Raw genomic sequence first — 72089 nt, forward strand, 5'->3', positions numbered from 1 at the left:
GCCAAACTCCCTGAAGCGCTGAACTCCAGCACTCTATTGTAAGTCACACTCAAGTTAACTCTGTTTCTCTCTCCACAGATACTGCTAAACCTACTGAGCATTTCCAGAATATTCTGGGATTTTTTTTCAGATTTCCAAGATTCACAGTTATTTTGCTTTTGATTCAAGTTGGCCTTGAGCAGCTGCGTGGCACATGGAATAGCTCCCTGCTGCAGTCATCAGTGTAATGATCTAGGAATTGGATAAAATCTGGACCTCATTGTGTCCATTTGGGTGTAACAAGGCCTAATTTCAGGGACCACTGTCCTGCATCCCATGGGCATCAGGAGAACAACCAACCAGAGATTAAGTCAGGCCATTTTTCAGATGCCCAGAGTGGCTGCCTAAGATGGGCATTTGGCCCCTTGTATGGACCAACGAGAGGCCTAATACCCAATTAGGTCCTCTCAGGGATGCCCAGACATCAGGCCTACTCTGCTCACCTTTTCCAGACATGAATGCAGCCTACCCAGTTGCTGCCATTGAAAAGTTAAGTATCTTTATTTATTTATAAAATTTAATTGGGGCAATGGGAGCTCCATTTGGCTACATGGCACTCCTACTGGCTTTGATTGTCCTTTCCCCTTTCTCCACACTACCTTTCCTCCTCTCCTTCCTCATGCTTACTTGAGAACCTCTACCAGCAAGGCAAGAAGCCTGAATCTAGTGGTCAACATTTTCTGCTGGATCTTCTTCCAGGGCATGTCCTCCATCAGTTCCTTCTTAGTAGCTGGCATCTTAGCCTTCCCCTGGCTAATAACAGCAGGCCCTTGCTATTTCATAGAAGATGGGCAAGCCATGTTGGGAGAAGCTTTCCTAGGAATTATGGCCCAGGTTCAGCTGCTGGTTTTGGGGAGAGAGGTGGCTTAGTGAGAGTTCTGGTTATTGAGAGTGAGGGCCAGTTAAATTGTGAAGATGTGCTTATTTTAAAGAGCGGAGTTTATCAACAGAGGAATGAGTGAGGATTGAATTCCACCTATTTTTTAAAATGCAATTTTGGGGATTTAAATCTGCTCTCACAGCAGAGTTTTTGAAGTGCAGGAGGTGGAGAGCTGGATTGTGCAATGGGTTAGGTGTTGCCTAACCTAAAATTTTGCCTAAACATTGCTGAGACTATCAGGCTTGGCGCCATGAGTTGAAACTTTGGGTTCAGGGCTGCCCAATACCGTGTGCCAGGCCTGCCCACAATGAGCTTGGGGTAAAGCTGCTCTCCTTCTGTTCCCACTTTGTTGCAGGTTTGCGTTGGTTTGTCAGTTAACATACTTGGGTGATATTTTCCATGTCTCACACTAACCAAAAGAGTTACACTGCTAATTAATCCCAGTCTTGCAATGCAATTCCAGCCCAACTAGGAACTGAGGGCCCAGGAGCCCAAGGCCACTGCATCTAGGTTGGATTACAGCCCAGGTTCCAAAGGTCAACAGCCAACACCTAACCCATTGCACAAACCAGATCTCCACCTCCTGTGTGAGCAGATTTAAGTCCCCAAAATTGCGTTTTAAAAATAGGTGAAATTCAATCCTCACTCATTCCCGTGTTGATAAACTCTGCTCTTTAAAATAAGCACATCTTCACAATTTAACTGGCCCTCACTCTCAATAACCAGAACTCTCACTAAGCCATCTCTCTCCCCAAAACCAGCAGCTGAACCTGGGCCATAATTCCCGGGACAAGTCACTATTTCAGACCAAGACATGGACACTGGCCTGCAGCCCTCCCCACTGACTTCAAGAGCCACCCACCACTGATGGGGCCTCTCACACCATTGGTAGCAGTCAGCAGCCCACCCTCTCGGATTCTCAATTCTCCGGCTCTCGTATGTGGCCAACGCCGTCTTCCTGTCTCTGCTGCCAGTCGCACTCCTGGCCTTTCAGCACTATGCCGTGGTGGCTGCCGTGTGGGCAATGATGGCAGCAGAGGACAAATCACACTGAGATTTGGCAAAGCGATCAAGAGGTCATGTTCACTTGTCTTATACCCCAAGAGAAAATGTGTTTTTGAATGCCTATGAAAAATCCTGAGATTTCAAAGCTCTATCTCGAGTGAGGCTTCATTTTACTTAGAAGTCATGTCTCTCAAGATAAATTCACAAGACTGGGCACGTCTGGTAAATGGCTCATCTCCTCAGGTGCTGTGCTCCTCATTTTTAAAACAGTTGTTATCCTCCACCCCCGCCACAACTCTGACCTCCTTAAAAAGCCCACCCTCATCCCATCCATCCTTATTACCACCCCATTTCAACCTCGCCTCCCTTTCTCCAGTCTTTGAAAGTGTTATTGCCTTCCAAATCTATGCCTAATTTCGCACAGTCCACGTTTGCATCTCTTCAATCAGGTTTCCGTTACTGCCACAACAAAAAAAGAGCTTGAACAAAATTCACAAGTGACGTTGTGACACAAATGGTGGTGCATTGCCCCACCTGGATGCATTTCCAGTCATTGGCAATGGTTGGCCAGACTCTTCTCTTTCAACTTTTGTCCTCTGATGTTCAGCTCAGAGGGATAGCCCCTGCTTGATTCCATTCTTGCCAAGGCAATCCAAAGCATCTCCAGCAAAACTTCTCCTCCCATCTCACAGTGTGACCTATGGGGTTCCCTAAGGATCGATTGTTCACCTTCCTTCTCTTCCTCACCTGCTTTCTTCCCTTTGACAGTATCATTAGCACACACAGTTCAGATCCACATGTGCACTTACAATACCCAGCTCTACCTTCCCATCAGTTCTAAGGACAGCTCAACCAATTTTGGGTTGTTAGACTGGTTGTGAGATATCCAGGGGGTAGGCAGTTAAAATCCCCTATTGGGATAACTAACCAGGTGCCACTGAGAGCTAACCTGCTGGGATATTTATGACAGGCAACCAGAGCAGCCACCCAAAGCCAGCAGGGGTCCTTTTGACTTATTTATGTCAGTTTCTGATGACATCATCAGGATCTAGTTGTAATTTTTACGAAAGGCTTGAGCAGGAAATGATATTAAGTTCCTGCCAGGCCTATACAACAAGGAACTGGATTGAGACTAGGAGGCCTCCAAGAGGTAAGTTTAATTTTTTTAAATTTTCTTTTTCGTAGGCTGATCATATGTCCCCGTTTTCCCGGAATAGTCCCTGGATATGGTACTGTGTCCCTGGGCAAACAACGTCCTTGGCAGACTCCTGCTTCAGGACACTCACCCTGAATACAGCCATATTCATTAGTTGGCTGAAACATCAAACTTGACCACATCTCCAAACCTCTTGACCAATCAGTGTGTGGCACTCGTTTGTCAGGGCGATGCCCTTCCTGGGATTGGCTGCTGCTGGTGCAGTGGGTGAGATATGTAGATTCATCATCATCATCAAAGGTTTACTTATTTTAAAATCAACTTTTGTCACAGGCAGGGCCAAAGTGTTGTAAGTTTTACAATCATTACAAGTAAAATATAAATTACAAAAAAATGGTAGAACAGAGTAGACTAGCAAACTGATCATCAGGTTCGACTCTTTGCATTATTAGGCCTCAAAGTTTAACAGTCATGTAGAGTTTGTTCAATGTGCTTATGAGATAAGGCATTGGACTTTTCTTAAATTTTGTTGTTTTAAATCTTATTTCAGTTAACTGTTTCGAATTCTGTAGCTGGTAGCCACTGAGAGATTTGCCGGCAGGTAACAAGTAGTGGAAGTTTTGAGTTCAGCAGCAATCTCACAAAAGAGCAGCAGAGTTGATCCCTGCTATTAACATATTCTGCCATCCTAGCCTTATGCCACTAGTAACATCTTCTTTAGTCTTCAACACTGCCATTAACACTCCCTTTGTCTTGTGACAATGACATCTTTATCAGATCTCTCCTATCCTTGACTTTCTATTTTTCTCCACCTGCTCCACACACACCCTCCCTTCAACAGTATAAAATCCATCACATTTCTAACTCTCTTCAGTTCTTCAGTCATTAACTCTGTTTCTCTCTCCACAGATGCTGCCAGACCTACTGAGTTTCTCCAGAATGTCCTGTTTTCATTTCAGATTTCCAGCATCTGCAGTATTTTGCTTTTATTATAGCAGAGTTGATCACATCTGTTCTCGAGCGTCTCCAGACCGCAATTGTGTAAGACATCTGAGTAACTTTGGTAATTAGGGACAAGAATGACTTTTCAAGCCTTTTTTTGAATACTTTCAATGGGCTTTACATAGCTGCTTTGTAATTCTGCTTGACCACACAGGTTGGGTTTCATCCCATAAGGAGGTAACGGTTTCAGCCACGAGTCACTGGCGGTACAGTGGATCCTTTAATATGAGTGGGACAAAAAAATCAGAGGAGAAGCCAAGGGTGTGGTGAAAGCTTGTGGGTGAGTTGAGTTACTTTACTTCAGAGATCAACACGGTGCAAAGATTGGATCAAATTGTATTTTTCTTAATGAATAAGCTCTGAAGTCTCTCATTGGGAAGACATTTCTGAAATCATCCAAGACAGAGAGCGTTTCACACCTCAGGTGGAAAATATCAGTCCAGTTGAAACGGATTTAAAATTATATTCGGGGACAAATATGAATGGTCCAGCACTATAGCAGTTGCTATAGCTATGATATTAATGAGAAGAAAGATTTTCTGAATAGACAGTGGATATGAAAAACTGATGTTCCTGAACAGTGTTATTTATAAACATTATCGGAATAGGCTTCAATAGTGTGATTTCACATCCACAGTAATTATATGAACATTCATTTTGCATTTGTATGCCACATATGTGTGCAATTGTTCAAATATATATTGCTAAAAATTCTCCTCACTACACTGTGCAACCTACATTTTCCATCCTGGCTTCTCTGCTCTGCTCCCACCCCTTGTGTCCCTGAGTTCAGTTTAGAAAATATGGTCACTTCACTTATGAAGCCAGGAAGAGTGGGAGAGTTTAAATATCCTGATACTTAATTTCCTGCAGTGGGTGAATTTTGAACTGATATCAAAAGCACACCAGTCTAAAACTGGCTGCCAGTTAAAGTCAGAGGAAAGCCACAATTTCCTCCACTTAAAACATTGGGAAATAAAGCCATCGTCTTTGGCCCTCACTTAAAATTCCATTGCCAGAATTTTACAGCACCATCGTGGCGGGGACAGGGCCCTAAAGTGTGGCAGGCCATTCTAAATTGCATCAACTTTGGCAGGACCATAAAATCCCACTGGCGTAAAAGTCTGCCCCATATTTGGCCCACCAATTCCTTTCAACTTCCCTGGCAGCCGGCTCAGGCAGAAAAAGATTGTTCATAACCATGCTGTCCAATCCCCAATTCGGTCCCTCAAAAACCTTACCTCCACCTCTCTGGTTTCAGCCCCTACTTCAGCCAATATATGGTTGAAATCTTCATTCATGGCTCTGTCATCTTAGTCCCGACTACTCCAACGCTTTGCTGAATGGTATCCCATCCTCCAACCTTCACAGACATCAGCTCATCCGAAACTCTGCCACCCATATCTCATTCTACACCAAGCTCTGCTGACTTATAACCTCTTTGCCTGCTGACCTAAATTGCCTTCCAGTCCTCCAGTGCCACAAATTTAAAATTCTCCTTGTTGTGTTTAAATCTTTTTATGCCTTTCCCTCCCCCTTGCTGTATCCTCCTCAAGCACAACCCTCCTGAAACTTCAGAGTTTGTAACCTTCTGTGCCCCATGCTTTGGAACTTCAACAAGAAATTGCATTTATTTGTGTATTTAACGTAATTAAACATCCCAAGGGTCTTTGCTGGAGCATTACGGGACAAATTTGACACTAAGCTACATAAGGAGACATAAGACCACACGATCAAAGGCTTGGTCAAAGAGATAAGTTTTAAGGAGCAACCTTAAAGAGGAAACACATGGACACAATGGACAAATGGCCTCCTTGTTTGCCGTAAATGTTTCTATTTTCTTTTATGAAAGAGAGGCAGAGAAATATAGGGAGGGAATCCCATAACCTTGGGTCCAAGCAGCCAAAAAACTGTCAATGGTGGAGTGGTTAAAATTGGGAATGCTCAATAGACCAAAATTAATAGAGTAGAGAGATCTAGTGGGGCAGGAAGATGGTTAAGGGCTGAAGGCGATTACATAAATAGAGAGGCCATGAACCGTTTTGAAAACATGAATGAAAATTTTAAAATTGACCCATCGCTTGACTGAGAGCTGATGTAGATCACCGAGCACAGGAGAGAAGGTTAATTGTGACCTGATGCGCATTACGGCATGGGCATCAGATTTTTGAATTACCTCAAGTTTGACAGAAGTGTATTCAAATAATCATGTTCAGAAGTAACAAGTAGATAAGCTGAGTGAGGCAAGGTCAAAATCGGGCAACGTTTTACAGAGGTTGAAAAAGCTAGACTTAATGATGGATGATGCAGATGTGCGATAGGGAGCTCACCTTGGGGTCAAATATAGCACCAAGCTTGTGAACAGTCTAGTTCCGCATCAGAACATTTCCAGGGAATGGGATGGAATCAGTAGCAAGGAAACAGAGTTTGTGACAGTGCACTGAACACAATGGTTTAATTCATAATTAATTTAATAAGTTAGTCCCTTCTTAAACCCTTTCCCTCTTCTATTTCAAAACCCTCCTTAAAACCTACCTCTTTGACCAAGCTTTTGGTCACCCTTCCTAATATCTCCTTATTTGGATCAGTGCTAAATTTTCCGATGCTCCGTGAAGTGCCCTGGGGCATATTTCCCTATTAAAGCTGTTGCATATTGTGGTATATATATATATTAAGTTTACATTGCTGTAGTAGCAACGTTTTGGACCCTGTGGCTATTTCCTCCGTCCTTTCGTGCAGGTTTTGTTCTACACCTGTGAGGCGGCCACGTAAAAACATGTGTTGAAGATAGTGGGCGGGGGGGGGGGGGGAAGAAAAAATGTGCACGCGAGTAAAAGTGATTGATAGCTGAATCTGGCCTACCTAAGTAAACAGATCCTGGGGCAAGCCATCAAGGTGACCACTTCAGGCTATATTACCTGTCCCTAGGTAACTCCCTCCTCACCTGTGGTGGGCGGGGGGTGGGGCGGAACGGCGTAAGAGGAAATCTCGCGAGCATTTCAAAGTATGGGATTACTTTTCGGGAAGGAGACGGTGGTGGGGGGGGGGGGGGGGGGGGGGGGGGGGGGGGGGGGGGGGGGACTATTTTTTCCTGAGCGCGGAGGAGGTGCGATTGTGACGTCCGCCGGCCGCGCAGGCGCGATGCGCCGTGTAGGGTCGAGGTCGAGGTAGAGGGAGGAGAGGGGGCGGGGCCAAGAGGGGGTGCGAGGGAGGAAATGGCGGGGAGGAGGCGTGCGCTGCCGGAAGTGACGCGGCGGCGAGGCTATAAATAACGGCGAGTTGATCGGTTTGACCCTCCGATCCCCGGCTGTGTGTGTGTGTGTGTGTCCGTGTGCACCAGGCTCCATCCGAGCTCTCCCGTCAGCACACTTTTCTGTTCTATCTCTATACATAAATGATTTAAAAAAAAGAAAAAAAAAATTTAAAAAAGCGGAAAAAAAACTCTTACCCCCCCAAAAAAAAAATTTAAAAAAAAATCCCCCCTCTCCAGAAGAAGAAGAAAAAAAAGAAGCCGGGTGGCCAGGGGTGGGGGGGTCAAAAAGAGAAAAAAAAAATTAAAGGAAAAGAAAACACCCGAAATCATCCAAGTCTCAACGTCTCAAGAGAAAAGGGGAAAAGAGGAAAAAAAAATCACCGAGAAGATTTCTCAACGTCTGGGAACCAAGAGAAGAAAACAAAATACAAATTAAAAATAAACCGACGTCGCCGACCAGGAGGAAAGAGAGAGAGAGAGAGAGACAGAACCCGCGAGGAAGCCGCTCCGAATCGTCACAGAGAGAGAGAGAGAGAGAAACCTGCCTTCCATCCGGATCCAACCCCTCTCCCCCCCGTCCTCCTCCTCCCGGCTCGGCCGCAGGCGCCATCTCCCCTCCTCACCCCCCCCCCCCCCTCCCTTCTCTCTCCGCCACTCCACCTCCGGCCTCCCCTCTCTCTCCCTCTTCCCTCGACGCTTGATCCGTTTGAATCCCTCCCTCCCAAACAGCTGATTTTCTCCCCGGGATTCCCCCTCCTCCCGGGCTCTGGAGTTTTTTTTTGTTTTGAGTGAGTGAAGTTTTTTTTTCCCTTTCCCTCCTCCTCCCAAAAGGTGACCATTCCCCCTCTCTCCACCACCACCTCCTCCTCCTCCTCTCTCTCCCTCCTCTTCCCCCCCTCCTCCCTCTCTGCTGCCGCCGCCGCCATGAACCCCAGCGCCCCCAGCTACCCCATGGCCTCGCTCTACGTGGGCGACCTGCACCCCGACGTGACCGAGGCGATGCTGTACGAGAAGTTCTCGCCGGCCGGGCCCATCCTCTCCATCCGCGTGTGCCGGGACATGATCACCCGCCGCTCGCTGGGCTACGCCTATGTCAACTTTCAGCAGCCGGCCGACGGTGAGTATGTGTGTGTGGGTGGCGGGGGGTGACTGGGGAGAGGGCGGAGGGTCTCCCACGCGGCGGTGGGTGGGGGTCTGGGTGACTTGACACTGGGGAAGGGAGAAATGTCGGCACCACGTGAAACGGCCGCAGGCCCCACTCTCTCTCTCTCTCTATCTCTGCTTGAGTTCGGTTTAAATCATCCCCAGAATCCGGAGCTTTTTTTTTCCTAAGTCCCAGACTCCGGCTGATATAGAAGCCCCCCCCATATATATATATATATATATATATATGTGTGTGTGTGTATTAAATGCCCCGAGGCCCGAGCACACATTCAGGCCCCGAGTTGCCGACTTTTGCAGCCACCATGTGGTGTGTCTCATAAAGCGCGGCTTCCAGAAACGAGTTTATATTCTGACTCCCCAGCAGTTGTGTGCGTTTGGCATGGGCGTGGAAGGAGGGCCCCGTGCGTATTTCCCCCCCCCCCCCCTTTAATTAATGGGCTCATTGAATCGCATTTCAGCGCAACCTTTTGATACTTCGCTCCCGAGTGCCCATGTGAGTTGACTCGTTTGTTCCATGCACAAACTTCTCAGTATGGTTCGGTGCAATTTGTGAAGAAGTGGAACCTAGACTCCTCCTCCCTCTCTCCCCCCCCCCCCCCCCCCCCCCCCCCCCCCGGGTCCTGGTTGAGGTCAGCTGAGCTTGCATACCATGCCCCTGATTTGATAGTCAACTAGTAAATCAGATCAGGAATCAAAATGATTCAGCTGTCGGCTGAATAAACCTGCTGAGCCATCAGCAGAATTCCATGTCATAGGATTATTCATGGAATATATAGTGCTGCATCACGTCAGTTTTGGCTTAGTGGTCACAATTGTACCTCTTGTCTGAAGGCTCTTGGTTCACACTCTGCTTCAGCAATGTGTGCAGATAATCTCCACTGATATTTCAGCACAATACTTGTCGAGGGAGGGCTTCACTGCGGGTGCCATCTTTTGAAGGAGCTGTTAAACAGACCCCATCAGTCCCCTCAAGGAAATGAGACCCTGTGGTTCTGTATGAAGCAGTGTTACCAACTCAAATTATCTGGCCGTTTAACTCCATACTATTTGGGGGAACTTTCTGTGTGCAATTATTTCCATGATTTCCTACATTACAACTGCAGCTACACATCAAAAGTCACATTATGTATTGGGATATTCTGAGGTCATGTAAGCTGCTATGTAAATGGCAAGTTCATTGCATGCACTTAGCCCCTTGAGTGGTATGCAGCAACTGAATCTATTTTGGCATTGATTTACATTTCTGCAGTAGCCTAGGTAAACCAGAGCAGTATACGTAAACCAGCAGGATGGCAATTGAGAGAATTAACCCTCTGACCTGTTGCTCTAGTGTTTTGAGTTGCTGACTGGGCATGCTGTAAGCAAACACTGTTGGGTTGAAGTTAATTGTCACATCAGGTGAGTTGTACACCAGCTACCTCTGTGACTAAGTTGAACAGTTGAGTGACTCTTGTCCAACTCATCCCTGGTCAGGTCTCTGCTCCATTAGGTGATCTGATGGGTGAACCATGAGGTACCATTATCTCATAGTAGGGGAATGGGATAAAACACATGGCAATCATGTATGTTTATTGGATTGAGCTTTATAGTGGTTCCCACAGTTAACATGCTGACATTAGCTTAGTCATGAAGAATGAGTGAAGAGGCTGAAGCTGCTGGTGCTACAACCAGCGTGGGTCACAGCCTTCAAAGAAGGAAACCAAAGGGTGAAAATAGAGCCTGTTGAAAAATCTGTGCTTTTCTGAATAAAAAAATCTGAACTAGGAATGTATCAGCTGATTTCAAATCCAATCTGTTGTCCTGTGTCTTGGATAGAGATCATAGTGATGTATTGAAAATGTCTCTTATCAGCTGTAAGTGCTTTCTGAAGTTAGCTTTGACAGTGTAGAAGGTAGATCTTTTAGGTATGAGTTCATAGTTCAAAATGATTTGAATGTGGGCTAAATTCGTAATAATGCAGAGTAAGTCATGACATTCAAGATGCTAACAAGTGCAGAAACACCTCACTATGCTGAAGACCACCAGGACCCAGCAGCTGCATCTCTTCACACAAGCTGTCTTTGCCTGACATTGAGTACCCTACTTGGGCTTGAGGCATGTTTTCATAACCTTGGGCTTGAGGGACAATGAAGCAACACTGTTAAAAGAACAGTACTTTTCAATTCTGCAGGTGTAGAAAATTATAAAAAGATAAACCAGATAAGAATGGAGAAGGAAAAGATGAATGCATGCAAAACAGTTTAAAACCAGTATTTAGTATAGTGTGATAAAACTTAGTCCTGTCATCTAAATTGCATTGTTCTGATATTGCCTTCCCTTTCCCTCAATTGAGGATTCCCCTCATCTGTGATTGATGGGACTCTCAACTGTGTCCATTGCATTTCCTGTACACTCACCCAATTAGGGTTCCCATTGTCCTGATCTTGCACCCATCACCCTTCACATCATGGATCATCCGCCACCATTTCTGCTGCCTCCGACATGATGTCACCACTAAACAAGTTTACCTTCTCACCCTTTCTACCCCTTTCAGTCTTCTGAAGGAACTGTTACTTACCAAACTTTGGTGTCCTCGATCGCCATCATTGATCCCTCCTTTTATGCAAGCAGAGGAGAAACAACATCTGCCCTTTTACCTCCTTCCTTGCCACCATCCACGGCATCAAACACTGCTTTCTGGTTAGTAGACTATTCGCAGCTCACAATGCGAACTCCTCTACATTTCTCCTCCTCCTCCTCAGATATTAAACCCTAAGCCATGGACTTCCATTGGATTGGTCCATGATTATGCTTTGCAAAGTACTGCAGTGTTTGCCTTCTGCAGTATGGCTAACCAGGAAACACTCGTTCTTACCACCTGCCATCAGGTGTATTGGAAGGATTTACAGGCTGGTAATCAACCTGCTTGGCCACATTATAAGCATAATTTCAGCGGCCATCAAGTTCTGAAGTGGGACTTGAACCCAGAGCTTCTGGCCTAGAGATGGGGACCACTGCACCACAAGATCTCTACATTAGGAACACAAAGTGCAGACTGGGTGGCCATTTTGTGCAACATGTCAGTTAAGCTTGCCGACGAGTTCCTGAACTTCCAGTCACTTGTCATTTCAATTCTCTGCTGCGTTTCCGTTCTGGCATCTATATCCTCAGCCTCTTACACGGTTCCAGTGAAACTCAGCACAAGCTTGAGGTACAGTACCTCATCTTTTGAGTTAATCTTCTGGACTCTACATTGAATTGAACAATGTCAGATCCTAATCATTGCTCCCATTTTTTTGGACAGTAGTTAATTATTCTGCTGTTGCTATGTACACCGTCTCTAGATCCATTTTTTTGCATCTTCACAAGTCCATTTTGCCATTTAATCACTCATGGCTTCCACCCTATCATAGGCCTTCACTTGTTCTTTCCTACCCTCCATGCCCCCAGCCTTCCCTGCCTATGTACTTGCTTAACACCTACCGTACTTGGCTAACTTTTTCCAATTCTGATGAAAGATCAGTGGCCTGAAGTGTTAACTTCCCTCTCCACAGATGCTGCCTGAACTGTTGAATACTTCAGCATCTCCGATTTTATTATTTTAGGGTTGCTTTCAGCATTGTGACACAAGCTTGTTTGTTTAAGCAATAGGATGCTTACATCATAGAATTTCCAACCTTCTGAATGATAACAGTGGATTCCTGTACTTAAAATTGCTCAGCCTTTTAAGTCTGAAGGTGGTAAATCGAAATCACTTTAAATAACATTGTAATTAAAAGCTGAATGTTTAACTTCAATAAAAGAACATGTTACAGGATTGGATCTAAAGAGGAATAAAATCACAATCTCTGTGCAGAAGAGGCCCTTCAGCCCATTGAGTCTGCACCAATACATGAGAAACACCTGACCTACCTAACTAACCCCATTTACCAGCACTTGGTCCATAGCCTTGATGTGCCAAGTGCTCATCCAGGTACATTTTAAAGGATGTGAGGCAACCCACCTCCACCACCCTCCCAGGCAGCGCATTCCAGACCATCGCCACCATCTGGGTAAAAAAGTTTTTCCTCACAACCCCGGTAAACCTCCTACCCCTCACCTTGAATTTGTATCCCCTTGTGACTGACCCTTCTACTAAGGGGAACAGCTGCTCCCTATCCACCCTGTCCATGCCCCCATAATCTTGTACATCTCGATCAGGTCGCCCCTCAGTCTTCTCTGCTCCAACGAAAACAACCCAAGTCTATCCAACCTCCCTTCATAACTTAAATGTTTCACCCAAGCAACATCCTGATGAATCTCCTCTGCACCCCCTCCAGTGCGATCACATCCTTCCTATAATGTGGCGACCAGAACTGCACGCAGTACTCCAGCTGTGGCCTCAACAAGGTTCTACACAACTCCAACATGATCTCTCTACTTTTGTAATCTATGCCTCGATTGATAAAGGCAAGTGTCCCATAAGCCTTTTTCACATCCTTTCAGAGATCTATGGACACACACGCCAAGGTCCCTTTGTTCCTCAGAACTTCCTAGTGTCATGCTGTTCATTGAATACTTCCTTGTCAAATTACTCCTTCCGAAGTGTATCACCTCACACTTTTCAGGGTTAAATTCCATCTGCCACTTATCTGCCCAGTTGACCATCCTGTCTGTCTTCCTGTAGCCCAAGGCACCCAACCTCACTGTTAACCACCCGGCCAATCTTTGTGTCATCCGCAAACTTATTTATCCTACCTTCCCACAAAGTCATCTATGTCATTCATATAAATGACAAATAATAGGGGACCCAGTTCAGATGCCTGTGGTACGCCACTGGACACTGGCTTCCAGTCATAAAGCATCCTTCTGTCATCACCCTCTGTCTCCTACAAGTAAGCCAATTTTGAATCCACCTTATCCACCCTGTATCTCATGTGCATTTGCCTTCTTTATAAGTCTCCCATTTGGGACCACGTCAAAGGCTTTGCTGAAATCCATATAAACTACATCAACTGCACTACCATCATCTACACACCTGGTCACCACCTCAAAAAATTCAATTAGATTTGTTAGGCATGACCTCCCTCTGACAAAGCCATCCTGACTATCCCTGATCAAACCTTGCCTCTCCAAGTGGAGATAGATTCTCTCCTTCAGAATTTTCTCCAGTAGTTTCCCTACCACTGACGTGAGACTCACTGGCCTGTAGTTCCCTGGCTTATCTCTACAACCCTTCTTAAATAGCAGAACCACATTAGGCTGTTCTCCAGTCCCCTGGCACCTCCCCCGTGGCCAAAGAGGAATTAAAAATTTGGGTGAGAGCCCCAGCGATCTCCTCACTTGCCTCCCTCAATCTAGGACAAAAATCATCCAGACCTGGAGATGTGTCCACTTTTAAGCCTGCCAACACCTTCAATACCATGTCACACCCCTATGTAAATTTGCTCAAGAACCTCGCAGTCTCTCTCCCCAAGTTCGTTACCTTCATTCTCATTCTCTTGGGTGAAGACGGATGTGAAATATTCGTTCAACACTCTACCGATGTCCTCCGGCTCCACCCTGGTTATTTTCTTCCCATTGATATACTTATAGAATATCTTGGGATTTTCCCTCCTTTTACCAGCCATAGCTTTCTCATATCCCCTCTTTGCTCCTAATTGCTTCCTTAGGATCCTCCCTGCACTTTCTGTACTCCACTAATGCCTGTGCTGATTTGCTTCCCTTGTACCTGCTAAAAGCCTCTCTTTTCCTTCTCATTATATCCTGAATATGTCTGGTCATCCATGGTTCTCTGGGCTTGTTACTCCTTCCTATCACCCTGGAGGGAACATGTTGAGCCTGTACCCTCCCCATTTTCTTTTTGAACGACCCCCCCCCACTGGTCCTTTGTATATTTCCCCACAAGAAGCTGTTCCCAGTCTACCTTGGCCAGATCCTGCCTTATTTTAAAATCTGCTCTTGCCCCAGTCCAAAACATTTTTTGCAACTTGTCTATTTCTTTGTCCATAACAAGCTTAAATTGTACAAGTCAGAAATGACTGTACGCTGCATTACTTAAAGCCAGATCCCATTTTAAGCAGAATGCACAGTTCTGGTCACCAAATTGTAGAAATGATTGTTAGATGGTACAGAAGTAAGAATAGGAGTAAGCAGGGCATTCATAAGTTAAGATAGATGTTTGGGTAATTGAACTTCTGCTTGGAAAGGAGGTGTCCCCCGATTTGTGCGGATATCTTCAAATTAAGTGTTCACATGCTTGAAAATATGCCTTTTTAAAACTAAAACCTGGGAATAAGAAGTCTGGCAGCCCTTTGAAAGAATAGAGAATGCCAATGCAATTAATATTTTTAATGGATTTAATGAAATTAAAATGCTTTATTAGAGAAAAGAAATTGAGCAATTTATTACAAGCGGAAAGGTTTGTGATTAATTATTAGTGTAGATGTCCTTAGCTCTATTAATTCTTTAGTTTGTTTTTGTATTGTAGGTTAAAATGAAGGAGAGCTTGTAGTTTGAGTATCGTGTCATTGTACATGCCTTCATAAGCAGCGTTGATGAAAGGGTCATGGCTGCCAGCATTTAAATTTTATGTTAAAGCATTAAGGGATGGGAGAACTAACATCTGTGGCTGACTGATGTGGAGAATTAACATCTCTCCAAAGAATGAAGCAAAATATAGCAATCGCCAATGACACTTGGCGTACTAAACTCATAATTACTGCTAAACTGCTTCACTGCCCCTGAAAAACTAATTTTATATTTGTGGAATGTCAAATTTCTTACGATATCAAACATTTTTTTAAAATGTGAATTTATTTCAGCATGTGCCTTAATCCTCAGTGTATGTCCCAATCATTTGGTTTGCTTCCTGTAAAATAAGATTTAAAAATGAAGAAGTGCATTTTGCTTCCTGGTTTACTGAGAGCACCAGTGTGATTAGCTGATTACCCTGCTTGATGACATCACATGCTGCATGCCTGGAGATCCCCTTTACTTCGCACTAGATTCATGCTGACGAGAAAGAAGAAAACCCACATTGCAGATGTCAGTAGATCATCATTGCATTACCATTGACAACAAAATCCAATCGGTTGTGTTGTGAATCTGACATGCCCGTGGACTCAGTGTTGACTTATAAGTGATGTATATAACTAATTCGTATATATATTAGGGGTGGGGAAGTTGAGCAGCAAGGAAAAACCTTACAGAACTACTCAGTTCTGAGGCAACCTATTAAATGTGGATTGAATTGGCTGTGTGAGATGATGATAATTCATGACTAAGATTGTATCATAATATTGTACATGGTACAAAATCTTTTTCCCTGTGATGTGCCCTTTAAGGCCCAAGAGTTATTTTTTATGTCCAGTCTTCAAGCATCCCTAACAGTGCAAGAATGGGGCAGGTTCATGATCCGATGAAGCTGATCCCCCTGAAATGTAAACTCCTTCAGATGCTGGCTGCATTTATTTTGTTGCAGATATTCAGTGTTGTACGTTCTTTAACCCCTGGGCAGATTGTTGATCTAAACAAGCATTACATACTGAAATTTTTTGTCTTCTCCCCTCAGCTGAGCGTGCTTTGGATACAATGAACTTTGATGTTATCAAAGGCAAGCCTGTTCGTATCATGTGGTCTCAACGTGACCCATCTTTGCGGAAATCTGGAGTTGGCAACATCTTCATTAAGAACTTGGACAAATCCATTGATAACAAAGCTTTATATGACACATTTTCAGCTTTTGGAAACATACTTTCTTGCAAGGTGAGAATTAATGAGACCTGAATTGATGTTTTTTCATCTTTTCAATTTTCAAAGTTTCCCATACCATATTTTTTTTAGAACAGTGGGCCTAGATAAATGAGCACTTACCCTTAATTTGTATTATAATTAGTTAACATGTCACCTGTGTAAATTAGTTAATATAAATTGTACACTATCCTTCTCCTAAACTAGAGCCCATTTCCCTGGTTATAGAGTTTGGCAACCATGAACATTTTATTGTTTCATTTACCTGTTTCCTTAAGAATCATGAATATTTTCCGAGTCTTCTATAGTAAACAATGCCAAGTTCTTCACCCTCTCATGCTTTAAGCTGGATCTTTTCGCATTGCCTCTAGTGCTTGGAAGTTGAACAGTGTAATCTAGATGTGGATGTTTCAGTGTCACATACAGACCCTCATGTACAGGAATTTGATACAGATTGTTAGATTTCCTTACTAGGGCTGTACACTCTTCCAGGCCCAGAGCTGGAACTTCACTAAATTTGGCAGTATTTCACATATGTTGAGATGGATGAAACTGTTTTGCTTAAGGAATGGCCTTCAGAACTTGAATCCCAAATGTTCAGGGTTGTATTTAAGCCCAAGTCTAATTTGTTAAATTGAAATAAGCTGCTCTTCCATCCATTGTCTCTGAAATAAATGTTTTCACAAAGTGCCCAACTCTCAATCATGCTTTTGTCATCTCCAGGCTGGAACTAATCAATTGTTCTCATGCAACAAAAGCAAAATACTGTGGATGCTGGAGATCTGAAATTAAAACATAAAGTGCTGGAAAAACTCAGCAGGTCTGGCAGCAATTGCCATTCCAAAGAAGACTCATTGGACTTGAAATGTTAACACTGTTTCTCTCTGCACAGATGCTGTCTGACCTGCTGAGTTTCTCCACTTTGTTTTTATAATTGTTCTCATGGCTGGCCTGTTATCCTTAAAAGCCAGCTTATCCAAAGCTATGCTGCCCACATCCTGTCTTGCTCCTATCTTTATGAACTTACACTGTCTCCAATGCCTTCAATTTAAAATTCTCATTCCAATCTTCAAATCCCTTCATGGCCTTGAATCTATCTTAATCACATCAAGAACTACCCCAGAATATCTTGTCTGCTCTTGTTCTCCCTTCTTTCAGCTCACCTTTGGCAACTGTCTTTGGCTGTCTTGGCCTCACTCTGGAATCCTTCCCTCCACCATTCTGCCTCTCAAAGTCTTTTTCAAGTCCACCTCTGACAAAACTGATGATCAACCCCTCCTAACAACTGCTGCTTAGGATCAACAGCTCTTTTGATCTGACTTACACCTCTGAAGTAACTTTAGACGTTTTTCTATATTAAAGGCATTGTATAAACAAAATTTGTTGTATCATGTCAAAAATTAGTCAATATAGAAAATGCAGTTTCGATTGTAAAACAGAAAATATTTAAATCATCCAATATAAACTTTTCGATTGTGAATTGTTGACCAAGGATTTTGTTCTCCCCAGGTGGTCTGTGATGAAAATGGGTCTAAGGGCTATGGATTTGTTCATTTTGAAACCCATGAAGCGGCAGAACGAGCCATTGAAAAAATGAACGGCATGCTTCTTAACGATCGTAAAGTGTATGTATATGGATTTTAAATATCCAGATTTTTGCTAGACTTTAGGCTTGGAAATAAGGCTACTGCAGAAAATAGAAACAAATGACTTGACACTCTAAATTTCAGGAAGCTTTTTACCATGAGAGCCATGTACCGCAGAAAAAATGCTGATAAAAGCTTAATCCTGCTTCTAGTTTTGAATTTGTCAGGAAGTCTGATTTTATCTGGGTAAGCACGTGGCTAACTTGAACTAATGTGGTAATGGGGTGTGGCAGTTGGCTTCAACATTTCTGGGCTATAAAGGGACAGCGTTAGCAAGGGCTCACACTCCTGGTTACTTGGAGAAACAAGAATTAAAAAATACTATGTACAACTAATTTCAACATTATGCTTTCTATAGTTTTGTAGGTCGTTTTAAATCCCGCAAAGAGCGTGAAGCTGAGCTTGGAGCCAAAGCAAAGGAATTCACCAATGTGTACATCAAGAACTTTGGGGAAGATATGGATGATGAGAGGTTGAAAGAAATCTTCAACAAATTCGGTGATTTTCCTTTCACTTTTGTGCCTTTTTGTTTGTTGACCTTGCCAATTACTCCAGCTATCAGATTTTTGATCAAGAAAGCGCTTGATTTCCCCCCAACTCCGTCCAACTGTGTTGTATGAAAAAATTATATTGCATTTCCTGCTGATTTATTGTGATGAGCCATTGCTGTGTGTGCTTTAAGTACTTGGAACAGTCATTTTTGTCTTGAATTTTGTATTTCATGAAATGTGTGTAACAAGAATAGTTATGGTTGTACTGATTGTATCCCTGAGATGGCTTTTTTTTGTCTTTGTGTGGCATACATTGGATGTTACAGAGCAGTAGCAATTACATACAAATTAAACAGGACAGCTTTGAGAGTTTCAGGCTGCTGATCCTCTTGTGTAGGATTTATCTATTTATGAAGCAACAGCACTAAACCTCATTCTGATCAAAGCCTATAACAAATAGGACTACGTTGCCTGCCTTTCCAGGGTGCAGAAGCGTGCTGTAGATAATGGCATGTAAACAGATTTTTATTCTGTTTTTATAGTCATACACTGTAAGCTCCTTCTCAATTATTAATGGTTTACAGGAAGATATTTTGGTCAGTAGCTATTAATCATAATATCTTACCTTATTGGTGTTTTAGTATTCCTATGTATAACTCTGCTTTCATTACCTGAGATTCTGGCTTTATCACTTAATTACCAGCATGACTGGTCTCTTCCCCATCCCCTTGACACTCTTCAGAGATAGGGTTGACCAAGAAACGCAGTGCGAGGTAATTTAAGAATGTAACAATTTCTGGGTTTAAAATTGTACTGCATTGAATCAATTAACCAGCAAAAGTTTGTAACAATATATTTTAACATTCAGTACTGAAATTCAATACGTATTTTGTGCAATCTTTTATAGGGGCATTCCTGAGTGTAAAAGTCATGACAGATGACAGTGGCAGATCTAAGGGCTTTGGCTTTGTCAGTTTTGAAAAGCATGAAGATGCACAAAAGGTGAGTAGCTGCAGTTAAAATGTATTGTAAAGGCCAAGTGAATAGTCTAGGAAAGTACTTTTCTGAAATGGATTTTGTTCATAATTTTCAATTGCTAGTATTTAGCCCTTCAAAGGTTTCCAACCATTGCAAAAGACCATTTGGAAAGTTCCAGGTCTCAGCTGTGCTGTTGGTATTTCTGAGTGTGCAAAAGAAGGGGGGGAGAATTGCATTGTGGCCCAATTGTGTGATGACTAGGGATGCTTTAATAGAGGCCAAGCATATGGCTACTTGGATTTTTTCTCCTGGTGTTTTGCACTGATTACAGAGGTGTATACCAAGCAATTATATCACGGAGTTATCTGTGTATGAATAATGTATGCAGTCATTTAACAGGCATACAACATTTCAACCTCTAATGACTATTAGCAGAAAAGAGTGGGTTGTAGCTGTAACAAATTATTTTGGCCTTCAGTTTATGCATTGACTGAAATTGCACTCTGGCCATTCCTTCCCATTTTTTAAAATTAATGTATGCATTTATTAGGCTGTCGATGAGATGAATGGCAAAGAAATCAACGGGAGACAGGTTTATGTTGGCCGTGCCCAGAAAAAAGTAGAGCGACAGACAGAGCTGAAACGCAAATTTGAACAGATGAAACAGGACCGGATCACAAGGTACCAGGTGAGTAGCAGAGTTGCTAGTGTTTATAAACTCGTTGACCTCAAGCAGGTGAAGTTTTATCTCTTAAAATGGGTGCCTGATATATATGGCTTTGTGTTGAACTGTTTGAAGGTCACTTCTGGTAGTTCACTTTACTATTCTTAGCAAAATGGCTACTAGAATTAGATTTTCGTTGTGTATTTTTGTTGAGCTACAAACAGATTACTCAGCTATTGGTTCATCTTGACGGAAAAGTTTGACCTGGTTTAGTTAGATGTAGATTCACCCGAAGATTCAGAGAATGTATGGTTTGTCAATAATTTGTGGGTTTAAAGTTAACACTAAAATAAGCCATCAATGAGTTTGTTTTTCCATGAGAATTTTTGCTGAGTGCTGCGAGCAAAGGTGGTTTAAAGTGACCTAGTTGTTGTCGACCTGAATATTTGGGTATTCAATTCCTGTTTCTCATTTACCTGCTGCCCCTCAGTGACATATGCAATGACACTTACAGGTTCCCTGTGGGCATTGATGACATACCTAGTTGACTAAGAATAACCTTTTAGAGCTGATGGAAGCCCACATTTTGTAGAAGTCGTTTCTATTTCAAAGGGAAAGAAAGAAGTTTCGTTTACCTACAATAGGTTGATAATTCTGTATTGCAATAAAGGTAATCCTGTCTTCAGAATGACTCTAGTGAATATAAGCATTTCTATTACTAAGCAAGAGCTGATCCCAAAGTCTTTTTGTTTTTAATTTCATACATGTGGCATGGACATTGCTAGCAAGGCCTAGTGTTTATTACATACCCCCAGTTGCCCATGTGATGGCAGTAGTGAGCTACGGTCTTGAATCACTCTACTGCATGTAGCCCCACTGTGCTGTTGGGTTGAGTTTCAGGATTTTAACCCAGAGACCATGAAGGAGCAGTTAGAATGGTGTGTAACTTGAAGGCGGTACTGCTTCCATGTGCTTGCTGATCATGTTCTTCTCGGTGGTAGAGGTCACTGGTTTGGAAGGTATAGTTGAAGGATTTGCTGCAGTGCATCTTGTGGATGTACTACAGCCACGATCCACCAGTAGTGGATGGGGTGCTGAACAAAGTGGACTGCTTTGCCATGGATAGTGTTGAGCTTCTTGAGCAACGCTCATCCAGGCAAGTGGAGAGTGTTCCATTACACTTGTGTGATTTGTCCCTTGTAGAAGGTGGAAAGGTGTGGGGAGTTAGGAGGTGAAGCACTTGCTGCAGGATACCTAGCCTATGACCTGCTCTTGTAGCCACGCTATTCATATGGCTGGCCCTGTTAGTTTTCTGGTCATGGTGAGCCAAGGTTGTTGGTGGAGATTTAGTGATGATAATGCCTTGGGGTGGTGGTTAGACTTGTTGATGGTTATTGTCTGGCACCTCAGGAGAGGTGATGATTTAGTAGTATTGTCACTGGACTCGTCCAGAGACCCCAGGAAATGCTCTGAGGACCTGGGTTCGAATCCACCACGGCAGTTGGCGAAATTTGAATTTAATATATAGGAAAAATCTGGAATTGAAAAAGCCTAATGCTGACCATGAAATCATTGTTGATTGTCGTAAAAACCCATCTGCTCCACTAATGTCCTTTAGGGAAGGAAATCTGCCGCCCTTTCCTGGTCTGGTCTGCATGTGACTCCAGACCCATAGCAATGTGGTTGACTTTTAAATGCCCTCTGAAAATGGCTTAGCAAGCCACTCAGTTCTCAAGGGCAGTTAGGGGTGGGCAATAAATGCTGGCCTAGCCAGTGAAACCCCCCCCATCCCCCCCATGACCAAATTAAAAAAAAATTGATACCCATGTTACTTCCTACTTAGCTGAAGCTTGGATGCTGTCCAGGTTTCGCTACATGCTATCACGAACTGCTTTATCTGGAATTGCAAACAAAACTGAAATCTACAATTGTCGTTAAATATTCCCACTTCTGACCTTGTGGAGGCAAGATTGTTGAAGCAGCTTAAGATGGCTGGGCCTAGGACACTGCCCTGGGGAACTCCTTCATTGATGTCCTGGGGCGGGCTGAGATGATTGACATCCAACAACCACAACCATCTCCCCTTAGGCTAGGTATGACTCCAGACAATGGAGATATTTTCTCCACACTCTCTTGCCTTTAATTTTACAAGGTGGCCACACTTGGTCAGATGTTGGCTTGATGTCAAGGGCAGTCGCAATGCATTACATTTTTCAGCTCATTTGGTCCATATTTCGGCTAAGGTTGTAGTGAGGCCTGGAGACCCCGAACCCAAGCATTGGTGAAACAGTTTGGCAAGTAAGTATTGCTTGGTAGCATGGTCAACAGCACCTTGCAGCACTTTGATTGCGATAAGTCTGCTGGGACGGTAATAGGATGGTCTGACATTTTAATGGACAAGATAACTGAGCAGTTTTCCATTTTAGCAGGTAGGTAACAGTGTTGTAGCTGTACTGGAGCAGCTTGGATAAAGGTGGGGTAATTCTGGCATCCAATCTTCAGCACTGCAGCTGGAAGCTTGTTGAGGCACCTTAAGCCTTTGCTATATCCAGTGCTTTCGGACATTATTGAAAGTGAATTGAGTTGGCTGAAGAGTGATATTTAGGATGGTAGGAACCTTGGCGAAGGCTGAGATAGACCATCTACTTGACACTTTTGGCTAACAATGGTTGCAAATTTTTTAGCCTTGGTTTCTTGCACTGTTTTGCTGGGCTCCACCATTGCTGAGAATGCAATTAAGGATATATTTCTGAGGATATACTTTATGCATGGCTGCATGTGGCAGAACTGCAGAACTTTGACTTGATTGTGGGACTGCTTAGCTCTATGTATGGTATATGTCATGCTGCTTCTGTTAAGCATGCAAGTAATCCATAGTTTCCTTGGACCTGCTAATTGTCCAAAGGACAAGTTAAGATCAGAAAGTAGCCTGTAATCTAGAAAATACTGTACTAGTGGTTATTTGAAGTATGTTTGTGACTAAAAGCTAGTTAATTTCAACTTGATGGATATTTTTCCATTTTCCACAGGGGGTCAACCTCTACGTCAAAAATCTGGATGATGGTATTGATGATGAGCGTCTGCGCAAAGAATTTTCACCATTTGGCACAATTACCAGTGCTAAGGTAATAGCCTGCTTTATTATCATTTCCATAATCACTTGCATTGTTACTATAATGCCTGTTGGGCAAGGAACCATTTTGTGCCAGTGTGTTGTAGAGATAAATTAGTCATAGATGACTTTTATTTAAAAATTCAGTTTTAAATGCACTGAGTATTTTGCTTTCAGCTCTGGCACTTTTTTTGATTTCTTGGTTGGCATGGTTTAGTCCGTTCTACAGACATTGCCTAGACAACTGTTTTGAAATGTTCAGATAATTTGATTAATGAATGGAATAATCGGTGATTCAACAGTGTGTAATAATCTCAATTTTACCTGTACAGGTGATGATGGAGCATGGACGCAGCAAAGGCTTTGGGTTTGTTTGTTTCTCCTCACCAGAAGAGGCTACCAAGGCTGTAACGGAAATGAATGGCCGGATCGTTAGTACCAAACCCTTGTATGTTGCTCTGGCTCAGCGCAAAGAAGAGCGACAAGCTCATTTGACAAACCAGTACATGCAGAGAATGGCGAGTGTCAGGGCTGTACCAAACCCTGTTATCAATCCTTATCAGCCTGCTCCACCCTCTGGATACTTCATGGCAGCTATTCCTCAGGTAAATGTCTGTTGTATACTGGAAGAAAAATTGGTAGCGAAGATTCACATTTTACATATGAGTATATAGTGTTTATCCAGTGCACAAAATAATGAATACTTGTACAATTAGCACCTGCCTTTCTAAAATGCTTGCTTGACAAATGGTTAACTAAACTATTTGTTTGCACAGGCTCAGAACCGTGCTGCATATTATCCAGCAGGCCAGCTTGCACAGCTTCGGCCAAGCCCTCGATGGGCTGCTCAAAGTGTCAGACCCCAACGTGAGTATATGAACAAAATAGCGGTATTAATGGATTGTTTTAATCAGGCATAAACATTTGTGTGGCGTAAATTGTCATTTGGACAATGTGTTGTTTACACCCTGATTCAAATTTTATTGCCTGTGAAATTGTTTTCTTCTTTGCCAGCATTCCAGAGCATGCCTGGTGGCATGCGTCCAACAGGTCCTCGACCACCAACCCTCAGTTCCATGAGACCAACTTCTGCTCAGGTGCCACGTGTCATGAGCACTCAACGTGTTGGTGAGTTGACTGTACTTAAGTGCTTTTTGTACATGTCATGAGGGGGTCATGCATATCTGTTTTAAGTTGAATATAATTCCACTACGTGCATCCAATCATTTCTTTTGTAACTTCAAAGTAGCCTAGAAACAATAGGTGGAATTTATTGCCCTCCTCGGTGGCACTGCCGTTCATTCAAGAGCTGCTGGCCCTTGATTAGCCAGCAGCTCTTAATGAGCAGGGCTGCTGCCCCTGGGGTTCATGATCTCGGGGAAGGGCTGGCCACTGCCTAGTTAAGTGCTTGATTGGCCCTTAATATGGCCGTGACATGGGTGTCTCACTGGCTTTCCAACAGGCAGGTGAGACCCATGTCTCCTCTATTAAATAACCACCAAGTTATTTTCATTGCCTGGTCAAATCCCTAGCTCAGTATAGTTGGTGAGATGACAGTTAAGACAATTGAAGGTGGGATGGCAGTGCATCCATCTCTCTAAAAGAAGTAGGCAAATTATTCCCTCCTTTTTTAATTTGTGGAGTTAAAGAGACATAAAGCTTTGCTGTGGCTGCTTGCCCTCCATAAGTAGTTGTAGTGGATGGAGGTAAAAGAAATAAATTTGGCTACCTCAACCTCACAACACCCCGAACACTTCAAAGGCAATGAAGTATTTTGAAGAGTAGTCACTTTAGAAATGCAGGCTCAGCGATGAAACTCCATTTGTTTTCTGCAATTAGCGAACTATCCCACTGTCTCAATCAGTCTTGTGTTTTATTTGTAAAAAATGGAAATCTAAAATACATAGGAAATTTGTTGCACTTGGATATTTAAAGCTGCTCTTCTATTTTGAAGCAAAGTGCTTGAAAAGGCTTGCATTTATCACTATACTCAAAATGGAGCTTATCTGCATTTAGAAACTTACACTCGATATTTGTTTATCGTCTTGGGAATTTAAGATGGTAATGTTTTACCTGCCACATCTCCATTGAAAGGGAATAGTGCTTGATTGTGCACAGAAATTTATGTTGCCTTTTAGTGAAACACTTTAAACCAAGGCCATTAATTTAATTGCTTGCAGTGCCTCATTTCCTTGCATTATGACAGTGACTGCACTTGAAGTATTTCATTTGTTGTGAAGTGCTTTGGGGCATCCTAAGTCAAAGCTTAAAAGCCAAAACGTTTTGCAAGGAGTTCATGGGATAAATAATGTTCCTCAACGCAGAAGGCAATTCGTTCAGTGCATTGTTAAATAAAGTTCTTCGAAAATTGCCATCAACTAATTTTTTACTACTTGTGTATCCTGATAACAACAAAGCCTGTCCATTTGATTTGGTACAATATCTATGCTCGGCTTAATGGAACGTGCATTATTCTACCCTGGGTAGACATTGTCCCTAATTCTTTTGTGTGAAACTGAACAGATGATTTGTAGGAAAAGCTCTGTAATTACATTACCCAATGAATTCCAGGTGGCCTAACCAATAATAGAACAAGGAAGTATAAGAATACTAGCTACCAATATTTCCCTTTGTATTACTTCATGATAGCTCAGACAGTTGCAGTCAAAAGAGTCTTTTGAAGATTTTTGAACTTTTGGGAGTGTTTTATCCTTATTTTCTTGTAAGCCAACACAGCAACACAGACAATGGGACCTCGCCCTGGTGCTACTGCTCCTGGTGTCCGTTCGTTTACACAATACAAATATGCTGCAGGAGTACGCAATCCTCAACAGCATCTAAATGCTCAGCCTCCAGTTGCTATGCAACAGGTATGTATGCTATGCAAATGTTCTTGCTCCCAAGTATTTATGCTGCAGTTCTCCTAAATTAAACTGTTGAAGTTTATGCAGAATATGATTACAATATGAGCTAAGTCTAATAGGAAAGCTGGTTGTGCCCTTAGTACTCTCCTTACAGCCATTAGCTTATTTCATGTAAACCAGTCAGCAAACTTGACACATCCTAATATACATGCTGTCATGTGTCAACCTTGGCTCAGTGGTAATGCATGCATGAGTCAAAAGGTTGTGGGGTCTTGCTCCACTCCAAAGACTTGAGCTTATATTCTAGTTTGATACTTAAGTGCATTACTGAGTGAGTCTTCACCATCTTTCCTTTGAGTAAAATATTAAACTAGTTTTTCCTTAAATCCATATCAATATAACAGATTTTCTAGGCATTTATTTCATTGCTGGTTATTGAACCTTGCTCTATGTAAATTGAACATTTCCCTCCCATTACTGTAGTGACTACATTTGAAGTATTGTGAAATGCTTTGTCCTGGGACATAAAAGACTAATGTCTTGTTTCTTGCTACATAAAAGCACCATTATGTAAACTTTAATCAGTGATACATGTTGAATGCAATTTGTCATAATTTCAAATATGGAAGCATTTTTATAAGCATTTTTTGAATATGTAATCTGGATAAAATATGCTGGTATTTTAAAGCTTCCATGTGCTTGTTTCAATTAGTTATAAATTAGCTCAATGTTGGCATTATACACATCATTGTCTTTTAGTTGCAGCTGTTATTTACGCTGGTTCTTGAGCTATTCTCCCAGCTTAAGCTTATTCTGGTAACAACAATAACCCCATCAACATAGCAACCAGTAAACCTTAATTGTGGAGCTATCAGCAAACCCTTACCAGTTAGAGACCACTGGGTCACATAGATGCATGGAAATAATGTATCTGGTGCTGTAATGGGTAGTGATCCAAAAGCAATTTTGTTCTAAATTTGATTTTTCGGAAATATCATAATTGTCTGATGGAATGACATAAGTTATTGGATGTACGCTCTTCTTTTCAGCCTGCAGTTCATGTACAAGGCCAAGAGCCCCTGACTGCTTCCATGCTAGCTGCTGCCCCTCCCCAAGAACAGAAACAGATGCTGGGTAAGAACTCAATTAAAGTAAATGAAGAATAATGAAAAAGGAAATTGTTCTTTCTGCATGATTGTGAGCAGGCTTATTGGCATAATGAATTTAGTATAGTGGTTGATCATGGCATCTTGCCTAATGTATTTGTTTTAGCAGAATAGTAGATTATAGTTAAAACCAGTGGTATTTAAAAATGCAAGAAATAGGAAAAGGAGAAGAATAAATGGCCTGCTCAGGCGTTTAATATCATGGCTGATCTTTGGCTTCAAGTCCACTTTCCAGCCCGGCCCCCGTATTCCATGGTGGCACATCCATAATCCTTCTGGGGTAGAGAATTCCAAAGATTGACAACCCTTTAAGTGAAGAAATTTCTCCACACCTCAGTCGTAAATGATTGACTCCTTATCCTGACACTACCCCGTGTTCTAGATTCCCCATTCAGGGAAAGCAATCTCTCAGTATTTACTCTGCCATTCTCTTCAGAATTTTGAATGTTTCAATGAGATCACCTCTCATTCTTCTAAACTCCAGAGAATATTGAACTAATTTACTCAACCCCTCATCCTAGGGTTCAACCTAGTGAACCTTTGTTGTACAGCCTCCAATGCAAGCATATCCTTCTCTTAAAATAGAGACCAAAATCGCACAGGATTCCAGGCTTGGCCTCACCAAAGCGCTGTATAATTGTAACAAGACCCCCTTATTGTTATACTCCGACCCCCTTGCAATAAAGACCAATATGCTGTTTACTTTCCTAATTGTTAACTGTACCTGCACACTAACCTTATGTTCCTTGCATGAGTACACCCAAGTCTCTCTGAACATCAGCATTTACAATTTTGATGCCTTTTGAAAAAAAAATTCTGTTTTTCTATTCTTACGGCCAAATTGAGTGGCCTTTTGCTTCCCCACGTTATATACTCCATCCACCACCTTGTTGCCCACACATTTAACCTGCTTATTTTTCTACAATCTCTGATGACATCGCAGCTTACATTCCACCTAGCTTTGTATTGTCTGCAACCTTAGATAAATTACTCTGTCTCTTCACTGAAGTGTTATTGTAAATTATAATAGCTAAGGCCTCAGAACTGATCCTTGCGACACTCCACAAGTCACAGCCAGCCAACATGAAAGTGCCCCACTTATACCTACTGTCTGCTTCCTGTCAATTAACCAATCAGCTATCCATGCTAATATATCATCCCCAAATCCATGAGCCCTTATCTTGTGTATTAACCTTTTGTTTGGCACCTTATTGAATGCCTCTTGGAAATCCAAGTATGCTACATCTACTGGCTCCCCTTTATCTACCCTGTTGGTTACATCCTCAAAAAAACTCGTAATAAATTTGTCAAACAGGATTTCTCTTTCATAAAAAACTGCATTTGACTTGTTCTAATCATATGATGCTTTTCAAAGTTCATTGTTAAGACTTCCTTAATAATAGATTCCATAACTTGCTAACTGGTTTGCAGTTCCCTGTTTTCGCTCTCTGCCCTTTCTTGAATAGCAGTGTTGCATTTGCTAACTCTCAATCTGCTGGGATGGTTCCAGAATATAGGGAATTTTGGGGGAGTTGGAAGGTCTACTGGGCCAAATACAACTTTTACCATTTTTCAGGTTTGCTTGCATGTTTCTTCCACCTTCTTTCTATTGTTCAATGGCGTATAGGCTGCCTCTTAATGTGATTGAGCCTTTTATTATTTTTTTTCTGCATATGGATTCTGTTTTTCTTACTGATGGCTGTCAGTTTTATATCATTGTGTTACTTGTGGCGATACTTGCTGATAGTTTGGGTGTTCTGTGGGGCCTTGCTGCCGCTCACAGGACCTAATGATTTTTGGGTTTGGTTTCACAAGTTTGTAAGGGTTATATTTTGAATGTGTTTAGTTTATTTGAATCCATTTCTGATTAAGCACTAATTGACAGTGTTGGGGGAGGGGGTGGGGGGTTGCGGTGCAATGCAGGGGCACAGTGGGAGTGGTTGTTTGGCCATGTTACCATAGGGGCTTCTGGTTAAGAAAGCTTTACACAGCATTTAACAAATTTGATGATTTTTTTGGAATATGTGATGCTGACATAGGTTGACTAAAGAGGAAAGAGTTCAATTTCTCACGTGTGTTCTCAATTAGTTTGCAAAAAGTTGAAAAAATTTGGAGTTGCTGATCTCTGGGGTGTCAACGCAATTTGAAGGGATATTTTTCTAGTACTGCAAGTTATATAAAAGTTCTTAACATGCAACTAGTTTTGCATTGTGCTCAGTTATTCAGTGAAATGTTTCCTTGCAGGTGAGCGTCTTTTTCCCCTGATTCAGAACATGCACCCAAGTTTGGCGGGTAAAATTACTGGGATGCTTCTCGAGATAGATAACTCTGAATTGCTTCATATGCTGGAGTCCCCAGAATCCCTGCGCTCCAAGGTAAATTGCTTTTGGTTTCAAATCTGAGATGCCTTTATTTTAGCTAATAATTATGTTTATGTAGAAAATGATAAACACAACATAGTTGTGATATATATTGCTATCAGTTTAACATTTACTGCAGAAATATTGAGAATGCCTTCAGATTCTTCAATGTCCAGATTTTCGTAGCTCAATGTATTCACATTTGTTTGACATTTCTACAGTTGTGGCTATGATATCGTACAATGCAATCATTTTGTCGCAGATTTGATCATTTTCTTTTCTAATTCAGGTTGACGAAGCTGTCGCTGTACTGCAGGCCCATCAGGCGAAAGAGGCTGCTCAGAAAGTAGTTGTGCCAAATGCTGCAGGTGTTTAAATTTTTCAGGTGAGTACTAATGGAAGAAGTGTCCCTTCACAAAAAAACTGTTGCTACGTTCATAGTAACAGAACCTTTGACCTTTATGTTGCTCCTGATTTTTATTGTGGCAGCAAGATCTGGTAGCTATATTCTACGTTCATTCTATTGCTGGGTAATGTTGGAAATAAGATGGAACTTCATCCCAAGTTCTTACCTATGTAGTTGCTCTTTAAGCCTGCTCAGTTCATCCTAGCTACAACTAAGTTGTCCATTTTTATTTTACTCTAGCAATCTAATTAGGGGACAGAATAGTTGAGAAATTCCACAATCATTGATGTGCACAAGGAGCATCTGCTGCACTGCTAATATGTTGACAAATTTGAGTCATTTTTGATTGCAATGAAGAAGATATATTTCTACTTTACTATAGTTTATAGCACCTGTGGGTTGCCATTGACCAGAAACTGAACTGGACTAGCCATATAAATACTGTAGCTATAAGACCAGGTCAAAGGCTAGAAATTCTGCAGCAAGTAACTCACCTCCTGACTCCCCAAAGCCTGTCCACCATCTGCAAGGCACAAGTCAGGAGTGTGAATAAATACTCTCCACTTGCCTGGTTGAGTGCAGCTGCAACAACATTCAAGGTCAACACCATCCAGGACAAAACTTATTTGATTTGCACTCATCCACAAACATTCACTCCCTCCACCAGTGATGCACAGCGGCAGCATTGTGTGTACCATCTACAAGATGCACTGCAGAAATCACCAACAGTCCTTAGACAAGGCCTTCCAAACCCATGACTGCTAGCATCTAGAAGGACAAGGGCAGCAACACATGGGAAAACCACCATCTTCAAGTTCCCCTGCAAATCACTCACCATCCTGACTTGGAAATATATCGCTGTTCCTTCACTGTCACTGAGACAAAATTCTGGAACTTCCTCCCTAACGGCACTGTGGGTGTACCTACACCACAGGGCCTGCAGCGGTTCAAGAAGGCAGCTCACCACCCACCCTTCTCAAGGACAATTAGGGATGGGTAATAAATGCTGACCTAGCTCACCCTAAGAACAAATTAAAAACACCTTTTGATGCAAGACTCTACTTCAATTTCCCTTTGTGTGGAATAACTAAAATGTGCTTATTTCACTCAAGCGCTATGCAGATTTGTTGAATTCAAATTTTGCAAACCTAATATCCATTAGATTAAAACGCTTGGATGGAATGTATTTGCAACAATGAATTTGAAAAATCATTTCGATATTTTCTTTTCTTGTAGGAGAGGAGGAGGACCATGAAGCTTGCATTTATTGGAAAAAAATTCTAAACATTGGAAAAAGCTAAAAATCTTTAAAACATCGCAAAATATAAAATGTATACAAAAAAAGAAAGGAAACCTCAAAGCTTATGAAACAAAGTCACTGCCAGGTCTGGCATAAGTGATGCTAAACCTAGACTTAATGGGAAAATACCAAAAAAAAATTGTAAAATGAAAAGTTTTCTAGGCCGGGGTAGGTGTTTTATGCACAGAATGTTGTTTGCATTCCTTTCTTTAAAGTTTTGTAATCCATTACTGTGGAAATGCTCAGCAGATCCACACTGTTTTTAGTTGGCAGTGTGTTTGATGGTTGAGCATTAGGAACTGAAACTGAACGTTTGGATTATAGAATGCTTGCTTTAATAAAAATGCTGAATAATGACTTAGCTTGTGGATTCTTGTTTAATGCCCGTGACCTGTATCGTGCTTACTGCTGAAAACGGTAGTTGTTCTCTCAACTTTTGGATTATACTTGAAGAAAAAAGTTAATTTGTTTATTTACAAACATCCCCATTTTACAAAGATTTAGGACATTCAATCTTCCGTAACCACACTAGCTTGTAGTTTTAAGATTTTACTTTTGTCATCTGTGAGGTTACAGAGTTTCATTCATTGAAGATACAAATGCAGTACATAAATTACCAGTGAATAATGACTGAGACACTGGAAGGAATCCAAAGTCTGATTATACTTCTAATGAAAATTGAAAACCAGCGGTATTCATTCCTCCATTTGTCAGCATGCTGTCAGTCCATAAAAGTAAAATACCTGGGGAATATAGTTCCATTTAAACACGAGTATGACAGGGTGCTATCTCTCTGTATATAAAGTCTTCGAAATTACTTACTACCAGCAATGAATAGTAACTGTCAATGCACCAGGAAAAATGGTAAGCTAATTATCAGCAGCCCTGGATGTCTAGGAAACTTAACCTTTGAGTATTTCCTTAGTATGGTCAGGTTTACCTCCGCACTTTAAGATTTATGTTGACTCAAAACTTCAGGTCAGCCTGACTCTGATCACAGGAAACTGCCCGCGTAGCTGCACACGTTGGAAAACTTTCAATGGAAGATACTGCAGGAATGCTTGCAGAGAACAGCAAAAAGACACGTAGCTGCACCCCTTTTTACAGCACCAGCTGCCATATGTGTTTAAAGGTCTCCAAGCTTCTCTGTGTTAGTGAATGGGTGGCAGATGGATCAGGGTTAGGAAGGGTTGTCACGGGGGCTAGCCAGGTCGAGATGGGTAGTGGGGGCTAGTCAGTTTAGTGGGGGGTCAGTTGTATCATTGCCCAGGAGTTAGACTAGGGTTTTTCTGTCTTAACATTTCCTGGGTAACTTCAGGTAAGTAAGTCAGAACTGTCTGAATCCTCTGACTCTAACCCAGTCAGACATTTTGGGAGGGGTAGTTGCCCATTGGAAGTTAAAACCTCCCAGGCAATTCCCACAGCCGTTTCATTGGGACTCCCAGAGGGTCCTGCAGCGCACTTTGGGGTAGGGGTTACATTGTGTCTCTGACAATCTGGAGATCTAGGCCATTTCATTACAGATGTTCCACGTGTTATGTAATTATAAATCATGAGCAGTATTGAATACTTGATATAGAATTCTTGAACAGGTCTTAAACAGATTAGATCTTTTCATACCCTTTGAGATGTGGCAAAATTCCAGGTTATCTTGGTGGTGTTGCATGATGGCAAATTGAGTAGTTTCATTACCTTTACATATCCTTACATTGGCAGATTAAGCCCAGGTGTCAGTATTATGTATAGTGATCTCTAGAGATCTGTATGCAGAGATCCGAGAAATTCCAAATCTAGGACCCAAATTTGTTCATCTATCTTTAACTGCTGGGATGCAAATGTATCATTTGCCTTTGACCCCACCAGATTATGCAGCTAAATGGAGGTTTTCCTGTTTAGGTTTTCTGGAAGGCATCCATGCCATTATGGGTACGAGCAGGTTGTCTGCCTGTGTCGTGGAGGTGCAATAACTAGTTTTGGAAAGCTGCTTCAGAAAACGTAATTGTCCCAAAGCTCAGGACAGGATATTTGGGATGGCTGGAGGTTCGGCCTATGAAAGATCTTCCATGATCTTTGGGACCTGGTCTAAATTGTGGGATTTCTTTTGCATTCCAAACATAACAGTGGGATGTGAAAGGGAGAAAATAAATAGTACAGTAATTGCTATTCTATTTTGTATTATACCATTCAAATTTTTGGCATAATACACAAGACAATTGAGCTTAAAAGTAGGTAAATCAGGAAGTATTGATTAGATATTGAATAAGCTTGCAATTAATGGGGTCAAGACAAGTTTTTATTATATTAAAGGCTGATAAAAGTGGGCCCCTTAATGACACATGCATGCAATATAGTAGTTGGAAATCAAAATGGTAAATTTACTAAACAGCTCCTTTATTATTGTCATTACAGTAGATGAGGATTAACTAAGATAGAAGGAAAACTAAAAATGAATCTAATTTCTTCCTCCTTGATTTCTCAAAGGTTCATTTAAAAATGATGGAGAAACTAAGATTAGAGAGCTCCTAATCCCCTGAATGCAATCACTTCCACCCAGGTTATTAAATGAAGTAAGTGAGGAAATGTACCAATTTTCCAACAATCAATTCAGGAATTATCCCCTTGATCTAGGAAATTATAAAGCCTACTAGTCTAACTGGAGTTAGAATTTGTTGGTGACACAGCATTATGTACAACCATGAATGTTTTTGGAGGATGTAACTAATGTAGAGATAAGGGAGTGATTTTGCAATCTACTGGCTTGGATAAGTAATTGGTTTAGGATATGTGAAACAGAGAGCACTAATGCAGAATATGACTAGTGATGACCCCCCCCCAAAGATCTGTATTGAGGCCACAGTTTTTCACTATATAAATAACTTGGATGAAGGAGTTTGCTTATAACTCTGGTCCTGTTAAACTTAATTTGAAGTATAGTCTGCCATCAAACAAGCAGTATTTGGTAATGCCACTTAATTTATACAGCTCAATGGGGTAACCTTTACCTCAAAGTTGAATATCTATAGTTTTTCTCTCTCTCAGCCCCACTCCCCACAACCTTTCTTTCACAGGTTACAGCAGAAGCAGGTCATTCATTGTGCAATGTCCACTGGCTCAAGGAACAATTCACCTGGTGCCTCCGCATGAAAATGTTTTTCCTCATATCACCAATTACCTTAAGCCTGTGTCCTCTTGTTTTTGATCCTTCCACCAATGGGTAGCTTTTCCCTACCTACTCTGTCCAGACCCCTCATCATTTAGAGTGCCTCCATCAAATCTCCTCTCTCAAAACTCAGTTCTCTTCCCCAAAGGAAACAGTACGGTGTGAGAGAGAGCGTGTGTTATGTGCGTGCATGAGAGTGCGCGTCAGAGTGACTGCATGAGTGTGTGGGGGTGGGTGTGCGAGTGTGCATATGCTTGTCTGTGTGAGAAGGTATGTGCATGCACATGTGTAAGGCTGTGTGCATGTATGAGAGTATATGCAAGTGCATGCGCACGTGTGCATATGAGTAGGTGTGAGTACGTCCGCATGTACGCGTATGAGTGAGCACGCACATGTCAGTGCTTGTGCGTGAGAGTGAGAACGTGTGTGCACGTGGGAGTGAGTGTGTCTGCGTGTGAGAAGGTATGTGTGTAAAAGAGTGTGCGCACATGTTATGACCGATGCAGTTGGTAAAGTGGAGTTATTTAAAAATCCCAGAAGGGAACTTTAAATAACTGTCATAACCTATAATTTTAAGTGTTATGTTTGAGATTCCACTGTAAATTCAGGAATCAGACCATCAGTTCTTGAGGTTTTACATTAAACTAATTGAAACATTATTAATTTACAGAGGCTAAAATATATACTTATGGCTACAAATTACTACTGTCATAACTTCTAACAAATTCCCAAACTAATCTCCATTAAGGCAACAGCAACCCATAGACTTAACCAGATACCAGGCAAAGCATTTTCACCTTCCGACTTCAAACTAAGGTTCGTTCACTTGATTCCTGTGGAACCAGTTGGAAGCTTGCACCTGCCTTTTGATCTCGCACTGCCTCTGCTCTGCACATCCTAAAACTGCTGAAATTATACCTACCAACACTGATTGAATTCAAATTCTCATTGTCTGACCAGCCTCTTTGAACTTACCTTTTAACAATGAAACCCCATTCATTGTACCAATTTTATTAGTAATATAAACATATTGCTTGGTAGCTGCTAGAAAGGCGTCAAGTTTTCAGCCCACTTCTTGAATGCTCTATTAAAAAAAATACAAATACATTCCACCCCTCTGTTTACATCTCAAATTAGTACATTTCAAAACATCCAGGCTAGCTGACTTTAATCTAATTAAAACACACCAGACTAAACCTCTATTTTAAAAGAAAAAATATTTTCCAAAATATTATATACATTAATAGCTTCATGATATCCTCCTTATCAAAAAATGAACCGTCATAATTCTAAAAGACGGCTTTATTTTAATATCCCATGTAACACCTCTTGTTCCTCTTCCCTGTCAAAGTACTTTTTAAGCCTATTTACATGACACACCCTCTGCTTCTATCTGGAGTATTTATTAAATAATTTACTTCACTCAATTTCTTTTCAATCCTCTAAAGCCCACTAAATCTTGTATTTAAGGAATTCCCTAGCACTGGTAACAAAACTAATACTTTCTCTCCAGGAACAAAAGTGTGAATTTTAGCTGCCTTATCTTTCATCATTTGCTGTGAGATCTTTAACTGTTCCCTTGCTAGCTCACATGCTCTGTTCAATCTTTCCTTGAAATTTGATATGTAATCCAGGAGAATATTTTCTGAATTTTGACCCACCAATTTCTCATGAATCAATTTCAGTGGTCCTCTTACCTCATGGCCATCAACTAGTTCAAAAGGGCTAAAACCAGTCGACGCATTAGGAGCGTCTCTAATAGCAAATAACAAAAATGGAATTCCTGTATCCCAATCCTGTGCATAATCCTGACAGTATGCTCTCATCATAGTTTTTAAAGTTTGATGCCATCTTTCCAAGTGCCTTGTGACTCCGAATGATAAGCTGTTGACTTAAACTGTTTTACCCCAAACTGTTACTTCCTTAAACAGCTGTGACATGAAATTTCACCCCTGATCTGACTCTAGTTCCTTAGGTAAACCATATCTTGTAAAAAAAAATGTAATTAACTCCTCCACAATCTTCTTAGTGTAATATATCTTAAAGATATCACTTCAGGAAACCTAGTAGACACATCCATTATTGTCAGTAAAATCTGATTTCCACTTTTAGTCTTAGGGAGGGGTCCTACACAATTGCTCATGACCCTGGTAAAAAGGTTCTTCAAATGCTGGTGTTGGGATTAAAGGTGCTGGCTTAATCACTGCTTGTGATTTTCCTGTTATTTGACATGTATGACAGGTTCTTTGCTGAGACATGATCCGACCACCACTTTCTCATTAATATATTCCCTCAAAGATAATAACATACTGGAATAGATTTTGCTTTGGTTTCTGAATAAGCTTTCTGATATAACTGTTTTAATTGCAAATCATTTTTCTGTAACTCCGCTAACCTCTTTGAGTTAAACACTTCAATTGAACTGTCCTTCATTTCTTCCTCCTGAACAATGTTATCAGATACAGTGCCAGCTAATTGGATTTTGACATCTTCTTGCCTTTCAACTACTCCTTATCTTTATTTTGTTCTCCCTGATGATCCTTTGATCTAGTTATAACAATCAGGAAACAATCCAGGATGTTCCTTCTGTAGCACTTCCATTGAAAACACTTCTACAGGCTGCTCAACTACCACAGGCATTACCCACATTTGTGACCCTGCTATATCATTACCCAGAATAAATTGAACCCCTGGAATGGCCAACTATTAACTTCACCCGTCTTCCATTTGCTCTTTAAATTTACTTTCCACAACAGAATAGATTTAGCATCTCCATGAATCCCACTTATTGTTACCTTCTCCTGCAACACTCCCTCTGAGCAACAAATAGCACTATCCCACAGCATTAAAGATTGACTAGCCCGTGTCTCTTAAAATTTTGACATCTCTACCTGTACACATGGAAAGAATTCCCCCTCACAGTCAAAGTCTTTAAACATTTCTGCAACCTGCTTAGAATTCTCGAGTAAACTATGAACACTTTCCCACTACTTTAACTTTAACTGATTCTCCGTTTCACCTGTACACAAACCACTGGTTTCCCCTATGCCTGAACCTCAGAACTCTCAGCACTTTTACTGCCAGAGCTTTTTTGTACCCCAATAATTCCTACAGAGATTTCCTGCAATCTCCAACACACTGACTTCGCGTTCCTGACTTTATGACAATGAAAACACCTCAATTTTTGAATCTGTAAATTCTTCCAAAAGAATGACTTCCCTAAGAGCTGCATAGATCATTTCTATGTTTAACGCCCATATCCACGGGTCAAAATTACTTTGTTTTACTCTTTCAAACTCAATATAAGTTTTTGCAGGCTGTTTTCTCGTATTCCTAAATTTCAGCCTGTATGCTTCAGGAACCAACTCATATGCACTCAAAATAGCTTTTTTCACCAAATCATAATTCACCAACATTTCTTCTGAAAGCGAAGCATATAGCTCAAGCCCCCTAACAACTTAGACTGTAATAATAATGTCCAGTTTTCCTGTGTCTGCATACATGTGAGTGTGTGTGTTTGTGAAAGAGTGTGTGCATGTGTGTGTGTCTGCGTGCATGTGTGTGAGGGTTGTGTATCTGTGTGGGAGTGTATGTGAGAGCGTGTGTGCACGTGTGTGTGGGAGAGCGTGTGAGCAGGTATGTGTGGGAGTGTGTGTGAGCGAGAGTGTGAGGGTGTGTGTGTGTATGGGTGTGAGTGGGAGAGTCTGTATGTACTGGTGTGAGTGTGTGAGGGAGAGTGTGTGTGCACACGTGTGTGAGGGAGAGAGAGTGTGCGTGCCCGTGTGGAGAGAGTATGTGTGCCCATGTGTGAGTTGGTGTATGTGCATGTGAAAGGGTGTGAGTGCATGCGTGTGAGTGTGTATCTGTGCATGCGTGCGCACATCTGTGGCTGAGTGCGCGTGCGTATGGGAAAGTTGTGTGTGTCCATACGCATATGAGATTGTGTGCATGAGTGTGTGCATGCATGTGTGTGTCTGCATGCGCGCGTGTATGAGAGTCTGTGTGTGCACACCTATCGGTGATAGTGCGTGTGTGTGTTGAGAGAGTATTTATGCGCATGTGTGTACACGCATGTGTAAGGGAGAAGTGTGGGTGTGCGCATGGGAGAGTGTGTGTGGACATGTGTGAGAGCGTGTATACATCTGTGTGTATGGGAGAGTGTTTGTGTGAAAGAATGCATGTGCCCATGTGAGCAGAAAGTGTGTGCGTGCACATGCGTGAGAGAGTATTTGGGAGAGTGCGCGAGAGTGGGTGTGTGTGCACATGCGTGAGTGTGTGCGTCCACATGCATGTGTGCAAGCATGTGGGAGAGTGCGTGTGTGCGCACGCGTGTGGGAGAGAGTGCGTGTGTGCGCATGCGTGTGGGAGAGAGTGCGTGTGTGCGCACGCGTGTGGGAGAGAGTGCGTGTGTGCGCACGCGTGTGGGAGAGAGTGCGTGTGTGCGCACGCGTGTGGGAGAGAGTGCGTGTGTGCGCACGCGTGTGGGAGAGAGTGCGTGTGCATGCGCACGCGTGTGGGAGAGAGTGCGTGTGCATGCGCGCGCACGTGGGAGTGCATGTGTGCGTGCGTATGGGAAAGAGCGCACATGCTTGTGGGAGAGTGCGTGTGTGAGCAAGTGTTTGTTGTGTCCGCACACATATGACAGTGTGCACGCATGTGTGCATGTTTATGGATGAGTCCATGCGTGCGTGTTTATGTCTGTGTTTGTGTGTGAAAGAATGTGTGAGAGTGTGCGCATGTGTGTGGGGGAGAATGTGTGTGTACAGGGTGTGTGTGTGGGAGCATGTGTGTGCCTGTGTGTGAGAGAAAGAATGCATATGCCCGTGTGTGTGTGAGTGCGTGCGCATGTGTGTTTGGGAGAGTGTGTGAATAAGTGTGTACATGTGTTGTGTGGGATAGTGTGTGTGAGGGAGAGTGTGTGTGTGTGTGTGCATGCCTGTGAGTGTGTGTGTGCACGCATGCCTGTAAGAAAAAGTGTATGAATGTGTGTTTGAGAGAGAATGTGTGTGTTAGAGACTATATGTGTGTTTGTGAAAGTGTGTGCATGTGTGTGTGTCTGCGTGCATGTGTGTGTGAGGGTTGTGTATCTGTGTGGGAACGTGTGTGTGTATGTGAGAGAGTGTGGGTGAGCGTGTGCACATGTGTGTGGGAGAGCATGTGAGGTGTGTGTGGGAGAGCGTGTGAGCAGGTATGTGTGTGAGTGAGAGTCTGAGAGTGTGTGTGTGTATGGGTGTGAGTGAGAGAGTCTGTATGTAAGGGTGTGTGTGTGTGAGGGAGAGTGAGTGTGCACGTGTGTGTGTGAGAGGGAGAGAGTGAGTGAGTGTGTGTGCACGCATGTGTGTGAGGGAGAGTGTGCGTGCCCGTGTGGAGAGAGTATGTGTGCACATGTGAGTTGGTGTGTGTGCATGTGTGTTTGCATGTGAAAGGGTGACCGTGCATGCGTGTGAGTGTGTATCTGTGCATGCGTGTGAGTGTGTATCCGTGCATGCGCACACACGCCAGTGGCTGAGTGCACGCATGTGTGGGTAAGTGTGTGGTGTCCATACGCATATGAGATTGTGTGCATGCATGTGTGTGCGCGTGTGCATGTGTGTGTCTGTGTGCGCACATGTATGTGAGTCTGTGTGTGCACGTCTATCGGTGATAGTGCATGTGTGTGTTGAGAGAGTATTTATGCATGCGTGTGTATGCATGTGTAAGGGAGAAGTGTGTGTGTGTGCGGGTGTGCGCATGGGAGAGTGTGTGTGGACATGTGTGAGTGTGTATATGTCTGTGTGTATGTGAGAGTGTGTGCGTGAAAGAATGCATGTGCCCATGTGTGAGCAGCAAGTGTGTGCATGTGTGCATGTGTGAGGGAAGGTTGTGCATGTGTATGAGTGTTGAGTGCATGTGTGTGAGAGCAGGAATGAGTGTGTGCGTGTGTGTGGAGAAAGTGTGTGCACATGTGTGAGGGTGTGTGTGCGTGTGCATGTGTGTTTACGTGTGAGAGGGTGTGTGCATGTGTGTGTGTATGTGTGTGCCCGCACTGGGGTATGTGGGAGAGAGAGCGTGCATGTGTGGGACAGTGCATGTGAGGAAGTGTGTGTCCCCACACGCATATGAGATTGTATGAATATTTACTTGTGTGTGCGCACATGTGTCTGTGCGTGCACGTGTATGTGAGAGAGTCTGTGTGTGCACGTCTATGGGTGAGAGTGTGTGCGTGTGTTGAGAGAGTATGCGCGCATGTGTTTGAGAGTATGTGTATGCATAAGGGGGAGGCATGTGTGAGAGTGTGTGCGTGGACATGTGTGAGTGTGTGTATTTGTCTGTATGTGAGAGTGTGTGTGTGAAAGAATGTGTGTGCCCATGTGTGACAGTGTGTGTGTGTGAGAGTGCATGAGCATATGTGCATGTATGTGTGAGTCTGTGTGTGCACATGTATGTGTGTGAGAGCACGTACATGTTTGTGTGTGTATGTATGTGTGTGTGAGAGGGTTGTGTGTGTGTGTGTGGGTGTGTGTGTGTGTATATGTGAGAGAGAGGGTATGTGCACATGTGTGTAAGCATGTGTGAGTTTGTGCGCACAGGTGTATGCATGTGTGTGTGTGCGCAAGTCTGTGCAATTGTAAGAGTCTGTGTGCACATGTATGTGTGCGCATGTGTGGGAGTCAGTGTGCAAGTGTATGTGTGCGTGTGGGAGAGTGAGTGTGTGTATGCATTTGAGTGTGCACGTGTGTGTATATATGTGTTTTTGTGTGGGCGAGTGTGTGTGTGCATGTGTGAGGGAGAAGTGTGTGAGAGCGTAAGTGTGTGTGGGGGAGTGTGTGTGTGTGGGAGAGTGTGTGTGTGAGGGTGTGAGTGTGTGTGTCTGTCTCACTCCCAGTGTGAGAATTCTCATTTGTCCTCACCCCTACACATCAACACATACTCTCATAGTAGGTGAGGATGAGTGAGTGTGCACCCCGAGACTGCTGCGAGTGAACCAGATGCACACATACACCTCCTCACACTCTAATGGTCATCTTTATTAATTACTCTTTTTTAAATGATCAATTTATTGCTTTGATATCGCTTTATTTTTGCTCAGCAAGTTGTTTCTTTTGTTCATACCTCTGTTTTTTTTTGAAATTCATGTTTAATGTTGTGCCAAACCTTATATTTCCAAAATTTGCTTATCGGCCCCTTGAGTGAGAAAAACGTAAAAGGATTGGACAAGCCTGTTCTACATTGTGTTCTAAGTACTTGGCAGGAATACTATCTGCGTGCAATGTGGACATTGATATTAAAGTCCAATTGTTACCAGTTTTAACTCTTCAGGAATATTAAATTAATGTTATATGTAAATGTACATTAACTTATCTAAGAAATTTAAGGACAGCTATTCAAAATGATTGTATTCTCCCTCAACTTACCTTTTTGTGACTGATTAAGTCATGGGTACTGTCCTCCAGTATCCTTCATGTGTGAGGTTGGATTATAGGGATATTATAAATCTCCACTTTCTCCTCGAGGTGCTGAGGTAGATTTTTCCAGATACTCCCAACACTTTCTCCCCAATACTTTGACAAATTGGCCTTTACAAGAAGTTTGATGTCAGTGCTGGCTTACATAAAACACAGCAGCATTGAGACACACTGCACACACAGGCAGTACATGGTAGACTGAATTCTGGTGCAAAAAAGTTTCTTTCCACTGCCAACAGTTCCCAATTTAACCCTCCAGAGATTTTTAACCTTCTAGAGTCAGGACCCAATTTTTAGATATGTTTTGAGTTGTGTTCATAACAATTCAGGTCTCACGTTAGCCATGCATGCAAATTTCAACACTACAATTCCAAACATTTTAGTGATAGAGCCTGCACCATTTAAAATGTTCATGTTTAAAAAGGGCAGTCATTGGCCAAAAAATAATGACCATTGGCCATTTGCATCAATGTTGATTGCAAAGTTTCCAGTCATGACAATCTTTAAGTGCTCTATGTATTTTGGACAGAAGCAGCTTACTGATCCCACCACCCCCATCCGCCGAGTGCTTTTTTTTTTATATCATTTTTCTGCATTCGAAGGATGATGTTTTGCCACATAACGTAACCTCCCTTTAGAATTGCATTAGACACCACTAATCATTAACAAACAGCCTTGTTTTTGCTGCGTCAGCTGATTAAGTTCCAAACAAGCGTAGGTAAAGTAAAAAATGCTTTTAAAAATCATTAGGGAGGGTGTGGAAGTGGGGGTGAACCAAAGGAAAGGTCAGTGACGGAGGGAGGGGGTGGAAGATACTTATGACATCACCATCTCCTTTTTGTCATTTAATCACCCCTGCCTTCCCCCCTTTCACAAACTTTCTCTTTTGTTCTTTACTTCCCTCTGTCTTTTCCCTGCCTCTGCACTTCCTTAAAAACTTTTAACATCCCTAACTTTTTCCAGTTCTGACAAATGATCATCACCCTGAAGCATCAACTCTGTTTCTCACTCCACAGATGCTACCAGACCTCCTGATGGAAGTGAAATATTGCCGACGCTGGAAATCTGAAATAAAAACAGAAAATGCGAGAAAACCTCAGCAGATCTGGCAGCTCCTGTGGAGAGAGGAACAGGGTTAACGTTTCAAGTCCATAAGACTCTTCTTCAGCCCTGAAGGAGTCATACAGATTCCTAACGTTAACTCGGTTTCTCACTCCACTGATGCTGCCAGACCTCCTGACTATTTCCAGCATTTTTTGTTTTTATCTCAGACCTCGGGTGTCTGCGGTATTTTACTTTGTATTGGCCAGGAGGTACTGATTCCACAAGGATAACATGGCCTCTTGCTGCGTTACCATCCACCTGCAAGATCTCATCCATCGGGTTACACTGGTTATCCTGCACAGGCACAAACTGTGTTCGCACAAACGCACTTGCTAATAAGCGGTGGGAACTGTACCAACTTTGTTCTCTTGAGGCATGAAATCAATGTCCACTGCACCATGCAAGATCCTACGGTGGTATTTGAGGAAGACCATAGAATTATCCTGATTAATGTTTTCCCTTCAACGACACGACTAAAATTGGGAATTCATTTGATTTGCTGAGTTGCAAATTGGTTGCAGCATTTGCCTACAGGACAACAGTCATGACTCTCAGAATAGGCATGGCATCAGAAGAAGACACCTTAAGGTAGAATGGGGGGGAGATAATGATAAATTAATCAAACTCAGGGTGAAACCACCGCTCGGGATGCATTCTTCTTCTTGGCTTCTCTGCTGAGGGTAGATCTGACCCACTGCACCATGACCGCCGCCACAGTAGGGCCAAGGAAGCCGGTTCCAAATCCATCCCAACTGGAACGGGGAAATCGAACCCCATGCTGTTGGCACCAATTTGGTTCACACGGGCCATCCAGCTAATTGAGCCAACCGGCCACCTCCGAGAAGTCCCAAGTTGCCGTGATCACATAGACTTGTATATGCTATAGCCTGGGGCTATGGATAGGGAAGACAGAGGCTCCAATATCTTTCCATCTCATGGCTGGCCAGGAATTTCTCCCCCTCTTACCACCTGCCACTGGGGTATGTTGTAAGGATTTACAAATTGATACTCAACCTGATTGGCCGCGTTATGAATGCATCTTCCTCGGCCATCAAGTCCTGGAATGGGACTTGAATCTGGATGCATTGCATCCGTGCATCTTAAAAAGTTAGAGACACTACTACATTTACATAACAATTCTCCAGTAGAAGGAATAGTGCCAGGGGACACTCAGATTGCTAATGTTATTCCTGCATTTAAAAAGGAAACTAGAAAACGTCTACAGAAGAAATTACAGAGCAGTTAGCTTAATTTCAGTGTTAGGAAAAATAATGGAATCTTTATACAAAGCTGTAATGGAAAAACATCAATATTATGAGTAATCAGCACAGATTACCAAAAGGAAACTCATGCTTGACCAACCCTATTGAACTCTTTGAAAAAATAACAAAGGGTAGACAAAGGTGATGTATTAGATGTGATAGATTTGGATTTTCAATAGGCTTTCAACAAGGTAGCACATAGTAGACATTTTTTTTGATTCCTTCACGGGATGTGGGCTTTGCTGGCTGGGCCAGCATTTATTGCCCATTCCTAGTTCCCTTGAGAAGATGGTGGTGAGCTGCCTTCTTGAACGGCTGTAATCCACGTGGTGTAGGTACATCCCCTTTGCTGTTAGGGAGAGAGTTTCAGGATTTTGACCTAGCGACAGTAAAGGAACAGCGATATATTTCTGAGTCAGGATGGTGATTGGCTTGGAGGGGAACTTTCAGGTGGTGGTGTTCCCATCTAACTGCTGCCTTGTCCTTCTAGGTGGTAGTGGTTGTGGGTTTGGAAGGTGCTGTCTAAGGAGTCTTGGTGAATTCCCTGCAGTGCATCTTGTAGATGGTACACACTGCTGCTACTGTGCGTCGGTGGTGGAGGGTGTGAATGTTTGTGGATGGTGTGCCAATCAAGCGGGGCTGCTTTGTCCTGGATGGTGTCAAGCTTCTTGAGTGTTGTGGGAGCTGCATGGCTAAGGTCAGAACTTGTGGGATCAAGGGACAAGTAGAATAGATAGCAAGCTGGCTACAAAATGCAGCAGGGGGGTAAGAGTAACTACTGGGACTGGTAAAAGTTGGGAAGTGATGCTTCTCAGAGATTAGTGCTGGGACCAAAGTTGTTCATAATTTACATGAATGACTTGGACTCAGGATTCGGAAGTACAAAAAAGTTTGTGGACCACACCAAATTGGGAGGGGCTCATTCATACATAGGAAGATTGTGACAAATTAGTTGGCTTGCAGTTGTGTAACTGGCAAATAAATTTTAATCTAGACAAGTGTGAGGTAGTGCATTTTAGTAGGAAGAATAGGGAGACCAAATACTGTTCAAAGAATAAAAGTCTGAATGGAGTAAAAGAGCAAAGGGATCTAGGGGAACAGATACACAATCACTAAATATAGTTGAGCATGTTAACAAGGCCATAAAAAAATCAGCAAACCATGCAGTGGGGCTCATGTCTGAAAAGCAGAGCTGTTACGTCAAAGATGTATTGAACCCAGAAGAGGGTGCACAATACCGGTTTCCATATTAAATAAATGTACAGTGACATTGCAGAAGGTGCAGAAACAATTCGCAAGGATGATACAGGCTGAACAATTGTGAACAACAGTGGTCTCAGCACCAATTCCTGTGAAACACCACTTCCCACCTTTTACCTGTCTCTGTATGGACTCTTATAAACCCTACTCAGTTTATTGTTTTATAACGAGCTTGCTATCCATTCACTAAAATGAGGAGCACCTGATATGGGACTTTAAGATAATGAAATGATTTGATGGGATAGATTTGAAAATATTTCCACCTGTGTGGAGTTCAAAACTATAATATAACAATAAATATAAGCTGTCACTAATGAATCAATAGGGAATACGAGAAACCTCCTTATCTATAAATGTGTCTTCCTCTCCACAGATGCTGTCAGACCTGCTGAGTTTATCCAGCAATTTTTGTTTTTGTTTCAGATTTCCAGCATCTGCAGTATTTTGCTTTTATTTATAAAGAGTGGTTAGACTGTGGAACTCTCTATTGCAAAGTGGTAATTGAGACAAATAGAATAGCTGCATTTAAGGGAAGATAGGAAGAAAGGAATAGACCAATATGCCAATGGGGTTAGATGAAGTAGGGTGTGAGAAAGCTTGAGTGGAGCAAAGACCAGTAGGGCTGAATGGCCTGTTTTTTGTGCTGTATACTCAATGCAATACTTAAGCTAGCAGATAAAATGGGCAAGTCTTTGGCAGCTAGAGTTCAATGTGGAAACGTGTGATGCCATTCACTTTGCACCTAAAAAAGATAGATCAGAGCATTTCCTGAATGGCTAGAAGCTTGGAACTGTGAAGGAACAGAGAGATTTAGGGATCCAAGTACAGAAATCACAAAACTCGAGGAATGCTACAAAAATTATTTTAAGGGTGTTGGCCTTCATACTGGGGACTGTAATACAAAGATATGGAAGTTATTTTGCAGCTGTACAGTGCTCTGGTTAGACCCTATCTGGGGTATTGCAGTCAGTCTAGGCAGGAAGGATATATTAGCCCTCGAGGGGTGTAGTGCAGAATCATACCAGGGTTATAAGGGTTAAAATATAAAGACAGATTGCATAGACTAGGCTTCATTCCCTTGAATGTGGAAGATTAAGAGGTGTTTCTGATTAAAGGATTTGATAGGGTAGATAGAAACTACTTCCTTTGTTGAGACAGACCAGAGTAAGAGGACATAATCTTAAAATTAGAGCTAGGTTGTTCGAGGGTCCATGTCGGACAAAGAGCAGCAGAAATCTGGAACGCACTCCCTAAAAGCTGTTGAGGCTGGATCAACTGAAAACTGCAAATCTGAGATTGATAGATTTGTTCGACAAGGGTCTTATGGTTTGCAGAAACAAGAAGGATACATGTAGTTTAGCTACTGATCGGCCAAGATCTAATTTGATAAGGTACCACAAGGTAGGCTCATAACAAAGGAACGTGGAGGTTAAGGCAAAAGCACAGATGCTTTCAAAAGGTAACTAGATGAGTATCTGTCAGAAAGGGGAATAGAAAGAGATGCTGAAAAGCTGAAATGGGGCAGCTAGAAGGGGAGGAAACTCGTGTGGAGGATAAACGCCAGTCCAGACTAGTTGGGCCAAATAACCTGTTCCCTGTGCTGTTGTAAAATCTAAATGAATGGTGGAACAGGCTCAAAGTGCTGATGGCTGACTCCTGTTCCTATGTCAAATACCATTTACCAAATTTTACTGGGCAGTCAACCGTGACAACTGTGGAGTCAGGGGACAAATAACTGAATGGATTGCAAATTGGCAAAAAGGAAGTAGAGAATAGACATAAAGAGCAGTTATTTAGATTGGAGGAAGGTATAAAACAGTGTTCCACATGGATCAGTGCCAGGAAAACAAATTACTTACAACTTGCATTATTTATTTGGTTTTAGGAATAAATAAATCAAAATTTGTGGGTAACTAGCAAACTGGAGGAAATAACACAGAAGACGAATGTAACATAACACGGAAAGACTTCAGAAAAACTTGCAGACCGGGCAGTTAAGAGGCAAATTAACTTTAACAGATAAATGTGAAGTGATGCACTTTAGCAAGAGAAACAGGAACATCATCTATACCTTAGAAAATAAGAAAGAGAACGTACTTAAAGAGCACAAGGACCTAGGGGTACAGGAGAACAAATTGTTAAAAGCAGCATCACAGATCAGTTCAAAATCAATTCCAAATGCTGACAAAACACTCAGATTTATGTCTAGAGGTATAGAAGTCAAAAGCAGTGAAGTTACACTATCAGGTATAGGACTCTGGTCAGCCCGCACTTCCAGTGCTCCGCACAGTTCCAATTTCCACACTTTAAAAAGGACATGGAAACACTGGACAAAGTTCAAAAAGCATTTACAAGGATTGCACCAGAATTGAAAGATTACAGTCTTCAGGAAAGATCAAACAGGTTGGGCTTTTTTTTCTCCTTGGAAAAGCAAATGACTTAAAGGAGACCTGATTGAGGCCTTTAAAATTGAATGGGTTGGCAGAGTCGATGTGGAGAGAATGTTTCCATTTGGGGAAGAATCCAACAGCAGGGTTCGTAAAGATGAGGTTGAACGGAATGGGACAAAGCTCATGTGAAGAATAAACATCAGCACCGACAACAAAAGCGAAATGCTTCGGAGGTTGGGAATCTGAAATAAAAACAAAACTATCTGGCAGCATCTCTGGAGAGATACACAATGGGCTGAATAATACCCTCCCAAAACAAGAGCAATTTCCGCATTGGGAGACATATTATCGGGTGTGATGATGTAGGGCAGCGTTTCCGATGTCATCACGCCAGTTTCAAATAATACAGTATGTGGGCGGGCTTAAAAGCCAGAACCCTGTCCGAGCTATATTAATCTCAAATAAAGGTGTAATTAAGGTTATTAATGATCCAACTGACTGCCATAATACACTCTGAAGGCAATAATATGGCCTTAGAGTCAGAATCACACCATACGGGGAATCCATTTTTATGCTTGTTAAGGAAAGTTTAAAGGCTGCAGCTGAGCACAGAGTCTCAGCTTAGTGGTTAACACATCAGTGAGTGCTCATTTGAATGAGCAGACTAAGCATTCTGAAATCATTTGAGGTAGAGGCCTTTGCTCAGCTACAGAGTGCTTTGCTGAGTGCTAAATCTCACAGGGCTATCAAGTATCTGAGATATGGGCACTGTGGTCTCAGGGGGGGAGACATGACCTCCAGTGAGGAGGAGGAGAGCGGGAGGTGCAGGATGGTGCGTGAAGGGGACAGAGCAACACCAGAGCCTGAAAGTCTGCAGCCACTCAGAGAACCTTAACAGAGGCATAGAGGATCATATCCAGCTCCCAGAGTCTTCAGGCAGAGATTGAGCTATCTGCAATTGTTAGAGACTCGAGACAGGAGAAGATACAGGCTATCATAAGCTATCAAAAACCACAGCCACACCACTCTGTGACATGCTTGCAGGGAAGATCTCCTCCAAATATGTAAGGGGGCATCCGGTGCCTGTGGCTTTGAAGGTTACTGTCACACTCAACTTTTTTGCAACAGGTTCATTCCACACAGCCTTTGGAGACCTCAGTGGCATCACACAGCCTGCTATTCACCACTGCACTCACCTTAAAAGCCTGCAAACTGCTCAGTTACGCTTCTCCCAGAGACTTTCTCCTCAATCCTGCATCTACTGGGCCCCCTGATACTGTCCCAGGCCAGAGGGCCCTTTAAAGTACTGGTCGTGACCTTGTCCTGGATCATGGCCTACAATTTTGGAGGCCGGACATCCTGCCCTATAAGCACCCATTGGGCGGGCTGAAGGGCTCAAACCCGCCCTGCAGCTCGATTAGCCCCATTATCTGGCACATTCCAAAGGCAGGAGCAGAAGTCGAAAGGCCGCCGGAGTCCGGATGCAGAACCCACCCTCAGCGCCCCAGTGTTTTATTCAACCCCGTATCCCTGGAGAGAGACACAATATTAATAGGCCCGATTTTAACCCATTCAATACCTGTCCACTTGCACAGGGTTAAAATCAAGCCCAATGTTTCAGGTCAATGACGTTAAAACAGGGCTCAATTCAGGTCTCCATAGCTGAAAAAACAACACAGATGCTATCGGGTAAGAGTCATAACGGACTCAAAACAGTAACTCTGTTTCTCTCTCCAAAGATGCTTCCCGACCTGCTGAGTTTATCGAGCACTTTCTGTTTTTATTTCAGATTTCCAGCATCTGCAGTATTTCACTTTTATGGAAGCACTGCAATGAAGGTTTACAAGGATGATAACAGAACTGAGAGATTGTAGCTCTCGGGAAAGATTGTAAAGGGACAGTTCTGGTTCAACAGGCTATGGTGAAAGGTTAACTACCTGAGACATTAACTCTGTTTTTCTCTCCATTGATGTTGTTAAATGTTTTAATAAATGTCTATGTTAACAGATGATTCATATTAGAAGGAATCAATCAACTCTGGGAGCGTACCTCAGAAGAGTAGATCGAGGGACGGTTTTGGAGTATCTGTTCCAACTCTTCTTCTTTGTGAATGCTCTGCCCAAAGGCAGGTCCAACTCACAACTTTATTCCTCACCTTTATTCTGGCAGGAAAGCCTGGGCCATTGTATTTGGTCATGTGCTAGAGGGGCATTGATGTTGTGAAGTATGTTGCAAAGTTTGGCAGCAAAAAGGGCACAACCTCAAAGTAAATTATTGTGGACCTCTACCCATGGGCAGGGCAAGGAGGCAGATCCTGAGTCCACCCCAGTCGGAACAGGGATTGAACCCCTTTGCTGTTGGCACCAATCTGATCCACACCAACAGTCCAGTCAACTGAACCAACCAGCCAGCAAGATATGAAAAGACGCACATTTCCACCACGGACTCAATGAACCAAATGGCTTCCTCTGGCTGTCATGATTCCGTGGCAATTAAGTGTGAGGGTATTAATTATGGAGCCAAAATATGTGGTCCTTGAGCTTTCGTTGACCTTCTGTGTAAGAGAGTTCAGAGCAGTACAGACAATTAAGCATCAATTGACCAGAAGCTCAGGGTCATATTTACAGTCTGAACAAAGGTGTTCAGCAAAGCAGCTGTCCAAGTTGTGTTTGTGTCCCCAGTGAAGAGTTGGCTGTATCATGCATGGTGAATATGGTGTAATAAATTGGGAAAAGTACTGCTGCTCCACCCAGAAGCGTTTGGGGCCTTGAACGATGGGAAGGAAGAAGATGAAAAAGCAGGCTTGAAGCAGATATTGGTCAACAGTTTATTACAAAAAGCGGGGATAAAAATCAAGCAAGAATGCCAGAGCTGGACTGTGTGAATGTGAAGGAGGTGGAAGTTACATAAGTGATGCTTTTTTGTTTGTTTGCAATTCAAATATATTTGGTGCCCTCTAGTGGCCTACCAAAGCTCCTGAAGGTGTTCGAGGAGAAGAGAGACCTGCTGGAGATGAAGATCCTGACGGTGGAGCCGCTCTTTGCACTGCCGTTGCAATGGGACCAGGTGGTGACGGTGCATCTTTACAACCCCTTCGTTCCTGTCGCCGACGTGCTCACCTTCCTCACCAGGTACTTCGATAAGGTTGGGAGCTGCACCGAGGTTAGAGACGCTTTGGGGATCTGGACATGCAAACGCCAGATTAAGGTCACGCTCAAGACCGACGGTAAGGAAGACATCTTCCACCCTCCTTCCAGATTCGCTATCGGGGGAAGCCATGGCTACCTTGTCTACGCTGGGCAGCCCAAACTTTGTCGCTCATGCGGCAAGTCTGGTCATGTGGCGGCCAACTGCAGCGCCATCCTCTGCAAGAACTGCAAGCAGGAAGGGCACCAGACAAAAAACTGTAAACAGGCTAAGTGCTGCAACCTGTGTGGTGAGGCAGGTCACCTCTACAAGACCTGCCCCAAATGCTGCCGTACTTATGCACAGGCAGCCAAAGCCAACGAGGGGGAAGCAGAAGAAATGCCCCCAGGGAGAACAACGGGACAAAGGAGGACACAGAGAGACAAGGTGGAGGAAAAGATTGAAGCAACAGACAGCCAACCAACAGCACTGCCCCCTGAACCTCCCACTCCTCAGGAGAGCGAATCAATGGAGGAGGAGGAGGCAGCAGTGGGAAAGCAGCAGGGGGTGTGGCAGCTGGTGAAGAGAGCCAAAAGGAAGAAGGGGCTAAGAAAGAACCAAGCCACTTCCCAGGGAAGAGGCAAGAGGCTTCTCCCATCCGACACGGATGACAAGAGCAGCAGCTCTTCGGACGAAGAAGGGCCAGGGCGGCACCGACACAAGAAGCGGCAAAGCTCTAGGGAGTTGGAGGACGAGACACCTGAGCTCCAGAACATTGGAGACAATGAGGAGACCAGCGCACCCCAACTTTGCCCACAACCCAAAGAGGCCAGTGCACCACAACCCCAGGAATCTGGGAGCAGTGAGGCGCTCAGCGCACCCCAGCTCCGGGAAGCCAGGAGCAGCAACGCCCCAGAGAGGGAGAGGATTGGAGAAGCTTCTCCAACAGAGGACATTTCAAACCCCGCTCTCTGCACGGACCCCCAGATGCCACCTGAGCAGAACATCTCCAATGGGGAGGTTCAGGACATTTTCCTCAGCCTATCCAAAGTGAGGCAATTTGAGTACACCACGGGTATGAAGGAGCAGACCAAAGGTCTGGAACTCTCAGAGACAACAGGTTTGGTAAGCAACTAACTGCTTTAAAATGGGTGTAAAGATTGTATCCATAAATGTGCATAGCATTAAATCTACTACGCGATGTGTTGCAACCTTGGACTACCTTGCCAAGGTCAAAGCTGACCTGTTGTTTCTGCAGGAGTGTGCGATACCGCACCTCAGCTCCTACAGGCAATGGTCACGATGGTGGTCCCATGGGCCATCGATCTGGTCGGGAGGAAACGACTCTCGTTCCTCCAGCCTGGGTATTCTGCTGCGGGGAGGCAGCTTCACCGTCTCCCAGGTTAAGGAGGTGGTGGGCGGGCACCTCCTCGTAACAGATGTAATGTACAAGAATGCTCCACTCTGGTTAATTAACGTGTACGCCCCGTCACAAGGGGCCGAGTGGCTGGAGGTTTTTCAGCAGCTCCCACTGCTGCTGGCGACCTCCAGACTAGTCATTCTGGGCGGTGACTTCAACTGCATCATCGATGCGGCTGGACGATCCGGCAGGGCTGACAGCAGATTGGAAGCTACGTCCAGATCCCTGATGGAAACAGTAAAGGATGCCAAGCTGCACGACGTCTTCAGCAACCCTGCAAACGGAGCACAGCGTAGATACACCTGGTCGCGGCCAGACAGGTCCAACAGTTCCAGGATAGATTTCCTGTTTGTGTCCCGTGCATTCACAGTCAGATCCACCAACGTCAAGCTGGTGTTCTTCTCTGACCACTGCCTCCTGCTGGCTAACTGCCACTTAGAGAAGGACCAGAGGGTGGGCAGGGGGTTATGGAAGCTAAATGTGCAACTGCTGACCCCAGAGAACATTGAGGAGCTCAAGAGGGATTACAAAAGTTGGAGAACCGTGAAACCCCTCTTTGAGTCCCTGACACACTGTTGGGAAGCGATTAAGGGAAACATCAAGAGGTTTTTCATCCTCAAAGGCACCCAGAAAGCTAGAAAGGAACAGAGGGAAATGTCCCGACTCCAGAAAAACATGCAGAATCTGCTCCGGCTGCAGTCAATGGGGGTCGATGTCAAGGAGGAACTCCAAAAGGTGAAGAGCCAGCAAGCCTCGCTCTTTGCCTCGGAGGACTCCAAGATCATCTTCCATTCCAGAGTCCGCTCCGTGGAGCAGGATGAGACGTGCTCACGTTTCTTCTTCCAAAAGGTACACAGAGAGAGCTCTGTGATCAGCAGCCTGAAGGAAGAAGATGGCTCAGTAAAGTCATCACAGTCCGACATTTTGAGGATCAGCAAATCCTTTTATGCCGGATTGTATGACGTGAAGCCCACAGACAGCACGGCCTCCCACTCCTTCCTGTTCTCTATCACAGAGGTCTTAGACGACAGTACACGGGAGAGTCTGGACAAAGCGCTAACTCCTGACGAACTGACTAAGACCTTTGAGTCCTTCGAGAAGAGTAAAACTCCCGGAAGCAACGGCTTGCCGGCGGAGTTGTATTTGGCTCTGTGGGACTGGATTGGCCCAGACCTGCTAGAAGTGTACAAGAGTATGCTCCTGGCCGGCAGTATGTCAGAATCCATGAGGAAAGGCATCATCACCTTCATCTACAAGCACAAAGGGGAAAGGGAGGAAATTAGAAATTGGCGACCCATTTCACTGTTGAATGTGGACTATAAGATTCTGTCCAAGGTCATCGCCAATCGGGTCAAATCCGCTCTGGAATTGGTGATCCACCCTGACCAGACCTGCACTGTGCCGGGCAGGAAGATCTCTCACAGCCTCGTGCTGCTCAGGGCTACGATTGCCTATGTACAGGACAGGGGTGTGGATACCTGCCTCATTAGCCTGGATCAGGAGAAGGCCTTTGACAGAATATCACACACCTACATGGTGGATGTGCTCTCCAAAATGGGGTTTGGGGAGGGAATTCGCAATTGGATCCAACTGCTCTACACTAACATCAGTAGCGCAGTCTCAATCAATGGGTGGGAATCAGATAGCTTTCCTATTAAATCTGGAGTCAGGCAGGGCTGTCCTCTCTCGCCTGTACTTTTCGTGTGTTGCATAGAACCCTTTGCTGAGTCCATCAGGAAAGATCCGGGCATAAGAGGAGTGATGATCCCAGGCAGTGGAGGCACTCAGATCAAAGCCTCCCTGTACATGGACGATGTCTTCTGCTCGGATCCGCTGTTGGTGCACAGACTGATCCACATCTGTGACCAGTTCGAACTGGCATCAGGAGCCAAGGTAAATCGTGGGAAGAGCCAGGCCATGTTCTTCAGGAACTGGGCTGACCGATCCTTTGTCCCCTTCACCGTCAGGGCTGACGGCCTGAAGGTGCTGGCGATATGGTTCGGAGGGACCAGGGCACGCGTTAGAAACTGGAAGGAGCGAGTGTCTATGATGAAAAGGAAACTGGGCATGTGGGAGCGACGCTCCCTCTTCATTGCGGGTAAGAACCTGGTCATCAGGTGTGAGGCACTCTCGCTGTTGCTGTATGTGGCACAGGTCTGGCCCATTCCACACTCCTGTGTGGTGGCGATCACCCGAGCCATTTTCCGCTTTATCTGGAGGTCGCAAATGGATCGTGTCCGCAGGGACGCGATGTACAAGCCTCTAGATAAAGGGGGAAAAAACGTGCCCAACATCGCCCTCATACTGACGGCCACCTTTGTGTGTGTCTGCATCAAGCGGTGCGTAGACCTTCAGTATGCAAACACCAAGTGTCACTACATGCTGAGGTTCTACCTGTCCCCAGTGTTACGAAGGATGGGTCTGGCCACGCTGCCGCGGAACACTCCAAGTAATTGGACCATGCCGTACCACCAGTCCCTCGTGGAAAAATTTATGCAGAGAAACACCTTTGACTACAAGTCCATCAGGCAGTGGTCGGCATGTAACGTCTTAGAGGCCCTGAGGGAAAAGGAGAGGGTGGATCCGGTGGGATGGTTCCCCGAGCAGACTGTCAAAGTCATTTGGCAGAATGTCTCATCACCAGAACTTTCCAACAAGCACCAAGACGTAGCTTGGCTGGTGGTGAGAAAGGCCCTCCCCGTCAGATCCTTCCAACATGCCAGGAGTCTCACCCCCTCGGCACGTTACCCTCGAGGTGGCTGTGGTGGGGAAGAAACGGTTGTTCACCTCCTTGTGGATTGTGCCTTTGCAAAGAAGGTCTGGAGAGAGATGCAGTGGTTTCTGTCGAGGTTCATCCTGAGCAGTTCTGTGACACAGGACTCTGTGCTCTACGGGCTGCTCCCAGGGACACATACCGAGACAAACATCAACTGCAGCTGGAGGATCATCACCTCGGTGAAAGACGCTCTTTGATCTGCCCGAAACTTGTTGGTCTTCCAGCGCAAAGAGTTGTCCCCGACCGAGTGTTGCAGACTGGCACATTCCAAGGTCCAGGACTACGTGCTGAGGGACGCACTAAAGCTTGGGGCAGCCGCCGCAAAGGCCCAATGGGGAAGGGTCGCTGTCTAAGACCTTTCTGCCACAGTGCACCGAGGGGCTGGGAACTGTTTAAATCCCCTTGGGCTGTACAGCTCAAAATGAATGTCTGCAAATGATATTAATATTCATTTATTGTATTGATGCATTTCGTGATGCACGTTGTAAAAGTTGAACCTGATTGTATTTTTTTGATGGTGATTTTGAAATGGTTTGAAATGTTGTTGAAGATATTTTGTGAATAAAGTACATTTTTGCAAAAAAAAAATCTCCTTAACCAATCAGATTGTGAAATTAACAGTGCAAGGACTTATAAAAAGACTTGCATTTATGAAGCACCTTTCACGCCCACTGGACATCTCAAAGCACATTACAGCCGATGAAGTGCTTTTGAAGTGCAGTAACTGTTGTAATGTAGGAAATGCAGCAGCCAATTTGCACACAGCAATGTGATAATGACTAGATGATCTGTTTTTGTGATGTTGATTGTAGGATGAGCACTGGCCAAGGCACCAGAAATAACTCCCTTGCTCTTCTTTGCAATAGTGTCGGGGGTCTTTTACAACCACCCGAGCAGACATATATGGCCTCAGTTTAACGTTTCATCCTAAAGGTGACACTTCTGACAGTGCAGCACTCCAATATTGTACTGGGGTTTCTGTGCTCGAGGCCTGGAGTAGAACATGAATCCAGAATCTTGTGACGCAGAGGCGAGAGTGCTACCAACTGGACCACAGCTGACAGTACTAACTGAAAAGGATATGTAAATTAGAGTGGGGGTCTCCAATGTCAAATCTTGTACATAGAGAGAATTAGTGATGGAAAGAAAGATTGGATTAAGAAACAATGGAAAATTAAAATTTATTGAAATGTTTAAAAACGTCGAGTAACAATTCCCACCTGAAGGAATGAGGCTCCAGGCTTGCAATAATTCATTCTCCAATGGAGAGAGGTTGCTTGGCAGTAATTAACACTTATTGTGTTGTTCAAATGGATGCTTATGCTGGAATGATAATGCTTAAACAGTTGTGTTGAATTTAATCTGTCTGTATGTGCAAATAAAGCAACTTCCCACATTTCCACAGTGAGGCAGACGGCGAGATGCTGTTTTCGCAAAGCTAATGGCGAGTAGAGCAATGCCACTGACTGGAAAATGTGGTACCATTTGTGTATAAGGTTGAGCAAGTGCCAGTAGCCTCACCTTTATTCTGGCAGGAAAGCCTGGGCCATTGTATTTGGTCATGTGTTAGTGGGGCATTGATGTTGTGAAGAACGTTGCAAAGTTTGGCAGCAAAAAGGGCACAACCTAAAAAAAAATTACTGCGGATGACTGGTCTTTATTTCCCAAAAATTGTGAATGGAATGACCTAATTTCAATAATACTTGATCACTTGCATTTCTAAAAAGAAAGCAGTAACATTCTTTCTAAATATCTACACAGCCTCACCAAAAGGAGCGCATCTCCTCGGGTAAGAGATTGGCTCTCACTTCTTTTTCTGTCGTTAGTTGATGAAGTTGATATGTCAATAGAAGTTCGGTGGCAGACATTTAAAGGGATATTTCAGAATAAACAGAATATATATATTCTAATGAGGAAGGAAAGTTCCAAGGGGAGGGCCTACCGTCCATAGTTAACTAAAAAAAGTTAATGACAGTTTCAAACTTAAAGAAAACACATATAATTATGCAAAGCCGGGTGGCAGATCAGAATACTGGCAACAATATAAAGAACAGCAAAGAACAACAAAAAGATTAATAAGGAGGGAAAACTTAGAGTATGAGAGAAAGCTAGTGAGTAATATGAAGATGGATAGTAAGAGTTTCTATAGATATATAAATAAGAAAAAAGTTAACAAAGTGAGCATTGGTCCTACAGACAGCGTGTCTGGGGAATTGATCATGGAAAGGAAGAAGATGGCGGATGAATTAAACAGGTATTTTGCACCGGTCTTCACTATAGAGGACACAAGTAACATCCCAGAAATAGCTGTAAATCAGGAAATGCAAGGGAGGGAGGAACTCGGGACAATTACAATCACCAGGGCAGTGGTATTAAGAAAATTGTTGGGGCTGCGGGCTTACAAATTTCTAGGTCAGAATGAACTTCAGCCTAAAGTCTTGAAAGAAGCAGCTAGTGAGATAGTTGATGCACTGATTTTAATTTTCCAAAATTCCCTAGATTCGGGGAAGGTTCCATTAGATTGGAAAATAGCAAATATAACTCCATTTTTCTAAAAGGGTGGGAGACAGAAAGCAGGAAACTATAGGCCAGTTGGCACAACATCTGTCATAGGGTAAACACTTAAAAAAATTCAAAGCAATCAGACAGAGTCAACATGGTTTTGTAAAAGGGAAATCATGTTTAACCAATTTATTGGAGTTCTTTGAAAGAGTCATTTGCACTGAGGATAAAGGGGAATCAGTGGATGTACTGTCCTTAGATTTCCAGAAGGCATTTGATAAAGTGCCACATCAAAGGTTATTGCAGAAAATAAAAGCTCATGGTGTAGGGGGTAACATATTAGCATGGATAGAAGATTGGCTGGCTAACAGGAAACAAAGAGTAGGCATAAATGGGTCTTTTCTGGTTGGCAGGATGTGACGAGTGGTGTGCCACAGAAATCATTGCTGGGGCCTCAACTTTTGAAAATTTATGTAAATAATTTGGATGAAGGGACCGAAGGAATGGTTGCTAAATTTGCTGATGACACAAAGATAGGAATATAAATTGTGAAGAGGATGTAAGGAATTTACAAAGTGACATACATAGGTTAAGTGAGTGGGCAAAGATCTGGCAAATGGAGTATAATGTGGGCAAATGTGAAATCGTTCATTTTGACAGGAAGAATAAAAAAGAAGCTTATTATCTAAATGGTGAGAGATTGCAGAGTTCTGAGATTCAGAGGGATCTGGGCATCCTAGTGCATGAATCACAAAAGGTTAATATGCAGGTACAGCAGGTAATTAGGAAAGCTAATAGAATGTTATCATTTATTGTGAGGGGAATTGATTACAAAAGTAGAGCCGTTATGCTTCAGTTTTACAGGGCATTGGTGAGACCACATCTGGAGTACTGTGTACAGTACTGCTCTCCTTATTTAAAGAAATATGTAAATGCATTAGAAACAGTTCGGAGAAAGTTTACTAGACTAATACCAGGAATGGGTGGGTTGTTCCATGAGGAAAGGCTGGGCAGGTTAGGCTTGTATCCACTGGAATTTAGAAGATTGAGGTGACTTAATTGAAACCTTTAAGATCCTGAGGGATCTTGACAGGGTGGATATGGAGAGGATGTTTCCTCTTGTGGGAGAATCTAGAACTAGGGGTCACAGTTTAAAAATAAGGGGTTATTCATTTATGACAGAGATGAGGAGAAATTTATTCTCTCAGAGGGTTGTGAGTCTTTGGAACTCTCTTCCTCAAAAGGCGGTGGAAGCAGAGTCTTTGAATATTTTTAAGGCAAAGCTAGATAGATTCTTGATTAACAAGGGGGTGAAAGGTTATTGGGAGTAGGCAGCAATGTGGGGTTGAGGTTACATTCAAATCAGCCATGATCTTATCAAATGGTGGAGCAGGCTCGAGGGGCCAAGTGGCCTTCTCCTGCTCCTAATATATAAGTTCATATGTTTGTATCCTCCTTTCTCATCTTCCCTCCCTCCCTCAAGGATGAACATGATGATGGACATTTAGAGGTGAGTAATCCATTGTCAGCAACAGTGGCGTTGTTGCTGGGATTGTGGTGATGGGAGATTTTGCACATAGGGTGGCTCTTCTGAGCCTCGATGGAGCTGGACTTTCAATATGGTTCATTTTGATTCTATTGCACCAACAGGGGGTGTTTTCTTTCCCATTGATTGTGATGGAAAAGCATTTTTGAGATTCCATAGGAATCTCTCTGGATTTCATTTGGGTGGCAATCATGCTAGTTAGATACCTTTCAGCTCTGGCTTCATCCTTTAGTGTTGTGATATTTCAAGATCAAATAAATCTGGAATTGAAAGCTAGCCTCAGTCATGGTGACCATGAAACCATCAACGATTGTTGTAAAAACCCAGCTGGTTCTCTAATGCCCTTTAGGGAAGGAAATGTACCATCCTTACCTGGTCTGGCCTACATGTGACTCCAGACCCACAGCAAAGTTGTTGACTCCTAAATGCCTTCTGAAATGGCCAAGCAAGCCACTCAGTTGAAGGGCAATTAGGGAAGGGAAACAAATACTGATCTTGTCAATGATGCCCACATCCCATCAAAGACTATAATCTATCATATAAGATATATTTATATATTATATCATAGATTACTACCTTATAATTGATTATTTATTATATAAGATATATAACTTTATATATAGACATTCTTATAGAATAGATTACTAACTTACACAATAGATTATCTATAAGATATATAATCATATATACATGTAGCCACTAATTTATATAATAGATTATTATCTTATATAATAGATAAAATCCTTTCAAGACCAAAAATCCCAAGTTTCTCCAGTTTTAGCTCAGACCTTTGACATCAGGGTCCAGCCACGAAGCTCTTCTCTCCAGTCTTCAGCATCTGACTGTTTCCTGTATGACTAGGTGACAAGAACTGGATTAAATGTTTATGTTGTAATTGACTACAATGTAATTTTTGCTGTAAAGTCCGATCATGAGTGATGCAGGAAGCTGTGCTGTGATTCGGTTGTGACTCCAAACATAATACCATCAAGCAATGCCATCACTGTTCTGTCACAGACTGGTAGGACATGGCTCCACACTTTCAATTCCCACCGTTAAGGATTTTGAGTTTTAACTATACTGACAAGGTGAGGCCCCAAGCACAATTTAGGGGTGGGTGTGGAATGAATCAGAAGGGAAGTCATCCTGGGCCAGTCCTGTCTATCTCCAAAGCAGTCAGCACCAGTGGTATTGAAAGATATTTTTTCTATTCCTAACTCTTAAGCCTCTGTTCCCAAACGCTTTGTGGATAATCTATATTTGTATTTGCATAGCTGGTATGAGCAGATACAGGCACAGCCTTTTTTTCTATGTGCAGCCTTTGGCATTGAGTTCTGCTGCCCTTTATAAGAGCTCAAGGTTACCTTCTAGTCATACAAACTAGGTACAAGTTGCCTCGCTGACCCTCAACCACGCAGCAACTTGTGCTCTCTAATCAAAGCTACTCGGATAGATGGAGATAGATACCCTGGGCATCCCACCCACCCCCAATACCTTCAGTTATACAGTTCGATATGATGGAGTGATGTGCTTGGTGACTGGACTAGGGTTTCAGTTAGAAATCGATAGAACTATTCTCAGCATTAATTCTCAGGCTGACTCACGAAATGTAGCCAAAGGGACACATTTGGCTGGTTCCCAAGGTTGCATCAGTCTGCCACTGAAAGGCGTTTGAGCTTACCTTTTCTGTTTGAGTTTCGGTGCCAGGAGGATGACTTCAATGTCCTGTTCTCTCTCTCTCACCGCCGCCTTGTTCTGCTCTCTCAGTGACATGACGCATTGTGACACTGCAGAAGGCAGGATTGAGAAACTGGGGAGGCTTAAGCCTGTTCCATTCTTCGGTGCAATGACATCTTGGTGCTATTTTGCATCAGGGGGTGCTGTAAGCACGCTGGCGCAGAACTGCTTCAGCAATTTGTTTTTGAGAAGGTCACAGAAGAAAATAACCCCTTCCTTGATGGGAGATTCACAGCTGCTAGAGGCGGAGCCGTTTCTCCCCAGGGAGTGTCTGCCGACAGTGCGTCAGCAGTTGTGCTAATGTCATGTTGAAGTGTGTTTGGAGACTAGTGAGTCAATTGTGGGAAAGTTGCTCCAAGTTTCGTCACATTACTCACTTGGTCTGTGCCTGACGTCTCCTCCGTGCCATGAAAGCCAGACCAGGAGCTAAGGAATAAAAATTAAAAAAAACTGCGGATGCTGGAAATCCAAAACAAAAAATAAAAAATACCTGGAAAAGCTCAGCAGGTCTGGCAGCATCGGCGGAGAAGAGCACAGTTGACGTTTAGAGTCCTCATGACCCTTCAACAGAACTAAGTACAAATCAGAGAGGGGTGAAATATAAGCTGCTTTAAGGCGGGGGGAGGGGGGTGGGAGAAGGGTCTGTTGAAGGATCATGAGGACTCGAAACGTCAACAGTACTCTTCGCCGATACTGCCAGACCTGCTGAGTTTTGCCAGGAGCTAAGGAAATTTGATCAGAATCTCTCTAATCACCTTTGCACACTCCTTTACCTATTTATATTTAAAACAATGTGTTGCATTGCAAGTGGTTTGCTTGCGCAATATGCATGAGTATAGAATATTTATTTTAACCAGCATTGAGATAAAACAATGGGTGCTATGAATTCGATATAGGAAATGGGAGGGATTTATCTGTCTGTCAGGGAACCGACAAATTCAGGCCACGAGTCAGATAATTGTCTATATCATCGGTTCTTAAACTGTGGTTTGTGGACGACATGGATGACTGTTCAGGGCACTGTCCAACAAGAGCTGTCTAACCAGGGCATACTATCTAACAAGGCAACTGGAGGCGTGTCGGCCCTCCCAGTATTCCTGCCCTCCCCATGTTGCTACTCTTCCCTCTGTTCTTGCTCGCCCAATGTTCCCGCCCTCCCGGTGTTCCTTCTCTCCCCGTGGTCCTGCTCTCCCCATGTTCCTGTACTCCCGGTGTCCCTGCTCTCCCTGTGTTCCTCTCCTCCCGGTGTTCCTGCTCTCCTGGTGTTCCTGCTCTCCTGGTGTTCCTGCTCTCCCCGTGGTCCTGCTCTCCAAGTATTCATCCTTTCCTGGTGTTTCCTCTCTCCCAGTGTTCCTGCCCTCCCCGTGGTCCTGTTTTCCATCTGTTCCTGCTTTCCCAGTGTTCCTGCCCTCCCCGTGGTCCTGTTCTCCATCTGTTCCTGCTTTCCCAGTGTTTCTGCTCTCCCCATGGTCCTGCTCTTCAAGTATTTCTGGTTTCCCGGTGTTCCTACCCTCCCCGTGGTCCTGCTTTCTCAGTGTTCTTACCCTCCCCGTGGTCCTGCTTTCCCAGTGTTCCTACCCTCCCTGTGGTCCTGCCCTCCCGGTGTTCCTACTCTCCCCATGGTCCTGCTCTCCCCGTGTCCTGCTCTCCAGGTATTCCTCCTTTCCTGGTGTTTCCTCTCTCCCGTTGTTCCTGCTCTCCCCTTGGTCCTGCCCTCCCCGTGGTCCTGCTCTCCCTCTGTTCCTGCTTTCCCAATGTTCCTGCTCTCCCTGTGGCCCTGCTCTCCCTGTGTACCTGTCCTCCCAGTGTTCCTGCTCTCCCTGTGGCCCTGCTCTCACCATGTTCCTGTACTCCCGGTGTTCCTGCTCTCCCCCTGGTCCTGCTCTTCAAGTATTTCTGCTTTCCCAGTGTTCCTGCCCTCCCTGTGGTCCTGCTCTCCCGGTGTTCCTGCCCTCCCTGCGGTCCTGCTCTCCCGGTATTCCTGCTCTCCCCATGGTCCTGTTCTTCAGGTATTCCTCCTTTCCTGGTGTTTCCTCTCTCCCCGTGTTCCTGCCCTCCCCGTGTTCCTGCTCTCCTGGTGTTCCTGCTCTCCCCTGTTCCTGCTTTCCATGTGTTCCTATCCCCCCCCCCCCCCCCCCCCCCCCGGTGTTCCTGCTCTCCTGCTGTTCCTGCTCTCCTGGTGTTCCTGCTCTCCATGTGTTCCTGTTCTCCATGTGTTCCTGCTCTCCTGCTGTTCCTGCTCTCCCAGTGTTCCTGCTCAACTTTTTACAGCATTTCACAACATTTCCATTTCTATTTCAGATTTCCAGCACCCAGAGCATTTTGCTTTTGTAATAGTTCAGCGTTCTGTTTGCTTTGTTAGTTATCTCTCTGAAACAAGTGGGCATGGTCAGTGTTGAGTTTATCATCACTCACTGCTTCACACAATGGGTATTGGCAATCCCTCCCCTAAAAAGCTATTGAGACGAGGTTAATGAACAATCTCAAAACTGAGATTGATAAGACTTTTGTTACACAAGGTTACTAAGGGTTAAAACAAAACTAAGGAGGTTAGTTGTAGTTAAGGTACAGGTAATCAGTGATCAAATCAAATAGCTCAAGGGGCTGACTGGCCTACCCCTGTTCCTGTGATTTGTTTCAGTCTCTTCCTTAGCTAGTTTGACACCATTTATTCATTATGTTTCCACTTTTTCTTCAAAATATAAGATCTTGTATTCATTTGTACTGAACTTCACCTATCATAGGCTGGACACTTGCAAACATTGTCTAGGTTCCACTGTCATTTTAATCTGCCTTCAGACTCTATTGCCTCTCCCAGTTTAATATCACCGTAAATAGGAACATAGGAATAGGAGAAGGCCATTAAGCCCATCGAGCCTGCTCCACCATTCAATGTGATCATGACTGATTGAATACTTCAATGCCTTTTACCCACACTAACCCCATAATCCTTTATGTTATTGTTTATCAGAAATCTGTCAATCTCTACCTTAAACATACGCAATGATTGAGCTTCCACAGCCCTCTGGGGAACAGAATTCCAAAGATTCACAACCCCCTGACTAAAGAAATTTCTCCTCATCTCGGTCCTAGGTGGCTTCCCCTCATTTTGAAATTGTGTCCCTGGTTCTAGACTCCCCAGCCAGGGAAACATCTTACCTGCGTCTACCCTGTCTATTCCTTTGAGCATTTTGTAGTTTTCAATGAGATCACCTCTCATGCTTCAAAACTCTAGAGAATACAGGCCCAGTTTCCCCAATCTCTCTTCATAAGACAGTCCCACCATCCCCAGAACAAGTCTGGTGAACCTTCGTTGCACTCCCTCTATGGCAATAATATCCTTTCTGAGGTAAGGGGACCAAAACTGCACACAGTACTCCAGGTGCGGTCTAACCAAGTTTCTATACAATTGAAGCAAGACTTCTCTATTCCTGCACTCAAATCCTCTTGCAATAAAGGGTGAAATACCATTAGCCTTCCTAATTGCCTGCTGCACCTGCATGTTAGCTTTCAGTGACTTATGGACAAGGATACCCAGGTCCCTTTGTACATCTGCACTTTCTAATCTCTTACATTTAGGAAATACTCTGCACATCTGTTCCTTCTACCAAAGTGGATAACCTCACATTTTTCCACATTATATTCCATCTGCCATGTTCTTGCCCACTCACTAAGTCTGTCCAAATCCTCCTGTAGCCGCTTTACATCTTCCTCACACACATTCCCACCTAGCTTTGTATCATCCGCAAACTTGGAAATCTTACATTTGGTCCCTAAATCAAAATCATTGATATATATTGTGAACAGCTGGGGCCCAAGTACTGATCCTTGCGGTACCCCACTAGTCACAGCCTGCCAACACGAGAATGACCCGTTTATTCCTACTCTCTGTTTTCTGCCTGTTAGTCAATCCTTAATCCATGCCAGTATGTTGCCTCCTGTCCCATGCGCTTTTATTTTGCTAATCAACCTCCAATGGGGGACTTTATTAAAAGCCTTCTGAAAATCCAAGTATACTACACCCATCAACTCTTCTCCTTTGTAAATTTTGTTAATAAGTTCCCCAAAAAACTCCAACAAATTCGTCAAATGTGATTTCCCATTTGCAAATGCATGCTGACTGTGCCCAATCAGATCACAATTATCTAAGTATCCATTTATCACATCCTTTATAATGGGTTCTAGCTTTTTCCCTACCTTCCAATCTTCAGGAACAATTCCAGAATCTATAGAATTTTGGAAAATGATTATCGAGGAATCCACTATCTCTATAGCAACCTCCTTCAACACTCTGGGATGCAGAATATCAGATCCCGGGGACTTATTAACTTTCAGTCCCATTAATTTCTCTAATACAACCTTCTTACTTATACTAATTTCCTTCAACTCCTCATTCTCCCTAGTCCCTTGGATCTCTAAATGTGACCAATTTGCTTTGCATTTCTGAGTTCAGATTATTTATGCAGAACAGAAACAATAGTGGCCCCAACAATGAATCCCAGCACATATTGCAATACATCTTACCAGTCTGTCAGAACTGGGAATTGACACATGATCCCTTTTGGTCAATTTCAAGTTTGCCTAGGATGTCCACAGCCTTAAGCTTGCGAAGCAGCTTTATGTGCAGCTATTTACTGAAGGGTTTTTAAAGGCTGAGTATACTAAACCAAAAGGCTTTCCAACATCCACTTGGAATGTCATTTCCCCAATGCTCAGGCAATACCTTGCCTTTCTGAATCATGTTGTCTGATGCTTACTAGGCTATTTTCAGATCGGTATCAGATACCTTTTTGCCAAATGATCGATTCCATTATCTTGCCAGCTAATGATACGAGATGGTAGCTATCTGTAATTTGTGCCCATAGTGGCTTACAGTGCAAAAGGAGACCATTCAGCCCATTCTGTCTGCTGACTCTTCACTGGAGCAATCCAAAACTAATCCCACTGCCTGGATGTATTCTCAACAAAAACAAAAATAGAAACTGCACAAATAGATGGTTATGTTTTTTCCTAATCTGTACCAGATGGCCTGTCAATCAAAGAAGTACAGCAGACAGTGTTTTTCAAACTCTCACTGACAGCTCAAGCCTACTTTTTCATGTGAAAACAGCAGGGGATTAAAAAAACCTTCAGATCATGATACTGAAAAAGAGCTTATCCACCCTTCAAGATGATTAGTCAATCAATTTGTGAGTCCCACACTTTGCAACCTGCTCCACCAATCTACATTATTTACCGAACTGCCGGATCAGATGTTTTCAGCAAAATTGAATAGTAAGTAATACTTCTAATCACTTCATCTAAGTCGTTTATAAATATAGTGATAAGTTGAGGACCTAGTATAAATTCCTGGGGAACACCACTGGTCACACCCTGTTAACTGCGGTACATACCAAATATCCCTACTCTCCGTCTCCTACCTTCTAACTAGTTCTCCACTGGTGCCCATAGGTTGTCTCCAATTCATCTGTTCTCATTTTTCCACAGTCTCTTATGAGGAGCATTATCGAATGCCTTCTGGAAGTATGTGTAAATAACATCCATAGACACTCCCTTATCTACAATTACAGTAACACTGAGGGTGGCAAGGGTGCAGAATGTACTCTGGGTGGGGGACTTCAATGTCCACCATCAAGAGTGGCTTGGTAGCACCACTACTGACTGAGCTGGCTGAGTCCTAAAGGACATAGCTGCTAGAATGGGTCTCCGGCAGGTGGTGAGGGAACCAACAAGAGGGAAAAATATATTTAATCTCATCCTCACCAACCTGCCTGCCACAGATGCATCTGTCTATGACAGTATCGGTAGGAGTGACCACCGCACAGTTGTTGTGGAGACGAAGTCCCCCCTTCACATTGAGGATACCCTCCATCGTGTTGTGTAGCACTACCACCGTGCTAAATGGGATAGATGTCGAACAGATCTAGCAGCTCAAGACTGGGCATCCATGAGGCGCTATGGGCCATCAGCAGCAACAGAATTGTACTCGAACACAATCTATAACCTCATAGCGTAGCAAATCCCCCATTCTACCATTACCATCAAGCCAGGGGATCAACCCTGGTTGAATGAAGAGTGCAGGAGGGCATGCCAGGAGCAGCACCAGGCATACCTAAAAATGAGGTGTCAACCTGGCGAAGCTGTAACACAGGACTACTTGCGTGCCAAACAGCATATGCAGCAAGTGATAGACAGAGCCAGGCGATCCCACAAACAATGGATCAGATCTAAGCTCTGCAGTCCTGCCACATTCAGTCATGAATGGTGGTGGACAATTGAACTACTCACTGGAGGAGGAGGCTCCACAATTATCCCCATTCTCAATGATGGAGGAGCCCAGCACATCAGTATAAATGCTAAGGCTGAAGCATTTGCTACAATCTTCAGCCAGAAGTGTCGAGTGGATGATCCATCTCGGCCTCCTCTGGAGGTCCCCAGCATCACAGATGCCAGTCTTCAGCCAATTCGATTCACTCCACGTGATATCAAGAAATGGGTGAAGGCATTGAATACTGCAAAGACTATGGGCCTTGACAATATTCTGGCAATAGTACTGAAGACTTGTGCTCCAGAACTTGTCATGCCCTAGCCAAGCTGTTCCAGCACAGCTACAACACTGGCATCTACCCGGCTATGTGGAAAATTGCCCATGTATGTCCTGTGCACAAAAAGCAGGACAAATCCAACCCAGCCAATCAGTCTACTCTCAATCATCAGTAAAGTAATGGAAGGGGTCATCAACAGTTATCAAGCAGCACCTGCTTAGCAATAACCTGCTCACTGATGCCCAGTTTGGGTTCTGCCACGGCCACTCAGCTCCTGACCTCATTACAGCCTTGGTTCAAACATGGACAAAAGAGCTGAACTCCCAAGGTGAGGTGAGAGTGACTGCCCTTGACATCAAGGCTGCAATTGACCGAGTGTGGCATCAAGGAGCCCTAGCAAAACTGACAGCACTGTGGGTGTTCCTACACCACATGGTCTGCAACGGTTCAAGAAGGCAGCTCACCACCACCTTCTCAAGGACAACTAGGGATGGGCAATAAATGCTGGCCCAGCCAGCGAAGCCCACATCCCGTGAATGAATAAAAAAAAAATTCTATAAATACTCAACTAGGTTCATCAGATATGGCTTACTTTACAAACCCACGTTGCTTCCTCATGTTTGTCCAAGTGCTCAGTCACTCCATCCCGAATAATAAATTCTAGTAACCTCGCCATAACAACATTGGACTAATCAGCCTATAACTTCCTAATTCGTATTTCTTATCCTTCTTAAATAATGGATTGAAATTGGGATTTTATCCAAGTGACATCCTATCAAACTTTTTCAGAACCAATTCTTTTTCTACTGTTATCTTTCCCAGTTGCTCCATTTCCTCCTCTTTTTCTCACTTCCATCAAGATTTGTAAAACATGGGCCAGAGTTTTGCGCTTGCGGAGAGGGCATATGGCGGTTCCGAAATGGGGCGCAATAGTGTCAGGAGGGGGTCCCTACATCATCGCGCCATCTCACGATATTTTGGATGGCGGGTGCACGTGGAAGTTGGAAGCACGCCCGCTGACAATTAAAGGGTCAATTGAAATAATTCAAAGGGCAATTGACTGCGATTTTACATGGCCCATGCGCTTTTACGTTCAACCCACAGGCCACTCAGCTAGGCAACTTTCACGTTTTTCACAGATTCTACATCCAGGGGAGGGTAAAAGGCCCACTGTCAGGTGAAAAGATGAGTGTTTAGGAGTTCGGTTGTGAGTGGTATGGAGCTGGTTTATAGATAGTTTCTGGTATTTTTGTGTTGTTCAGGGGAACTCTGATTTCTTATCATTTGCAGAGACCTTCCCCCAACAAGCCCCTTCAGTGCAGAAACCTGTGCACAAAAATTGGGGACTGTTTGCTCTGCTGGAGGGTCCTCCTCAGAAGAGGAGGAGAGGGCCAGAAGATAGAAGGAGGCCAGTTGCCTCTAGCCAGCATCCTAGAGTGGGACCCTTGGGTGAAGAGGCGCAGCCAGAGAGTGTGCAGGACCAGAAGGAAGTGTAAGGCTGAAGGGTCTGGAGAAGGCACCATTATCCAGCAGACAGAGTCTACAGGCAGCACTCCTGCTACATGGACATGTCTGAAGATCAGTGCCGAAGGGGGTTCCGCCTTTCCAGGGAGACTGTCACCTCAATATGCAAGAGGATTGGTCCAGAGATCACCTCCAGCTGTGTAGGTGGCCACCCTATGCCAGTGGCTCCAAAGGGCACAGTGGGCCTGAACTTTTACACCTCAGGTTCTTTCCAGGGGTCAGTGGGAGATCTATGTGGTGTCACCCAATCGGCTGCCCACAGCTGCATCAAGCTGGTCACTGACACTCTGTTCCAAAGGGTCAGAACCAACGAAGCCAGCCAGGCTGAGTGAACCAGAGGCTTTGCTGCAATTCCAGGATTTCCCCGCATCCAGGGAGCCATCAACTATACACATGTGCCAATAAAGGTGCCAGCAGGGGAGCCAGTGCCTTTGTCAATATAAAGGGCTTCCACTCCCTTAATGTACAGATTGTGTATGGCCACAACAGTCAGACATTGCAGGCCTGCTCCAGGTATCCTGAAAGCTGTCATAATGCCTGCATCCTCTGTCACTCCCAGGTGCCAAGGCTTTTCATTGCTCCGGCTCACTTGGATGGTTGGCTCTGGGGGAAAAAGGGAATCTGCTGAAAAGGTGGCTCCTGATGCCACTGAGACACCCAAGGACAGAAGCTGAGGAGCGCTATAATTGCACTCATGCCTCCACAAGGGCAGTAATGGAGAGGTTCATAGGCCTACTCAAGATGAGATTCCACTGCTTGGACCGCTCACGGGGAGTCACATCAATATTCTCCTGAACACGTTTCCATTATTGTTGTTGTGCGCTGCGCACTGCACAATCTGACTCTGTCAAGGGGGGACCCATTGAACGATGAAGACAATGATCCTGCTGCACAGGCCGTGGAGGACAACTCAAGTGCTGGGTCTGAGGAGGAGCCAGAGGAGCCCCAAGGTGAGGAGCAGGATTCCGATGGAGGCAGGGAGACCAGGGAGGCCTCGATCCAGAGGACTTTCAGCTAGATATCCAAATCAAGGAGTTAAGGTGATGGTGAGGGGTAAGGCACCCTAATGATCTTTCCTGATGAGGCAATCCTGTCACCCTTAAGTCAAAGTCCGAACCCTGTAATAAAGTTTGCAGCCCTTTCCCTGTGTCATATGTGACTCCCAGGCCTATTCCCTATCAAAGCATGAAGCACACCAATGCCTTTGCACATAATGAGACATTATTATAATGAAGCTAAATATACAAATTAACCAGTGCACACCTGCCAATGAAACATAAATCACTTATGAGAATCCCTCTTGTGATCATAGTGACTTAAACTTCCATTTGCGAGTGCTACATCTTGGTGCCCCTCCACCTCACTGGCAGCTGGATTGGAGGCAGCCTGCTAACTCTGATGCCCTATCAATCTTGATGACCTTGGTAGCCGTCCTCTGGTCAGCGGAGCCTGTGCAGGCCCCATCTGGGCAGGCGAGTCCAGCGCCATGGCTGGGCATTCCTCAGTTGTGGCGGTCTCTTCACATGCAACAATCACTGGCGGAGGGGCAGAGGAGCTGCTGCCATCATCCAAAGCGCCCTGAGAGGAGCTTGCCAACATGGGGTTGGTTTGAACCATCGATGGATGGGCACCTAGCACTGTCATTAGGTACCTCATCCATCTCTCACACTGGCAGTGACTTACTGAGGTCTAAACGCAACCCCAGAAACCCCTGATTGAGTTGCTGGAGCTGCCTCTCCATGAGAATCGCTAATCTCTCTATGGAGGAGGCTGTGTGCTCGGAGACCCGGGTAAATGCAGTGCTCACGCTCCACATAGACTCCTCCAATACAGAGACCATGGCACGTAAATCCTCAGGGATCTCTGCCAGATCTTTCTGTGCATCCCGCTGGACATCCAGCATCTGCCATCTAATGGACGACTCCAGAGACTCATCATCTGCCTTCGACCCAGCGTCGTCCTGGTCTCCAGCAATTCCCCAACTGCCAGCAACCTGTGGGCTCTCTGCCTCCGCCAGATCCTCAGGCAAGTGTGATGTGCCTTCACCACTGTACACTACCATCTGATCCGAGACGCTTATGCTCACTGAGCATGCCTGGATCTGCACTGGTGCTTGGTGCAGAGGGAGGATGTGAGGCCGGTGCATCTGGCAGCTATTCCTCCTCGGAGGTCAAGGGGTGTTTTTGGGGTTGTAATGATGAGCCATCTGAGGGAGGAAGCAAAGGTGTCAGCATCGACCATCAGTACGCAGTCAGAGCACGCTCATTGTGCTTTCTCATTAGAATGGACATCTCACTGAGTAAATACTTTCAAATAGATGAGCAATAGGAATAACTGCATTTCACATATCAGTCTTACAACTAAGCCCCATATCTCTCAGACCCTACACCAATTCTGTCCATTTCCACTGGATTCTTACTCTCATCTGACACCCCTCCTCCCTGTGACCTGTGGACCTGGGCTGCACAATCGCAGGCCATTTCCAAAGCCAGCTCCTCTGCTGACTGAGGATCAGTAGGTTTGGTACCCGCCCAGCAGTCCATCCTCACTCCATCAAATTGTGACTCCTCTTCTCCTGTAAGAGAAAAAGTGCTTCCATTAGGACCCCCACAACATGCCGCCACATTGTAGCCTCCCCAAGCCCAAAGACGCAGGAACAGTTGCCTGTCATATTTTCACACATCACCCTGACCCACATGGGGATTGAATAATCCCCATCCACCACTACTCTCCTCCGTCTGGCTGAACTTGTTCTCACGCGGAACAATTTCTCCTTCAACTCCTCTCACTTCCTCCAAATAAAAGGTGTGGCTATGGGTACCCGCATGGGCCCCAGCTATGCCTGTCTCTTTATGGGGTATGTGGAACATTCCTTGTTCCAGTCCTACTCTGGCCCCCTTCCACAATTCTTTCTCCGGTACATCGATGATTACTTCGGTGCCGCTTCATGCTCTCGTCGGGACTTGGAAAAATTTATTAATTTTGCTTCCAATCTCCACCCCTCCATCATTTTCACGTGGTCCATCTCTGACACTTCCCTTCCCTTCCTTGACCTCTCTGTCTCAATCTCTGGTGATAGATTGTCCACCAATATCC

The 72089-nt window shown here is 43.9% G+C and overlaps 1 protein-coding gene across 3 annotated transcripts; it reads left to right on the forward strand.

Moving 5' to 3' along the window:
• The first annotated feature begins 4236 nt into the window (after positions 1–4236).
• pabpc1b (poly A binding protein, cytoplasmic 1 b) lies at positions 4237–31553 on the forward strand. Of its 3 annotated transcripts, none has more exons than XM_041189460.1 (15): positions 4237–4362; positions 16031–16224; positions 17719–17834; positions 18214–18353; positions 19254–19348; positions 19875–20012; positions 23018–23113; positions 23433–23705; positions 23877–23967; positions 24115–24228; positions 25828–25970; positions 27014–27098; positions 29375–29505; positions 29780–29875; positions 31133–31553. In XM_041189460.1, the coding sequence occupies exons 2-14, from the start codon at positions 16051–16053 to the stop codon at positions 29864–29866; spliced, it is 1683 nt and encodes a 560-aa protein (XP_041045394.1). In that variant the 5' UTR covers positions 4237–4362; positions 16031–16050; the 3' UTR covers positions 29867–29875; positions 31133–31553. The 3 variants fall into 3 exon arrangements, with proteins under 3 accessions (XP_041045394.1, XP_041045393.1, XP_041045392.1); XM_041189459.1 differs by lacking the exon at positions 4237–4362 and adding an exon at positions 8035–8452 and having other exon boundaries at positions 25837–25970; XM_041189458.1 differs by lacking the exon at positions 4237–4362 and adding an exon at positions 8039–8452.
• Positions 31554–72089: the final 40536 nt, after the last annotated feature.

Source organism: Carcharodon carcharias, chromosome 6, assembly GCF_017639515.1.
Source record: "Carcharodon carcharias isolate sCarCar2 chromosome 6, sCarCar2.pri, whole genome shotgun sequence".
Lineage (NCBI taxonomy): Eukaryota > Metazoa > Chordata > Chondrichthyes > Lamniformes > Lamnidae > Carcharodon > Carcharodon carcharias.

Coding starts and splice junctions, on each gene's coding strand:
- pabpc1b (XM_041189458.1), top strand. CDS start 8,260: ATGAACCCCAGCGCCCCCAGCTACCCCATGGCCTCGCTCTACGTGGGC. Junction 8,453..16,030: donor CTTTCAGCAGCCGGCCGACG/GTGAGTATGTGT, acceptor TTCTCCCCTCAG/CTGAGCGTGCTTTGGATACA. Junction 27,099..29,374: donor AGAACAGAAACAGATGCTGG/GTAAGAACTCAA, acceptor GTTTCCTTGCAG/GTGAGCGTCTTTTTCCCCTG.